This window comes from Haliotis asinina, chromosome 3 (genome assembly GCF_037392515.1).
Source record: "Haliotis asinina isolate JCU_RB_2024 chromosome 3, JCU_Hal_asi_v2, whole genome shotgun sequence".
Classification (NCBI taxonomy): Eukaryota; Metazoa; Mollusca; class Gastropoda; order Lepetellida; family Haliotidae; genus Haliotis; species Haliotis asinina.
Window position 1 is genome coordinate 58,661,090 of NC_090282.1, and position 72,089 is coordinate 58,733,178.

Sequence of the window (72,089 nt, forward strand, 5' to 3'; positions counted from 1 at the left end):
CTTTATGAAGGTACAGTCCAAATGAAACAGTTATACGCGAAGGCATTCTATCATAGCTTAAATACATTTTGTGTGTGACAATCACAGGAAGTCCTTGACAGACAACAGTAACAAAGAAACTTTAAGAACGTTAAATAGTTGTATTGAAACGTTTATAATGACACCATTGTCAATATACGAGGGGTTATCAAAGGGTTTTGAGCTGAAAATACATTTACGTGCATGATAAGTACAATGTATAATTGTATGGTACTGAATGGTATATATCTACACACAAACGTAATATTGAGATGCACATATTGCTAGTTTCCGGTCACGAGATATTTACTCATAAGTACCCCTACTGAAACGCCAGAATTGGATAAGCTTGAGCACAGAGTAATCAAAAGATTTTTGTGCTCGAGGCCCATCCGGCAAAGAAGGATTAACTGCAGTACGAGTACATTTATAACGTCCAAATATTGAAATGATATAAACCATTCTTCAATACCACATAGCTGTATTAGCATGCTCATGTCGGAAGTATTTCAGAGTCACAACCATTGTATATCTCGTTATTTACATCAATTATAAATATATATGTTATACGTCGATCTGTTGTTCATGCCATTATTGCACACATTTTCCAAAACATTTTTAATGAAAATCTTCCATGACCCTATCCTTCCGCGTCCATGTCGTGGACGACATGTTAAGAACAACTAGAGGCTTGAATAGAGATGCAGTTTCACACATTACGATTAGATTCTGCTGAAAAGTTCCGCATTATGAAAGCATGGGTTACAGTTTAAATTCAAAGCTGTAGAAACCTTATAAGAATCAAAAGCACCCTTCAATATCATGACGAGTTTGGTTCTGTTTGGCAGCACAGCTCACATGGATGAACACATTTCAGATATCTGACCGATGCTTCAGCTTAAAATATAGATGGATTATAATATCTGTTCATGAATGTGCAAGGATTTACGATTAGAATGTCCATATAAATCCGTTTTTTCTCTAAGTCTCTCACATAGAGGAATTAATATTTTATACTAAGAGAATTCATATCCCGTTATGGTGTCGTTTTGCGGGTATTTAGTTCTCTTTACTATTATCTCACTAACTTAACGCTTCTTGAAATCTCATTCAAATACATTTTTGATAAACGTTGGATGCTTGACATTACAGGTAATAAGGATGTGTCGTTTTTCTGGAAGTATAATGTACTATGACTGACATAAATGATTCCCAGAACCTGCTGGAGGATCGTCTGTAGTGTGTGTCAACAGATGAATCCCATGTGATATTAAACGTTAAGTACTTAATGTTTCATTCTTAATGATTGTAACGACTTTTCTGTCTGTATATGTTACTGATAAACATTATGACTTTGGGCGAATAAAGATCAAAGAAATATTTGCAGTTTATGGAAAGATTATATGTTTCTTTTATGACTAAGCAGTACGGCCGATTGACGATACTCTACATTTCACAGTTTACAATTTCGTTGTAGCGAAACATACAAGGTCATTCATTAGTATGTAGTTGTGTAGCATGATGAGGACCCTCGTCTTGTTCATTTGGGGATGGGGGCGGTGGGGTAGCCTAGTGGTTAAAGCTTTCGCTCTTCACGCCGAAGATCCGTGTTTGATCCCCCACATGGGTACAATGTGCGAAGCCCCTTTTCTGGTGTCCCAGGCCGTAATATTGCTGGAATATTGCTAAAAGCGGCGTAAAAGTAAACTCATTCACTCACTCATTTGGGGATGGAGAGGCCTTGTGGTTAAATCGTATCCTTTTACTGTACCACTGTCCATGTTGGTTGATGATTAAATTAAATTTGATAAAACCATGGATGTGTTGCAGTTGTGCGCTGAAATAGGGGTGGTGGGTTAGCGTTTGAGGTTAAGAGGTTAAGCTGTTCTGTCGTCGCGCCCAAGACTGCTGTGATTTTCAACATGGAAACAATGTGTGAAGCATCTTTCTGGTATCCTCCGCCGTGATATTGCATAAATACTACTAAAAGCTTCGTAAAACCATACTCACTCACTCAAATTGACATCTCTAAAAACAATATAAAAAATCATATACAACAAAGTGAGTGGATCTGTACAACAACACTTTTCCTTGTGAAATCCCTAAGAGCATATAATAACAAAATCACTACTCTTGTTTGAGTAATATGACAGCCTTTTACCACCCAAACCTTTTCGAGATTTCCAAAAGTAAACGCTCTGATATTCCGAACTAGCGGGGAGCCACGTGTCCAATAAGTTACCAATATAACTGAATCGGGACGACATATTTAGTAGACCAGGCTGCAGACCTTTACATGTCCTATATTCTCGTTTAATATACAAACACCATGCAACGCAAACATGTGTCGAAAGGAAATCGGCTATTGTGGCTCTGCTCGTAGACGGGACGAGAATACAAGGATCTGCCTAATCAAATATATGGGACTAACTTAATGAAGTGTGTTTGGATTCCAGGCCGTTAACGTACTGTTCCGGCACATTGTGAGACAAACCACTGCTTGGCCACGTGAGCCGTCAACCTCGACACTATCAGCGAGGCTGCCACCAATCTAAGGTACATCCAGATACGGCATACCGTGATCTGGCTATTGTTCTTGCAAGTTGTAGCATCTCACGAAGTTCTCTCAAAGGGACGAGATAACACAATGAGGAGAAATCAATGCTGGTAGACAGACACAGGGGTAGTCTTACTATTGTACTGAAACAGCTTCGCCTGGCATCTAGCATACGGCTTTCCAAATCATATGCCACAAGGCGAGACTACGGTAATAAGGGTCATGACTTTTTATTTCCCTTTGCTTTCATCAATCATTTATTGTAACAGTATAAGAAAATTAGCCCAAGATATTTGATGAAGCGAGTGACAGTTCCCAGCGATGGAAATTGAAACAGGCGCACGAGGAAATGCATAAGGCGCGATTGTTCGCCAAAGAAAGAATAAATCTGCTCCTCCCTGCTACCGAAGTGCAATATACTATTTCGCGTCCGCGCAACATTAGATGGCATTTTGTCAATAAGTCACTACTGATATATAAGGTTGAGGAACGAGCGCAAGTCTCTACAGATCAATGCTGGAGAACTAACAAGAAGTCATTTCTCATTCTCTTAATCTTGACTTCGTCGCCCTTGCTGCCAGAAATCATGTGCTGAACTCGGAGGCGGGAGGCCCTAAACGCGAGCAGGCTTTTATTAGAAGCCTCGGTCACCTCCAATTACAAAGTTGCCAGACCTAACCTGTTGGAACTGCTAACACGACTACCAGCTATGCCACTAGACCCAGAGCACGGCAGACAGAACCATTTACAACTATTGATTATGTTTCTTGAAAAGCAAATTAATGTTGGTAATTTCTGTTGCATGTATCAAGAATCTGATAAAAGATTATCCCCTTCAAACCGGGTTTTGATGACATGGTGATATAATTCAGATTTATAAATACAATTTGCCCAACAACTGTCTCAATGGTATAATACCGCGCTAAGGAGGATAGGAAAGCTCTGCTCCCAAGAGTCGGTCTATCTCTGTACTCTTGAAGGCCCTTTCACAACTCAGTCAATACTCTGGAGTTTCCGTGAAATTGACACGCGCTGATTGGATGTTTGTTTCCGGTGCGGTGGAGAAGAGGCGCGCGTGCGCTCGTGCGAATAGCAGACGATAGTTCCTTGTGGAGTTAAAAGGGCGGGAACAAAGCTAACACCCGAGTCACATGTAATTTTATTTCTGTTACTCCCGTGTTGAGGACTCGGAACTATTTCGCTGGACTTCCATCATGGTTTGGGACACCCATTTGCTTGTAGTGGTAGGCTCACCTGCAACTGTGTCCCCCTGACTCATTTTACTCTATCGAAGTTGACGGACGCATAGCAAGTCATAATGATCCCATGGTTGTTGCTCAATTTGGATATAACTGGTAGTCTCCTGTTGATAATCAACTTCTTGGGGCTAGGTAAGTATATTTAATGTGTTGATTCATACGACCATCGATTCCATTTCCATGGCTAAAGGGTTGTGTAAACTTTACCGAGAGTAGCTGTAATATGTTTAATATCATCTTCGCCGGTGTCTGAAGCCCGATTGAACTTTCTGTTTTTTTAATTGTCTCATCGGGCCGCCCTGTTGTTTCAATTTCCTATTGGGAATATAACTGGGGAATAGTAATAAATATTAATGGCACCCGCAACGGAATGAGCGGGGTGACCATTTTTATAACTTGAATTATTTCCTTGGGTAAATAATTATATCTGAACTGGAAAAAAACGATCAAAGCAACCAGCAGTTAACCCGAACCATTCTGACCTGATTCCTCGTTCATTTCTTCTGTAAGTTAACTTTTCTGCTGAATTAAAAGGGCGATACCGCGATAGTGGATCGGTAGTGCTATCATGCAGAGCTTATTGATTTAAGTACAGCTTATAAGCTGACATAGTGTCATCGACTGTAACAAAATATGATTGTTTCATACACGCAGAAGAATGCTCTATTCATTTATCTACAATCACAGATACTGAAAAACGTCCTTTGAGATAAAATCTGAGCAGGTGATATGAATGTTCGGGTATTCTAACCCGTTTACGCTTTAACGCACCAGACCTTGATTCAGAAAGAAATATAATTATATCTGTAACAGATCCGACACAACTAAACAGTCTTATATTTATTCACCAAATGTTCCATCAGGGATAATTGAGAATATTGCTATTATTTCAAACACAAAGCACATCTCAATGCTGTCCTATAATTAATCTGTTTACACCTGTCCGTCTGGTGTCACATTCAGGCCTTTGTAAATATTAGCACACTTGTGTGTGTCTAAAAGGCATATTTGTTCTTATAAAGGCTGGACCATAATCGAATGGTTCTATCTTCAGCCAATACTAATGTTTATAAACGTTGACTACTCAACACCCGTGTCAACACAATAATCTGGGTTACATGGCATGTGGGAGGTTTGTCACCTGTTAGGAAAATAATAGTCGTCAAGTTCAGCTTAATAAGTCTTCGTTCTAATTCTCCTATTACGTCCAGAGACGTGAATATGGTTTCTACTTGCTTTCAGATTTTAATGATTCTGAGGCAAATGCCATTTGGCATCTGTGCCATTATATGATACGTTTCAATTTCGTTTCAACTTCATTGTATGTGACATGGTGTGATTACGTTTTGTTTATGATCAGGGTGGCATGCACTAAAGTATAATCTGTATGAAGTAAAAAATAATTCTAACTGATAACAGCATAAGCGATATATGCCAGAATATATATTTGTTATTTTCATATGCCTTTATACAATCTGAGTGAAGTGGAAATTGAAATATTCTTTCATTTTCACAATTATATGTCAGTGTACGTACAATACCATGCTGCCATTATTTCTGGGGTTTCTATAGACATGTATTTAAACAGTACCTAACGATGGTATATCATGTTGCAAAACAAATTAGTTTCGCTAATTACACCTAGACGTTTAGCAAACTACAAATAACATCTGAGAGTGCATCTAGTTTCTAAAATGCAACATGATACGTGACAAAGGCTCCTAACACTGGTACGCGGGTTGGCATTGATCTTAATCATTGGCTTGCAATTCAGCGTATCTATGCATATTGGTTTGTGGCCCATAATATTAACCCCTTGATTGTTTGGTCCAGACTAGGTTATTTGTATGTACAATATGACGTAGGTATTTCGGATAAAGACTTTGGTCAGATGAAGTTACAACTGTGTATGCTACGTGCGATATTCGATGAGGAAATCCTTCCTTATTCTTCGCATAAAACACTTAACATCACTTTTTTGTAGTGATACTAAAGTTGGGTAATAAAATATGCGTTTCATAAAACATTTCCATTATATAAATTGCAATATGATATCAATCGTCTACATTGCTCATAACAAATGGCAAAGTATACCCTGTCAAATGTCACTGCAATGTGATAGTGACATAGCCAAAACAGATTGTTTTAAATCAGCTGGCGATAACAGTTACTGAATACCCAATGTAGGGAAAATTATTTCAAAGCCAGGCCATCGATACAAACCATATATCTACTTGCGAAACAATACACACCTAATGATTTTGAAGTTGTTGTTGAAAAGTTTTCATAAATAATTTATCGGTTTGCTTTCAGCACATATGATATAGATGTTTGCAGTCAGTACGAGGACAGTCGTATTAATGCCGCTTCATTGTAGAACAAGTAAGACACGAAAGATATATATCAACTATTCCAATTGACTGACCTTGTATGGAGTTCGTCCGAGTATCAATGTTTCTGTTACTTTGGGAACAGAATGAAATCCATTGTTCAAACTACAGTTTTGACATGTTGATGGTTTGACAATGAAGACGAACTCGCTACGTTCATTCCGTCGTTCTAAATTTGGAAACATTAAGTCTTTTCTTTAGAACGAGCAGTATCTCGACATTGCGGTAAAGATAACACCCCTGCTGTTCCCAATCCTTCGTGGAGTACGATGTCTATTTCTGTTGATGTTGCTTAGTTTCCTTAATAATGTGTTCTGCATATGTCCTTGGCATTCACGAGAAGAAATATGACTGTTGCAAACAAACTTACCTCATTTGCTGTGAGTTCAATATTATTCATATTACTGCATTTTTCTTGGACATGCATTGATTCACTTAAGCACATATATTACTGTTTGAGATGTGCAACATGTTTAGCTATTGTCACAAAGGTAATCTGGAACAGAAATCTATCAGACAAGCCTCATTAAGACGACGGCTCGACGTTCAATCATATTTTAATGTTACTTATCTTGTCATCTAACCTGCTGTTGTCATGTGTTTCTGCCCTGATCGTAATGAAGGTCAGCGTGCGTCTCATGTTGGGCGTCAGACAAGGTATGTTTTGTCGACCTACCTTATTAACAAGGGACTTGATTACGTCAGAACTGAAAAATGTCTCCGATCTGTAAAGTATAGTGTTTTTTCTTCAAATTCTTAATAACCTAATCTGTGGGGTATCATAATCTTCAAAGATGATCTACCGCATCACTGTCGTACGTTCTACGTCTTCACAAAGCGCTACAAATCTTAGCGCTACGACTGCCGTACGTCTGTGCTGATGTATGGGACCTACGATCACATTAGAGCAACGATCGCTTTGTGACATGGGACTCCGAATGCTTCGGATATTGTTATTATTATTATTATTATTATTTAGAGATTAAAATAAATTAATGCAACAAAGAGACTCAGTGTTATCGTAGCACAGTCAGCGGGCTGGCTTCGTTCATCACCAGCTGAAGCCCAGGAAGCGTTGTCTCAGAAGTGCCTGAGATGTAAGCAAGACATTACAAGTCAAAGTCCGCATATTTATCATGTTTTACCTGAATCGTGCTGATCAGATTGGTCCCTGAATCGACAGCAAATCAAATCACTGAAAGAATTTCATTGGCTTTATCAAAAAGGACGAGATCAGATTTGTTGCAGGAATTTTCTTTAGATGCACACAGCCTATTCCAAAGATGAAAGGTTCATTTTCCATGACGTCCTGGACATTTTCAGCTTCGTAACATGGATGGACCTAGGGTTGTGCCGATTATGAGATGTTGCTTGGGCAAAGGAAGGATACCCGCTGACAAGGTTTTACACAGAGAACACCTTGTCATTGTGCATTAATAGTTATATCATCATTGTCACTAATATCATATTCATCATTTGTGACTAGAAAGGTCATAGCCACACACCATGTATCTCCGTGTATCTCGCGCCTCGAGAAGTTCCACATATAGGGTTCAATAGACCCAATGGAAGTATTGCAACTTCATTGTTCAATCTAATTATTGTAACTTTGGCTATGCAAACCTGGGCGCATTAACCAAAGTCTAGGTGTGTATTGATATAATTCACTTCACCAAATCCGTTAACCCAAATTACCTCGCCCCTGAGTCCTCCCTGTTAATACAGAAAGCTGTGAAAAACATTGTTTAACACTGGTAGTCTCACTTGGAGGAATATCTAATTAATGGATTTTCTTTATTAGGGAAATCCATGGTTCTAAAGACGTTGCCTGTTCATGCAGACTTGCAGACATGAGGGAAATTATAGCACCGTGCGAATTGTCCGCTAACGGCCATTGGGCAGCATTATTATGGGCCTAAGCTCCTTGACCACCTGCGGCCAGCCGCTTGCCCTTGTAATGAATGACATTACTGGACACTGAACATTGAAGTTACAAACACGGGTCTTTGTGGCAAGTCGAGCATTGATCGTACAAACCAGATTGTGGATGTGACATTATGATGTCCTTTTCAGTGTCACCCAGTGCAGACGTAGATTTTTGTCAGTCGTGTGGAATTTAGAGCTTTGAATAGACACGTACTTAGTGACCCTGCACATATTGCAAGTGCATTTATTATTCTCTGATCATTTGAACGTTATGATACCGATGAGTGTTTAACAATTGAACATTTCATCTCAATAGAATTCATTGTTCCATCAGATACTGAATTTCTAAAAAAACCAAACAAATTAGTAGAAAGGTGTTGACGTTTGCATGCGTGAATGAGTTTAGTTTTACGCCGCTCTTAGCAATATCACGGAAGAGGGATGACGGCCATGGGCTTCACACCTTGGAATAGAAGTTCTAACTATCGTGTATAGTGAAAGCTGCTTAATCAGGGCCCAGCTTTTCGAAGCCCTTTTAGCGCTAAGGTAGTCGTAAGTGCCATGCTTTGACATTACTTACACACATATTATTTAACTCAAACTGTTATGATTACTTCATAATGCGAGCTTCTGGTAAGTTAAATATAATTGTAGATTGTCTTTCGGAAGGGGTATTAATACCATCTGTCAATTAAAAACTTCTCGGGGGTTCGGGAAAGACATCACACAAATACTCAGACTAAGCAATATTCGAAGGAAGGCAGCGATCACTGGAGGAGAAGATCTATAGCTGGATTACGAAATAAGCAGTCAGTTGCGTAAGGTCGACACATCCCAATATACATAATATACATATCTGTACACTGTTATTGCTTACTTATCTTTTAAAGGTCTTTGGCCATGGTTACTTGTCAACACTTCTTTTCAACATGACAATATTTGTATTGCCCAAATAAAATTACAATACGTTACAGTACGTTGTGTCCGGACGCTGCATTATATACATATCATAATAATAAAGATGTGTCTGCTGGGCATATGGGAAACATATGGTCATATCAAACATATGAATCCTAATTAATTCTAATTAACCTAATCATCAAACCCCAGTTCGTGGATTATACTATGACAAATATTAGAACCTGCATCGCTTAAATGTTCGAACTGATATCACTTTGATCGTCAAATTGATTAGCAGTGATAACTCAAATGCAATTCCATTCGGCGTTAAACATAATTCGATAACTACCATTTTCAAGTCGTAGTTAACTGTTGTAAGAAAATAGCACGTCGAGGACAATAAAACTCTACTGTTCGTCATCTCTCCGACTAGAAGATACAAACTGAAAATTATCCTTGAATGGATAGTATAGAGGTCATGCCCAAGCCTGCAGCAACCTATAGCAGACGAACTTCTTCATCTGAACAAAACATTTGATATAAATGAGGGATGATAAAAATTCTAGTTTAAATAAACCTTTTACTACTTTCAAATAGTTAAAATGCCTTTGATGTCAAAATCTATTTTTTATGCCCCAGCGTATGTTCATGTCAATTTTTCTTATTCATTTCAAAGCAAGTTCTGTCGATGCTGGTGTAGCGTTGTTCTCTTTCAAAATTTGTTTTATCTCAAATACAGCATCCGGTTATGAATGGAAGCTAAAACAGGTTAACGGCGCAACGACAGGAAGGACCATTTCAAAATATGACATGTCCTCGACTTAGATCATGTCAGATCAATTTCCGTATTTTGACAAAGGATTCCTTTTACAAGTCAGCGTGTAACACACGCAAAAAATAACAAGGTGCTTTGTCGGTCATTTTCGAAAGCTACCTGAACCAGCCCATTTCATGGTGCACATTTCTGTCTGTTTAAATTCAACTGATGTATCTTTTTGTGCAATTCAGTTTGAAAGCTTGCATTGCGACAAGTTATCTTGTCGGACGGGTTGTCTTCAAAGGGGCGAGGTAACACATTACCGTAGGAATACTAGTGTCTCAATTGAAATATCTTTCTCATCTCATTTTGTCCCTAGTATAGTGATCTATCCTTAGTTGTTCGCGATCCATGCCCCGTTTTCTGCATTGTATTGTCTCAAATAGTCACATCAGTTTCAAGTTAAATGCTAATTGTAATGTCTGGAATTGTAATAATATAGTTCATTTACTGTCCTTGTCGAACGACTTCATACTCTTATATTACCTATGGGTAACGTATTGCCAGTTTTAGTCATAACATGGCTGATATATTGCCACTCAATGCATTAAGTCTATCATTACACTGCTATAGACTCTGTGAAGAATTATTGAAATTAACATTTCTATACATGACAAAGTGCACAGAACATGTTTACACGAAAACACAATCATAATCAACATCAACAAAGCGGTTGACCAATATATTAAAGAATTATACGAATATAGATTTTCCTTAGAAGCAAATACGTAACAAAGTTTTTTCTCTTTCTCAGATTTGATTATATCATACAAAGGCACCCACAATATGCTGAAAATGCATTAGTCATCAGGTTTATGATGTAACTAATACAGTATTAATTTCTTTGAAATACGCAGAAACATCTCCCTGTTACATCAACATAAAAAAGTTTACGGATAGACATGCCAGGGGTCTAAATTTTTGGTCCCATTTCTGACTAATGTAAGTGATTGTTTTACAATCATGTCAATGCACAAAATGTATCCAAGACAAACTTTTCGTTTCAAGATAGTGATATGTTTTATTGTGTTTTGTTAGTGTTATTACTGTAATTGATAACTGAAGAGAATATGATTTGTGTCACATCTACTTTATTGGGACAATGTCACTATAACTATTTTGTACATATAAGTAAACTGTAAAGTAAAGCATACCTTGAAATAAATATCTCATTAAAATACCTTTATATTACCCAAGGAACAAACCTCCTAAAACCCAGAATTGGTACTTTCAACCTCTGCCGTGAGTCTGAGGACCTGTCCGAATTTTCCTTCGTACTGGACTCTATGTTATCCTTACATTTAGCCACAGATCAACTCTTGCTTCCAGTATATCCATGACATGGATATAGTAAACTAAACACCTTATATTTCTTCCATTCCACGGATTGATCATTTGGAATTAAAATAGAACAGTGAAACTGATTCATCTGTTCCATATTCGTATCTATGCAGAGTAGTGTTACCGTTTTCTCAGGTTCGTATTAAAAGAAGCGTGTCTTGTACTTTCCTGATGTCAAGTCCCTTTACATCGAGAAATATTTCAGTACCGTTTCCTTAGGTTGGTATTGAAAGAAATGTGTCTTGTACTATCATGTTGACAAATCTCTCTTTATATCGAGGAATATTTCAGTGAATCCCGACTTCAGTATCTACACGATACATATACAGTGGACCATGTCCATTCTTCGAAAACAAAAATAAAACAATAAAAACCAAAAAAATAAACAACAAAAATACATGCAACTCAAGCCGAAACGTTGACTATGATCGCACTGTTCAATGTCTTATCAAAGCTTTAAAAATGAGGACATTTCCGTATTCATCACGAACTTGATGGTGGTTCACAAATATTGTCATGCTTTGCTGAGGACAAGGAACTTTCTATAAATGTCTTTTTATCAGTTTGGTTGGGTAATTTTAGTACTATACAAACAGTGTGTTCCAGAGAGGAATGGGACATTCACAATTATATATAGTGTAGATTTACACTGTACTATATTTAACTCAGAAATGAATAGTGTAGATCTAGACATGTATGCCATAGCATAATTACCAAAATGCATAAAAAACTGCCAGTGGTGTTTATTATGAATTTCATTTTTATCTAAACATTTCACAACATTTGACGTACTTCCTGTCTCGTCACAATGATTAACATCAGAATAGTAGTGTGGCCTTAAAGCTTAACGCTTTAAGGATGCCTTTATTTTCTCAAAAGAAAATTCATAATAATATATAACTTTATTGTCTCGTGTTTACAAAAGAGTTGTCGGGTGAAAACGTCGGGCAGATAGTTTGTAAGCAAACGTTGAACGTGATCATCATTTCTGCTTAAATTCGGCCCACTACACTACTCTAACTGAGAAGTTTCCAACTTCAATTCTGAACCTGGAACCCGATGACATATTTGCCATAGTTTGCGTTCGTAGCACTTGCGCTTAAAGTGCACTGATGTTATATGTGACACCCACCCCCACCCCCCACCACACACACACACACACACACACACACACACACACACACACACACGCACACACCCCGCACACACACACACACACACAAATACACATGTATGCACATTTAAATCACAGCGTGTGGCTGACTGGTACCATACATGTATCAGATCATAATATAACTTCCCAGACCTTGTTAATGGCTCATTCTCTGGAACATTTACGCAGAAGCCGGGATTTGCTAGTGCAACAATGGGCCACATTAGAGTTGGCTGTCTTGGGAAATATAACACTCAGACATCTTTTCTCTCATTTAACTACTTTGTTTGTTGGGAAGACATATGATTGTTTGCAAGTGATTTCCTTTCTGGGATGATATACGAAATCAGTATCCATCTTTTGTGGATAGTTTCTGTCTGTTGATAGCGTCATTACTATCCAGAAAAAAGTAATGTTTCTATAAAGGTTATTCATTAGATATCTTATTGAACATTAGGAATTTGTTTTCCACGATACGGTCTTCGGTATTAAGGCGATACGGTCTTCGGTATTAAGGCATTAACGTAGGTCGGGGGCAATCAATATACCTGAGTATCCATATTCCCCTTGTACTTTGCCTTAAACAACATATTTGAGTATACCAATTCTATTGAAATGTACATCACTGTCGGTGACCGAGAAACAGCAAACTACCCTCAAGGCTACGTAATGATATTACTCTAATGACGTCACAAGTGATACGAGTCTAATGATATCACTAGTGATTTAGTCTAATGATGTCAGCCTAGTGATATGAAAGTGCACAATTACGTGCAATAATGTGTGTACATCACGAAAGGCATTTCAGACCTCAAATCAATAGTGTGACGTTATACGTGACGCAAGGCGGCGTTTTACGTCAATTTTATCTGACACACATTCTATTTTAGCGGAATGTCAAAGCCCAATCTCGCACTGCCATATTCCAGGGCGTCTTCTTCATGTCTCACTGTTCGTTGACATTCTATATTGCTCTGTCTATTAATCATTAAATTTATTCCTAAATAGAAACTAATAAGTTAATGAAACAGACGGAGAAACGTGCAGGCGTAATGAGTACGCTAACGACGACGTCGACGACAGCAAAGAATGATACAAGTTGAAATAGCCCTAACATATCCTTCCTGGTGATATTCGACATTTTTTGGTTGTAGGTCAGTAGGCATCATTGATCAGATATTGTATGACGTGGGTACATTAACTAGGTCAGAACATACTTTCTGTGCAATGTCATATATATGTTACAGTCAGATTGCGAAATCTGTCATTTCGTGAAATGACTGAACGTTTCAGCCGCTTCGTGATATGACTGATAGGGTCAGTCATTTCGCGTCATGTGTAACAACAGTCAGTATACGTCATGATGATCTATCGCCATATGTTCCAGTTAGGGTGTTCATCTCCCGAGTTCTAATATTACGACAACATTTTACTCCATGACAATAAGAAGTGAACAAACTATGTCACCTTTTCGTCGCACGAAATCAAAGGGTCAAATTGAGTATGTATTATATACAACAGGGTGTATAGGTTGAAAATACAACGGCTTCGTCAATAAGGTCACACTGATTAATAGACAGTGACTGAAAATATGGCGCTTAACAATACCCATCACCATTCTGCCATCGATGCATGAATGCCTCCATTCCACTCTTGTTGAAGGCTACCTCAGATTTGAGAACATCTTCCCGAAACGACGTAATAATCATTGCACAATGCTTAGCATTTTTTTCAAAATGTGTAAGATATGGAAATCTGTCGGTGCCAGTGTTCAGTGGCCAGTGTTCAGTGACGTTAAAGCGTGACCATATGCATTGCAGACATAGTAAAACAAAACGACTGTTTGTGCATTGTCGCTGTGGAACAACATTTTTGTTGGATTTTTCATGACTCCTCCATTCTCACGGACGCAACAGAACAATAATGATGACCTGGCCATAAATGATCTTAAAAGAAGGCAAATGAGGGTCATCATCCCTTGGATTAACCGCACAGTTGGCTGTTAGAGTTATCCATTCGGATGGGAACAACTTTTGACAGCATGATAACCAATTGTGTCAAATTTCATCACCAGAGAATACCAACTCACTTTGATAACTCAGGTAGTATATTCTGGGTGATTGTTTACCTCGTCCTCCTGAACCATGTAAGTATGTTTTGTTTGTTGTTTACCGCCACACTCGAACACATTCCAGCTATCGGACGATGGTCTGTAAATAATCGGAATTGGTCAAGACAATCCGGTGAATGACATCATGAGCATTGATCTATACAGTTCGAATTCGATATGTTAACCAAGTCAGCGAGCCTGTCCTAAAATATCATTAGTCGCCTCTTACAAAAACCATGGGTTGCTGGAAACCTGTTCTAACCCGGATATTCAAAAAGAGCATTGCACAAACTCTAATAATTAAACTAATGAACCTTCCTCATATCAAAGACTCCTGAAATAAATTCAGCAATCGGAACAAACCTGAGCACATCCTGACAGCTGCGTGGTATAACAGCATAGATACAAAACTACCCATACAAGATTCATTCATCAAAACTACACATAACTATGACTTGTACATTTCATGGGAAATCAATCAACCACCTATATAACAATATGCCCGTGATACATACATGAGGAAGATATATACACTAGATGCCTCTGACGCTGAATCCAATCAATTCACATGCTTTGTGTTTGCGTGAGATTTGTCACGATGAAAGCTCTAAGGCAGCCCCACACTGACGCTAACGCGAATGCGAAAGAGCCCTGCTCGATCTAATATGACAAAAGATGAAATACCTATATCGATTTTTCTCATCACACTAAGTGCAAGCCATTTCCCATGTGATTTGCCACATTTATGGATGTGTGTCGACAACACAGTTTCCATAATTTTATACAGATTATCTTATTGAAATTTCATCGGAACTGAGCATCAGTGGATTTCCTGAAATGTCGAACGTTGTGTCCACACGTGAGCCGCTCCAGACATAGTATCTGACATTTGTCACTGAATGAACAAGAAGTTCCCTTGTATTTGCTATTCCAAATATACAGAGCTAACTGTCGTACAGTAAAGGCGGAAGAGGTCGACAATACCGTGGATTAGAAACGGAAGATATTCCTCGTAGTTTTTGTGCAACTTGAAATAGCATTCTTTTTATTCCATCTTGGCATGTGTTAAAGGACCAGTACCAACTTTGTCACATTTGTCCATATTCATTCTGTATCCTAATCAGTGCAGAAACTGTACTATGATACATCCGTGTTCGTGATTATATAGTTTCCAAGGACATGTCTGAGATGTGTATAGAATGTTTCTCGTTGGGTGGTACCGCTTCGTTCAATAACCGGACATACCTCAGATTTGATATTGAATATCTGAACAAGGAGTAACCTCGACAAATGCCATCTAAAGAGGTCGTTTCTCAACTACCCCACCCTGTCCTGAAGAACGACCCATTCGCGTGATCTCCGACCTGTTCCTCCTTTGTATGGTAGTGTACGTGCACTGTAACTAATCCCTTTATCACTTCAATGGCATTGCCACATGGCCGGTGGATCGGGATGGCTCCGTCAGATGTCAGAGGGCTGCACCTTGTTAGTCACTCGTACAGTGTGTGTTTTGTTAAGTAGTTGTGTAGATAATGGTCACTCGCAGGTTAATGGTGAAGCGTTTATACAATTCTGCGTATGTTGTTGTAGAACTCCATAGTGACATTTGGACACTTACCAGGTGTCAGTGCCACAACCTAATTTATGTACACACACAGGAAATCTACTACATTGCAGAAGCTTCAGGCAAGTGCTTAAAGAATGCGCCCACGTGACATTAGCATTGTCAACAGTACCGTATCTTTGTTGTAAGACATTTGGGAATCGCGAGTCAAGTACGTACTTTTGAATCGGTTCTGACCGGGATAATTCCCGGTCGTACCAAAGGGGAAATGCGCATCTTCCGGCTTCAGATAGAGCTTTCACCAGGTCTTTCGACGGTTCTAAGGCCTCTCGTCGAGTGTGGGATCTAGAAATAGCCCATGCTAATTTTCATTAACATCGAAAAAAGTAATGAACTTCTACTGTGATTGATCCTACCTCATTCGTCAAGAAACCTAGGTTTGCGAACGAGTTTTCTTTGGAACGCAGAATATGCACAAAAGATACAGAGGGCCTGTTTGGGCATTTGTAAAGTTTTACTTCTCCGACATTTCGTTTATGTGGAGGACTTCCCGGGTACATTATTACAGCCTTATCCACCTTCGATGTTTCGTGTTGATTTAGTACGTTATAAAAGTTATATCCCCAAGCGTAAGTTCCGTTTCGTACTGTATGACACTGTTTGATCTAACCTAATACTGCACGATACATGTGCATGTTAGAATCGGTTTAGACACTTGACCTTGTTTTCAGCGTCGATTTTGGCGAGGCCGAAGTGCTTACAAGTAATATATACTTCAAATATCGCCCAGATTCTGCCCAGTCACGCACTTTTCGCCCAGTATTTGTAAAGATATCAAGACAGTGTCTCAGTGCCTCAATGATTACATCTCTTTACTGTGAGTGAGTGTATATAGCTTTTCCCTGCCTTTCTCAAAACTGTGCAAAATAATTATGGGGTCGGAGGACTTAAATCATCATTCAACGACTTGGTACATAACCTCGGCAACTCGATAACACCATCGCACTCACACAAACACAAAGTTCTTGTTGAATTAAATCCTGAAAACCACAACCTCTTTGCATATGTGTGGTTCAAACAGATCAATGGTTATATCATAATTATGTTAATGTTTTATGGGTTTGAAGTCAATATTGACGATGCATGGAATACATTAAATAACTGGCGATTACTGACTGATCCACGTGTTTTATTTATTTATTTAATTTATTTCTTTAAAAAAAATGAATGATGTGACGTATCGAAATGTGTAGTGAGTGAGTTTAGTTTTACTCTGCACCCAGCAGTATTCCAGCTATATGGCTGCGATCTGTAAATAATCGAGTCTACCTATCGAGGACACCATTAATAACTGTTATAATTAATAATGAATATTATACAAAATAATACATTTTGTGGCCTGTAAAAGTACAGTGTCAATGCAAATGCGTTGTTACTTCTGTGGGCGCAAGACTGCAAAATACAGATTGCATATTCACCTGCGATAACATCACAGAAGCATAATTCTTTCACGGTAGAATTTGGTGTACGTTACTCTTTATATAAGAGATAGCCTTCACACAATAGCCCTCTTCCTTCAGTCATATAATACATTACACCAGTCTCTTCCCGTTCCTCTCGATGAAGCATGTGACTTTGTAATGATGATCGAGTAATATGATAAGTTGTCTTTTTGTTATATCTTTAGTATATATTGTCAGAAGGTCCCCTACATAGTCAAGTTAATTGGAAATTCGAGAACACCTCTACAGTTTGGTTGCTGGGGATTACTTCCGAACGCCATTGTTTTAAGATCCTATTAAAAATAAGAAGTGTGAAACTTATGAATACAATTTCACAGATCATTAGCAGGACTCTTCTTCTGAATTAGATGACAGTTCATTTGGCGATGCAGCAGTTAGATGTATTAACACTCGCCTCCCAGACTGCAGTCTGGATTCGTTATTTACAGATTTAATTGACACCTTGAATCTATCGGGAGACATGCCGCAAATAGTTTTATTACATTGGCTCTTTGACTTGAAAGGGTGTATTATATGCCCAAAAATGTTTGTGGAACTTCTGGATATGTCCCAGCGTACAAGACATAAGAATATACATATAGGTTCCTTATTTCACGCCAGTGCGAAGTTCTGTGTATGCAAAGTGACAACAGATCACAATATGTAGCTACCCCATGACTAACATATATTTACATAATTATTCACTTTCTCGCACATGCGAGTGATTGGCTTAGCGTTCATCGTCACATCGGCGATATTTCAGGCATATTCGAGACGAGAACATGCTTAAGGTTGAAATGGAATGTGTGTATATTATAAAAACTTGCCGTTAAAGTAAGTAAAATAACTAGAACTGAAACTAATGTGGAAAGCTAGCACTGTTTGGACAACAGGCTATAAATCGCCAACAACAGAAGATAGATCATCATTCTAGGGTCTCGCCCATAAAAGGTCTCACGCCTACAATAAACATAACACGAGTGAGTTTTACTCAGCTCTAGGCCAGCAGTGTCACGGCGGCGGGACTCCGGAAATGGGTTTCACATTTGGGGAATAGAAGCAGGATCTTCGGCGTGACTAGCGAACGCTTTCACCACCAGGTCAACCCCACCACCCCAGTAAAAGATAGAAGACTCCTGGGTATGAATTGTCGAAACTCTCCTTGTGCTAAGATAGTCGTAAGCGCCACGCATTAGCATCAACCTACGACTATTTTAGCACCAATTGTGCTTTGAAAATGTAGGCCCGTGTGTGTACTTGGTTGGAGATAGGAAGATGTAGGAAAAGCTATGTGTACTTGTGTAATCAGATGTAATAACTTATATGGAAACATGCTTTCATTTCCAAACCAGATGCAATATCAGATAAAAGATCACATATTGTAACTCCCTAGTGATTAGAACATACATATGTAAATGTTTTCACTCAGTTAGATGCTGGAACAAAATGTTACATGTTCGATTTAAAATAAAGGATATGCTAGTCTATAATGATATGCATTAGAAAGTTTCACTGCAATGTCGGAATCATACTCTTCAAACGACTATTTGATTTGCAATACACGATGACTTTGAGAATATTTGGTTGCATATTCATAGCCGCGGACAAGTCTCGACGAAGTCTTGCATTTGGCAGGACGTGACGCAAACCCATACCAGGCTGATCTATCCTTTAAAGCACAGATGGTCGTAGTTTATCTTTCACTCGTGAAGATCCGGGGCTAGAGGCTATTAAAGGGATCGGGAGGTAAACCTTGATGCACCATTAGGACGCAATGCTAATGGTATTAATGGTATACTAGACTAACACCTAGTATCTGAAATGAACATATTTTACTGAAAAAAAACCGTTCATTGTGAAAAAAAAGTTGAAATGGAGCCCTGAGACTTCCTTCATTTTCAGAAGCTAAGGAAATCTAGACTTGCCACATTTTCTAGACTTGCGTGGGCATTCTTGGATCGCATCGCGGCTCTCAACAGGGGGATATAATGATATGGTACAAATGAATGTCCCTACCCCAGTATAATCGCCCACTCCTTGAAAGTGCTTGTGCAGACACCAAAACAATTGCAATGGGGTCCACTATTAACAGTACTTGTGTATCGCTAGCGTGGTATTACAACACAACAGAAAGCAATCACCGTATGTGACGTGACGCTTCGGTGTTTATGCTTTCATAGCATAAAATCGCGAAGTGAGTATACTGATCTTACAACTCGCAAAGTTTTGTCGTCGCATTTATGCTATTAAAACTGCTCAATCGCAAAGTATTATCGACGCAAACTTTCCTGGTTTAGAGTACATATATATTGTCTTACTAAATTCTTTTTCATTGCAACTGGCAGATCTGTAACAACTCCTGGACAACTGTTAGATTGAGCAATTCATGGTTTATACGACATCAAAACAACTCATTTATTACACTTGACCAATTAACCGAACCGAGCTCATTGGTTTACTGTTGTTAGCCGTTTCTGGTCACGACGCAATTACAGCAAGTCAGCTGCCGCATTTCACATTGCTCAATTACGTGTAAATGGCAGTATAATTACTCGATTATCTAGTTCTTCGTGTTGACCTTCCATGTCAACCTCTGACTGTCGCTAACCTCGCCAAGGGATAGACGGCTCATCACTGATAACACGGCAGTTTTCAATAAACCAATCATAAGTTACATTTGTGATTGGCATGGGGCGAGAAATCAACGTACACTGACCACTTTATTCGCCATGTAATTGCAGCTTGTTCCACCACACGTGATTAGCGGGTAATATCTGAATTCGGCAGTCAGTGTTTCTGATAAATTCAATTGTTTTGAAATGGCGGTAGTGCGTTGATGGATGTCTATCTTATGAGCAATAAACTGCTATCTTGTACTTGTGCGTCACGCCGTGGCAACTATTGGCGTTGAGGTGCAGGAAATCCAAAAACTTAATTTCACATATAGGCAATTTGTTTGTAATCAATACGTAACGTCCTTGTTTCACGAAGGAACCAGGAATAACTACACATGCAGTATTATAGCTACATACTTACATCTATTGAAAAATACATGAGTGTCTATTAAAAACAAATACGTCTTTAAAAACGTTTTCAGAAAAGCTTGATACATGCTGTCCACGTTTTTCCTCTGACTGAAACATAATGTTAAGTTAAAAACGTGGTAATACAATGATTCTAGTATATTTCATTGTTATGGCGATGAACTGAAAGTACCCTTACTCTGCCACCGTTCACGAACCATTGGCTCAGACTTGCAAGAAGATCGGATGTGTATGCCCTATTATGCAATGCCTGTGCATCATATCCCTCAATTTCTGGTCCATTTCGGTGTTTATGTTTTTATTATTACTAAGATCAAATGAGATTCCGATGGCGCGATTGGTATCCTTATTGTCTTCATTACAAAAGCCGTAACCAAAAGCAACTATTACTTGCGAGTTTCTAGAGGATATAATGACATGGAAACCGCAAGATAATCACAGCATCTGATGACATGGAAAGGGAATACATCTAATTTTCTCCGACATTTTGCCCAGGGCTCGATAAGAGGTCACTGGATAGAGGCCCCATATTGGTCAGAGCACGTTTTTCTCTCTCAGGGGCCCGACAAGTCACTGTCAAGAGGGAGCGCTAAACATATGGGAAACCCGCGTATCGATCCCAGTCAGATTAACGAAATTACAGTTGCCTTTCACAAAACAGACGTCCAGTTACCGATTTATATTACCAATGTCAGTCCCTCGGTCGCAACCAAGATTAGCCAAAGTAGATGCCTATTGATTTGTGGAATTCGGCACCGAGTCTGTCATTTCCTTCTAGAAGAAATTTAGAATATTGAGAAGGAAGACTTGTTTCTATTACTTCTACAATCTCCTTCCACCGTTGTACCGCTCGGCTCCATTATTTCCGTGGACGGTGAACCCTCGACGTTGGTAATAGGTTCTTGAAACTTATAACGTTTTGCCTTTTAAGTGATCTGTGTTGATCCAGAGTGAGTAAGATCGCAGTGACTCACAGTATACCCAAACATCGACTCAATGGGTGGATAAACGTTATTCCTCTCTCAAGATTTGGATTAGGTGAAAATATAACATTTACTTGGCGTGAAATAGTTATTTTGTCCTTTTGATAACAGCCTACAACAACATATAACATTTACCAATCACAAATTTTATTTTCACGAGAAATTGAAACTAACGTCTTTATTTAATCACATTGTACATAATGTAGGGCAGTTTAACGTTTTCAGTTTCAAAGACAGTTCTAAATATGTCGCGATCACGCACACTGAGATGAGTTGTGTAGTACTGTAACGTGATATCTAAAATGGAATGAATCGGGTGTGACATATTTAGGAATATGCGGGTAACACCAGAAATGGGCTTCACACATAGTACCCAATTGATCAGTTAGTAGAACTTATTAGAATTTATTTCTTCTGCATGTAGTAGCGTAATAGATATACATAGATACATTTTCTAAATGTACTTTACTAGAGTTGATTAAAAGGATATGATTTTGTAGATGACAGGATGTACATAATAATAGCTCTTGATATACTTATTCTCGACATGTAATAGGTTGGACATGTACAAAGAAATATCATTCAAATCAAAGGTAATTTAGATTACTTCTACACTGTCAGTGCACACAATGAAATCACTGCATTCTGATCTGGAGTCGTGACGTCAAAGCACTGTATGACGTCATCGGTTTAATCTTGCTAAACTTCATTGGGAGTTATACAATTGCACAGATACCAACATGCTATTCACCAAATACTCAGTGTAAATATTAATGACGATATGCGTTTCTACTTTGCTCGTTTAATGTGAAGTTCAAACAAGAGTTTGCTACTATTTTTCAGTTTTTAGTTATTTCGATTTCAGCCACTGGACTTTCAGTTTGAACTGAGTGAGTGAAAAGTGAGTGAGTGGGTGAGTGTGGTTGTACAGTTCGGTGTAAGCGTGTTGGCTGTATAAGTAGTGAGTGAGTATGGGTTTAAGCCGCTTTTAGCAATATTCCAGCAATACCACTGCGGGCAACACCAGAAATGGGCTTCACACATAGTACCCATGTATCCGGGTCTTCGGCGAGACAAGCAAGTACATGCTTTAACCAATAGGCTACACCACCGTCACAGTTTTTGATTTGACAATCCTGTTAAATCAAAAAGAATTTATACATTTATAAATGTCTATTTAAAGGAAAGTTAAATATTTTGAATATGGATCAGCGGATCGAATAAGCTGAGAGAATGAGTAAGTTAATATTTAATGTCACATCGGCAATATCTCAGCCATATCTCGAATTATCTGAACTAAAGTATAACAATGTTAGTGATGAATAATGTGCTGAAAGAAACAGTGAGACTATTTGCGAAATATCATCATCACATGTATTTCTCATTTACACCTACGTGTTTCATCTGCACCATCAATAACCTTCAATTATTAAAACAATATGATACAATTACGATGACCCGATAACGACTTATGTCTTGGTATCCTGTTTGAGTCCATTATTACCACGTAACACGCCCAGATGGACAGGGTTGTCATTAATTATTGCATCTTAAAGAGGCTTTAACTCCTAAAGCAGTTCATAACATGAGTCTATTTACATCACTCAATTACTTTTCGTCCTATCGGTGGTAGTGGGAGACATGCTAATGAAGGAAATGTAACACTCAGTGAGTCATACTTGATTAAATTACATGTGAGCACTGATTGTGATATTAGCAATATTTTGTACATGGGATTGTGATTTCACTTCATTTCTATTTCAATGTCCAGTTTTCATCGTCCGTGCGTGCTTCTTTGACCAGAAGCTATATCAAGTTAATTGCAAGTGGAACCATTCGTCCGCACCAATCATTTTATGATATCGAGAGATGATCCTCCCGTCTTCCAGGCAGACAAAGCTGCTGAAGTTGTGAATTTCAGTCATGCTGCCGTGCTAATGCCAAATCTGAACTTAGGAAATTCAACACGTTTGCTTCAAGCGCATGCTTTGCGATGGTTAGATTTGGGGAACCCTCAGTACCGCAGTGTTCCCGTTGGTGTGAGATAAATGTATGTGAGGGAGTGAGTTTAGTTTTACTCCTCTTCCTAGCAATATTCCAGCAATATCACTCCAGGGGACACCAGAAATGAAAATGAAATGAAATATTTCAACTTGACGTGGAAGGAGAGCCTGAAGTCATAGCTTCAGACGCAAACCATTTTTGGAAAATCCATGAGCATAGGTATGGTACTGGCAAACCCAAAAATGTAATGTGGGATCCAAACCATCATAGGTGTCTGGCAGCTGTACAGAAAATATACTGTAAAAGGAACGCAACTCTTGTTATTTGCCAAGTATTTTTACCAGACTGCATAAACATTAACGTTTATTTTTTGTGAAATTTAGTATTTCGAAACAAACGTTTCCATTGTTGTTCAGTGTGAAATATTTACGGAGTTTAACATTCCAAGTCACCATTTTGAAGGGTCCCACTGTAAAGTAGTGACATGCGGCTAGTTATGTCTGCTAACATTCAGAAAACGCGAGTTTCAGTCCAAACAAACATACTGTGTGCAAAGTCGTGACGTCACTCCATCAGCAGAAATAATGTCTCCCCATCATCGCGTTGTTAGTGATATCCCGGGCAGAAAAAATAATATGAAACGTCACCAACGTCTATACCGGTTAGTTTGGCTTATTAGATGATAGAAATAACTCTAAAATATCCCTGATGACACTTCATGCAATGAATTCACTTGATACAGTGAATTCAAGCTGCTGTATCTAGAATCATAAATATCACTGACGTAGACTTACCAAGAAATGCCTGTTAACCATTTGGTACGATCTTTGATAGATATTACGTACTGTTACAAACATGGCTCGCACAGAATGAGGAGGAAAATGTTTCAGGGCGTGATGCTCAGTCATATATTCCAATATGATCACACTAATCTAAGTTCTACGATAAGCAGTTTCATAGCTGTTACGAATCTCCACAGAAAAGACTATAGTTGCTGACCTCTGCTTCAGAGGTGCTCAATATTAAAGCCACAATGGTGCCAGCACCAGCGCCTAGTGACAGCAAGAGTTGTATACTCCCCAGTGAGTTTGAGATTTATAATACGATGTGACGATGAGACGGACATCCAGTGATCGAGGGAGACAAAATTTAATACCAGCGCCTTGAGCAAGCAATAGTTGCATGGATATGTGCGCTATATAAATATCCTATAATAATAAATTCATTCGCATGTCGTGCTGTGTATCTGTTACGTTGAAACTTGATCTGCCGGATTGTCCATCGAGATCTCGAATGTCTGGATATTTCAAAGTAACAATAACTTCCTAAAGGACTGAAGGTGCCCTGACGAAAGTTACAGTGAGCAATGACATGGACAATACTTCCTTCACATCAACAGCAAGCACAAACCCGGGGACTGCTATATGGTTTATTAAGATTAACACAAACGAAAACAACTGAGTATTGCCACTTGTCATACTGACTCTCGGCAAGTAAGCAAATTGGCTTGTTTGAATGACATCTGATTTGAAATTGTGCAACTCCAAGATGACGATATTCATTTTTGTAGTCCTTATCTTTAAGGTTGCGATCAATACTGTTATACTGCAGGCTCTCTTAACGCTAAGATAGTCGAAAGTGCTATACGTTAACACTAACTTACGACTATCGCAGCGCTAAGAGGGCAAAATGTATATATTAGTACAGCTAGTGGGCATGGATCTCCACGTAAATCACATTGCATGAAGCATTTAGCGAACTTTTGTTCTGTGTCATCGCTCTACTACATCAGTTTTGATGACATTCCGATTTTTATCATTAAATTATATATGTTGCAGTTGTCATTTAAAATTTTATTAACGGTCTGTGGATTCATTGTAAGCGCGTGCTGTTATTGTTTTAAACTTCAGACAGCAATAGTTTAGTGTTGTTAATTGTATAAGCAGCCATCGTCATGAAGAAATGTAGGTTACCTCGTCAGATAATGGCATGCTAAATGTCAACACTCCAAATGTACACTAAATGCATAGGAGGCCTGTGCATACTAAATGGTCGTAGATCCCGAAATCTTTCCTTTTGATATATATGTCAAACTTGAAATAACTAAAAAGTGTGAAGTTATGGTTTAAGGTTTATTATTACGGCTCTATTTCAGCGACTGTGTAGCATTTCTGTGTGGTGCAAGTAAAATGAATTAACAATCAGCTAATTCATGTAATGACTCACATGAGAGCGTATGGATGCGTGACTTTATATGCGATAACCTATAATATGCATCCAGGGAATGATGTTGAACTGTCATGCCCATAATAGATCATGTTAACATGTGGATGACATCAATCATTTGCTTTGATACTCACAAAAATCGTTAAATAGTTTTCCGGGGATGCGCCACTGTTTTGTAATAAATGCTGGTATTATTTTGAAAGGCAGTTATGTGATGGACTATTTGACCAAAGGGGACATATCAATAATGGTGAGACAAAACAGTGAAAATCGAGAAGCGTGTAGTGGATAGCTAAAACCTTCTGAGATTTAAAGGATGACATTGTTGATAACAATGTTTCAACATTATCTCTTCCTGGGTCCTCACACTTCTGTCAACGGTGTATGGATCTGGAGGATCTTTGTGAGGTCAGATCTAAATAGTGTATTGAACTATGCCTAATTGACATAATTAAAACAGACTTTGGCATTGTCCAACAGAAACAACACGTCTTTATTGAGGTTTCCTTGTCGTTTAGCCTTAGCATCGTCATGCTTTTGTACAATCAGATTACCATAGCATTGGCCAGTGAAGTCTACTCTTTCGAGAGCCTGTTCACAGGAATAAGGGAAGACCGACGTCATCTCCCGAAACAGATTTCCCCTTCTGATAGGAGGAGACGTCAGATCATTCCACTACTGGAACCCCTGTTTAATCTGGGGTTGATAGTGGTAGTGCCATTCCTCGCTGATGCAAATGGTTCATCAAAACCAGAGACGTGACGTGACGTGACGTGACGTGACATATATCATTCACAGTAAGAGTCAGTTCAGCCACACCTGGTACTTCAGCCAAGTGTCTTCGATCCCGTATCTAGTCTTCTAATGACGTCGCTGTATCATATTGACGCGAAATGGAAGGTTACGTAACAAGGATAATAACTCGGGACCCTGTAGGATTGGAACTCACCAGCATCACCTTGCGAGGGTAGTGGCACTGTCCAGCGACGTTAGCTTCCTTCGACCACGAAGGGTCATAAAAAATGTAAATGCATTTTAGATAAGTTATTGGTCATAACACATCTTTCTTTCCTCTATATAGGGCCCATTTACGACATCTGTTAGGTATAGGACTGCGACATGGTAGAGTTTACGAACCATATCATTTTCACAGTCAGCGGTTCCATGTCTGTGGGTTTTAGGACGCTTAAACTTAAAACATACCATGAATATATAGTACCTGTAATGTTAGTGCTAAAATATCCTAAATCGTCGAAAGATGAACGAATTCACATCACGCTATTTATAGATGCGGGGATTGCAGTTAATGTGCAAAAGAAATGCTTGCCGCTTCATGCATCACACGATCCGCAGAAATGTTTAATTGAAATAACAATATATATCTAGAGTTGTGTATGATAAAAGTTCTATTCAAGACATGAAATTGACAACATTCAGGAGGACCAGACCGGAGCAACAATTACCAAATGTTGCCAAATCGAATTCATTTGGTGAAGGAGTAGCCTAACACTACTAAAAATGTTGCAAGGCCTAGGAGTATGTAACGTCTTCAGCCACTGCAGCTGCAGCTGCTCAACAGGTAGTTGTATTCATCCATCAATGATCTATCACCAACCCAAGCGAAAACAGCGATAATCTGAAAGGGGTCTGCAGTGCTGTCAATCCTCTAACGTTACATTGACGTATGGATTCTTGACTGTTTTTCTATGGGCAAATCCCCCTGCCCCTCCTTAGCCTCTGTCCAGATGATCACGTTACAAGCCCAGGAACATTTGTAAGGCATCAATTGATATTTGAGGCAGATCAGCGACATGATTTGAAGTTGGTCGAGTGAAAAATGATTTTTCCAAACGGATTCGTTCTAATATCAATCTTCAAGACATCGCTGGTGTTTGGAAAGACGGCCCTGTAAGCGATGACTTTCTTTATCTTGCAATGCAATGTTTTCTGTAATTCAAGTCAGTGTAAAGTTCTTTCTAGCCTTCTGGCTATCTTAGGAAATGATTAATGGCAACCGTTATTATAAACCCATATGCGTCGCTCATTTGCCCAATCAAATGACATATGCTTCAGTGTTTATAACAGGTTCAAAGAAGGAGATTTGTGTTTCCCTTGAACAATTTCACAATTCCATTTATTTCATATTTATAAATCGTTTCATGCATGAAGCCGTTTCCTGGTAGGGTGTCATAGTCTGTTAAGGTTTTATGACAAAGGCACTGAAACATCATGGAATCAAGAAACATGTGATGACGATGAGCGAGTGTCTGGAAAGAGTAATACGATTGTATCTGCTGTCTGGTTTCACGCGATGGTGTATCGCTGTAGCAGAAAATCGTATTTGTAGAGGAATCTTTCACTTTGGTGCTGGCAAACCAATATATAGTCTGCGATACAGACACTGAAACATATATATGCAGTACATCTCATGTGAGTCATTTTCTCTCGTCTCCGTTTTTTGTCGATATATTAAGACAATAATGCATGTTTCTGTAAAATTATGTTTGCCAATATTAATATTGGTCTAACCAACACACAGAAGTAAAATTAGAGCAAGGATTTAAGTTTTATGATGGTTGATTCTGCATGGACGAAATTATAAGTTGAATTTTTGTGAGCCTGCACAGACATTCACATACCAGTTAACGACAATGAATTGGATTTCAGACTCGATTTGTTTACAGACCTCATCGATACTGCCGAAATAAATACCTGCACAAGATCAAGTAACAATTCTGCAATTGACTCTACATTTTGGCAGAGATTGTTTATGAATGTGGAAGGGGTTTTGTCGCTCCTATTTACGAGGAAATCGATGAAGCAAGGGCTATGATAATCTACCCCTGGTGTACATCCAAATGCCAAATTGTCAAGAATGTGCAGAAAACATTGTGGGTTTAAATTCGCATTAAATTCAGTATTTTATAACTGTCAAAAGTAATATAAGCGCAATTTTCCCCATAAAGACATAGGAGGCCTCTTTTTCTGCTGGGTTTTCTTGGAAGATTGCGAGAGGCAAATTGATACAGATATATGTACAGGTATATTAGATTATCTAGAATTCATGGGCACGACCGAACAAAGATTTAAACCGATGTGACAATGCTCCCTGGTATATAATAGTTACGCTGGGCATAATGACAGGTATAAATTGTGAATCTCGACCTCCCTGAGATTATAGGTGTTCACATTCCTTTAATCAATTCCTCACATTCATTTAATCAGCGCAAGAAAAAAAACCCTAACCTAATCAGAACTACCGCTACTGTTTATTTCTTTATCAATCCTGGAAAGAGACATGGCGGTTCCTTGAAGATTATTGGTGCCAAATCGTGACAAAATACGCCGATGCTTAAAAACAATAAAAAACACATTGATGAATAACTCTCAGGGAATATAGTGGTTTATTCGCTTTTTTGCTTCTGGATTGTATTTTATATCTTCACGATGTAACAGAGAATAATTTTATGTATAGCCCGGGCGCTTTTTCTCATCGCTCGTTCTTATTTGGTATAATTCGTCTATCTGTTAGGTATAATGAACCCACCAGCGTCTTTCATAGAACATGATTCTGTATGTTTAGAGGTGTTCGATAAGTTTCAATACATCGCCTGTAAGTAATGTAAACCTAACCTTCAATTTCCTTAAGGAACACAACCAAATCTTGTGATTTTCAATTACTAGAGAAACGGATCACTGTTTTCGTCTGCAGTTGTACATAACTTTTGATTTATCGTTTGAGGTTGGCCGATCATAGCTACTGCTGTTGGTATAAATATTTCTCTCTGGACATGTGTATGAGCACGACTCATTAATTTCACGACTGAAGAGACAACCATTTATCAATTCTGACTGGTTATGATTCTCTGTACAGCTAAAAGAGTAACGTATTTGAGATACAGATCATTATTTTTAGAGAGAAGCAAAACTTCGATTGTTAATCCGCGTGGAAACGTGATCGTGTTCTGTCAAAACGATCATATTGAAATCAGATAATGGTGTTCTTCATGCGATGAAATATATTATATATGCGTGATTGCAATATCGTTCTATTACAATAGCCTTTGGATTTCGATTTAAAATATTAATAGGAATGGAACTGATGTATTTATAACGTTTCGTATGATAGAGTGATGTTTTCGAAATCTGACTTCCGATGGTATTTTAATGCATTTGTCACAATTCTACAAAGCTGAGGATCTCAGAGATGTGCCAGTTTTGAACCGTTTACTGTCTCCATGGCACTAGTGTTCATGTGTTGATGTTCAACATCAAAATACCAGAAAGTATTTTTCTTCCAAAACCGACATTTCCAACCTATAACGTAACAGTCTATGGTTTATGAGTTTAAGTGGTGAATCTTTGATCAGCACAAAGCGCATGTACTCTCCTTAACCTTCGTACTGGATCACTCAGCTGTTTTTGTAAAAAGAAACAATTACAATACATACGGTTGACTTCACGATTATAGAACGAAAGACAAACCTTAAGCTTTTCCCACCTGCAGTAAACACGAAATACCGGTGCCAGGAAGTGTAGGATTGGCTACACCCACACAGTTTTCAAAGAAGGATGCACGCTTGGAACCTACAGGGGGCACATAAAGTCCCTGTGGATGTTTAAATCTGGCGATACTGTATTAACACGGACGGGTCCAACTAGGATAATCCTCTGCTCTTGGGGCTCTCTTGCTTCATGTGGCAAGGTTCTGTATTGATCGGTGTCAGATGTGGTGTGTAGATTATCGGATACATGCAACCGCTAAGTACTGAAATCTAATTACTCAGAATTAAACATTCATTAGTCCACACGTGTTTTGTGGTTTTGCCCACTTTGTGAACATGCAAGAATAGAAGTGATTTAACGGTATTCCTCGTGTAGCACAAAGAGTGATAGAAGCATTTATGGCAGTGCGTGGTTTGATGTGTAACAATTTTTCAATTGTGTCACGTTAATGTGAATCGTAATCCCAAGGTGCCGTCGGCCGTAGACGTTTACAGCTAAAACGTAGGCGCCCGGATGTTGTGTTTTTCATGCCATAGGGGGACATTTGGATTCCAGCTCGCGAACGCCAAACCCTGGTAATTAACGTAATGTGAGTGAGTGGGTGCGTTGGTTGGGTTGTGCGCCGTTTTTAGCAATATTCCAGCAATATCTTGCCAGGGGTCACCAGAAATGGACTTCATATATTGTGACTATGTGGGCAATCGAATCCGGATTTTCGGCGAACGCTTTAACCATTCGGCTACCAAATAAGGTAGTATGAAACGTAAACGCCATATGGCATCAAGTTTCAAATATTCTGCGAACCATTAAATGAATGGATCACTGTGGTGACACCTACTGCCCGCGAAAAGGACAGGTAAATCTATCCATTCACCTATAGATGGGTTTTCATTTGAGTCTTGCAAGAGCGGGTTTTGACGTTTACAACACAAGATCTAGTTACAACGTAAAAGCACCCATGAGCTCTAAAGTTATGTCTATCTCACAAAAGTCAAACAGAATATTTGGTATCAGTTCTCTATTCTCTGAACACGAAAATTCATTTAAAGTGGATCTAAAATAAACCTACGGCTTAGTCAGAGTATTCATGGGATTACAACGTCCAAATATTCACTCCAAGGGGTCAAGTTGAGTGTGAGCGTTAATGTATATTGATCCGATGTCCACTACAAGACCTGTCTCCTCTTGACCACTGACAAGCCAAAGGCATGTAATGATACATGAGATAGCCAGTGCATGTCCGTCACTATTATCAGTCAATTAGAACAGCGGATGTCTTAAAGATAATTCACGTTACCCTGATGGGGAATTCCAGAGCAAATGTGATCACGATGGCATGAGATGGCTAGTATTAGCATGGGGTTAATTTGACCTTTGCTTAATCAGAAACTGAAAGTGACTGACGGGTTTATTTGCACTCTCGGTCGTAAAGATAGTGATATCATCACCAAGTGGTGTCTCCGAGACAATTCAGACCATCATTGCAGTATTACTGGTGTGATTGTCATCAATATTCTGCTACTCTTTCACATATATTAACAATGTTTTATTGCATTATATATCACCCTTAAGCACCATAAATCTATCCGCAACAGACCACAATCACCGTATAAATTAGATACAACTCTAATTCTTGTTCAGGGTTACGGTATCTTCCTAATGGTGTTTCAAACATCAGACCATTGCCTCCTAAACGAAAGTACACGATGGTCTGTAATATCCGGACAGAACATATTTGTACCTTCAAACAAAACAGATACATTTATCCAATAATGCATAGACTACTAGACTCAGTCTGTACCGTCAGATGGGCGATACTGTTTCACGGGAACATGTCTATCACTACGGCGAGTCTTTCACCTCGTGTCCCCTGTCTGGAGCTTGCGGAGACAAATTAGTGTATTCTCGTTCTGGACTACCAGCGATTGTGCCAAACTCGTGTCTGAGAGATATGAAAATAAGTCAATACGGTATGGTGCGTTTGGTCTTTATTGTGTTCCTCATGTTCCATATACCTTGTAACGTGAGATAGCTAACTCTGTTCTCAATCGGACCATGATGGGTTTATAAAACATGCACATATGAATGCTAAGGTGACGCTTTCCGTGGGTCGTATATTCAAAGAAGACTGGGACATTAGGGTAGGCGTTGAGGTGGAAGACGCAAAAGGACATTTGGAATACGCTGTATGCCACGTGTCCGTACCATGTCTGTATTAAATCTGTAATGTCAGTACGTGCTTAGTTTAGTACATGCTATGGGGAAATCCAAAAATACCAGAAATAAGAATTCCGTTCAAAGATAATTGTGAGAAAAAGGGCGATTGTTGCTGTGTTTGCTGTCAATATTGTATTAATATTTAATTTACGGATTTGGACAAGTCTTTACGTAATAAGAATCGAATAAATCTAAAACATAACAGAACATTTCTTTCCTTCATGCCATGTTCTTTATCCCAACGCACAAAAAGGTCAAATACAGCCATTAAACCATCAGTGCAGTTCAATGTTTTCTCTACATTTGAAAAATCAAATTAAGATTATATTGGTATCTTTTTTTCAACTCTTTAATGTATATAGAAACCACCCTGAAAAAGTCCATTGGTTTTGCATTACATGGGTAAACAATGAACCAAATAAAGGAAAACTTCGGCAGGTGTGAGTTCCTTTGGTTGCCTATGTGTAAGATGTGTCTGGAAAGGCTTGTGTCAAATGCATTACGAAAACGAACATTACGAAATACCAACACTAGAATACCAAGCCTGAACGCGCACAATCCTCAAACTGCGTAAGAATACTGGTTTTCTTCTTGATGATAACCATAGCATGAAACGAAAAGTCAATAATGTGAAAATACACGTGAATAATGTATCTGTTTTCCAAACAGCACTTTATTGCCCTACACAGACAATCGATAGTGACATCATCGTTTCATAGATATGTGTCGTCAAGAATCCATCAAAACATATCAGGACATCTAATAACATCATGCAAATATCGTAACTAAAACCCTTTTCTATTATTCAATGAATAATAGATTATATAACATTATCGTGGCTAAAGTTAGGACACTCCAACCATGCATGAGTAACTCACAAGAACGCTGGCCAATGATTTTATGAGGCAGAGATGTATGTCATATATTTGTCATGGGAAGAGACGATGTAATTTTAGCATATGAATTATTTCGTTCAATCGATACAGATATGGAATAAAAAAAAAAATATTCCCCTTTTCCATTAATGATGGTAAATGCAATCGATTTTCATTGAAATACCAAACAGCTTCGTGTTTTGTTTTTAATTAATAATGTGATGTTAACAGCCGAAGAGCATTGACATTATAACGTCTTCTTAGTCTGTGCCGAACTGAAGGAGCAAATGTTGTAAGCATTGTTGTACCGTGTGGTCCAGTATTTTCACTAACGAACAGTAAACGTCAATGGATGGCTACAAGCACGGTAAAATGAGTATTCACGTTGCTTTGAGTTTCTACACGATAGTCATAATCGGGATTGGGATCAGACTGAGCCATTGCTAACAGTGGCACGAGCAAGGATCGGAGGATTGTGACAACTGGCTCTGAGTTAAGGCACCGCAGATACAGTAAGCACGTTTGCGGAAATCACAGAGTGTCTTGTAAATACCCGTCTCGATAGTCTTTGTTGTTGTGAACACATCAGCACTTAATTACTTTTGCTGATCCCAAATATAGACAGGGCCTATCCGATGTATCAAAAACATTGAATTCACTTGCCTTTTTGCCACGAATCCGACACGATCGTTAAGCTTCTTTCGAAATTAATTGTATTGGACTCTACAAGTGATGTCATCCGCAGCTATTTTGTTTTGTCTGTCCAGGGTATTGACGTGGCGTCCTGTTGTCTTTGCAAAGTCTCCCTATCAATATGACAAATGGGACCTTGCATTGGCTGTTTTTTTGTACGAAGGATCTTATCAAAATGTGTATGCCTATAAATGGCAAATAGCAGACAATGATAAAATGTGAGATGCCATTATACCTCATCCCACATTATCAGATAAAAAGACATTTGGAGCAAAGAAGGGCAATTAGATTCTGACATGAAATATTTATACTGCGATAGTGTATAGAAATATAACACCAGTCACTTTGCCTTTACAAACTATACATTCAGTCATACTGATGATATATTGCTATGCAGATAAAAACAATGATTAGTGGTTTTCAAAAGGCATTGTCAAATGTGTCCAATAAAACTACACATTAACAAACAGATACCTTAGGCAGTACGTCATATGCACTCAATTCTCTATTTCTCCCGAGCTTTTCGGACAATTTGGAACATTCAAAATGGAAACATAAAAATCAATGACCAGAATATGACCTAAACGAAGTGCTATCTATTTGAATGTTTACATGGTGGTGGTGGTGGTGGGGTGGGGGGTGGGTGGGTGTTCCTGTTGCAGTCAACAACCAGTAGCGATGAGGTAGCAGCCATGTAAAGCGTTCCACACATGGGTATAAAGTGTGAAGGCCACCTCTCGTGTCCCCCGCCTTGATATTGCTGGAATACTGCTTAATAAAGCGACATAAAACCCAACTCAGTCAACCTATCAACCATGCCAGCGTTTTTTCAAACCTTTAGTTCCACTACTACATCAATCATGTCTAGAGTGATTTAAGCTCTTCGCATTGTTACATAAAACTATACATGGCATAAAATATAAATTTGCTTCACAAGCTTGTTCTAAATGGGAAAAAGAAGAATGGCGTTAGGTACGTGAAAATGTCCTAGTGTCGGAATAGATAATGATCTGATATACCTATATGTACATTTGAATAAATGTGATCATATATCTGTATATAGATGTGTGTGATCTACTACAAGAGGGATTCAGATTGAAAAACAACTATATACAACTGTCGTGAGCGAGTAACAAGCGTCTTTGACAGCTTTCTAGATGTACTGTGCGTAGGTTTTAGAAGGTCGATGTGACGTAGATGTCAGATGTTAACCTCTTGGGTAACAACCACGACGACGGTATGTTGTTGGCCTGCCTACACACATACACAAACTAGAGTTTGAACAGACAATCATATGCATAGGTTCATGGTGCAACCAAGCGGCTCAGTCTGGGCAGCTAACAGCAGAGTAACCCTTTCCCCCGTATATCCATCCATCTTTGCATATCAGATATGGCACAAAGTACACACCAACAAATCAAACTTCCTTTCAAATATAACACTCTTCCTCAGACGGACATTATATTGTATGTTAAACACAAAGACTCCACAGCAATCGTGTTTTTGTTCACTGACACTGAATTTGTTTATTGTGTCTCCCTGTGTATAACGGAAAGTCAATAAAATCTTTAGCTATTAGATTTGCATTTGTATGAGTCATGCTCGGTGATGACTTCAATCCATTATTCATATATATATATATTCTGAGTCAGTAAAGTCCACAACTCCATAGCATGTTTATTGTAAAGCTAGTGATGAGTTGCAATATCGCATACCATACACTTGCCAGCCAAGGGACTCAACGGTGATGTCATTTGTGGGGTTTTTGTAACTGCTGATCAAAGCCAAAAATGCATCCCTGTTGACGTTTGTTTTTGCCCTATTAGCAGAATATTTAATAAATATTCTGATGGTTCTCTATACAGTAGATATTTCATATTAATTGTCATGTTTTTGTTAGACATGAGAATTAAATTGAATAGTTTAGGCATTATTTAGAAAGAAGGGGTATGACGTGTGAACGTTTTCAACGGATATGTACGGTAATATGACTACAAATACCTATATTGTGTTTTGAAGTAATATCTTCCGATTTTTTAAACTGCTAACACATCAATTCCGTTCATGTCACTCTCTGTGATGTAAATATCGTTTTTCTGATGCTTCATCAAAATCATTTTGAAAGTATCACAGTGAGAGCTCGGTCCCACGTCAGACGGGACCATTCGACTGAATTAATTATAAACCAACTTGTCACCAACGCTGACTTGATTACCAAGTGCTTTAAGATGCTTTCTCAAAATGTGTTCATTTCAATAAAACAGTGAAATTGTGAGCCATTTATCAACGCGTTATTAGACAGAAAGCTGGACTTTTTTTACTGAAGGAATTATTTGGGATGACAGTTTATTGACACAAAATCAACGAAATTGAGAGTAATCCTTTTCTTTGGCCTTTTCTGTCACTGAAAGCAGATGGTTTATTTCTGTGATGGGACAGTGACAGTTGCAAGCAGCTTTTTTACCAAAGTAAATGAAAATATATTTTAAAATATAAAGCAACATGATTTACACGCTATTGCAAATGTATTAAACAATGTAAAACACTGCTGAGCATGTAATTGAAGACGTTGTGACGCAATTTCGGATTCTCGTCACAAGCTGAACACTGAAAATACTCTCGCCGCGAACTAAATAGTTTTAATAATGCGACTAGCATTTTGAAAGACACGAGTCTCGTCAATCTGGAGTTAGTTCGTGAGCAATGGAAGTGTTCATCAACGACTGTAGGTATAAAGGCGTAACTAATGTTATTATTATTACAAATGCATCTTGGTGTAATAGGATACACGGATGTCTGTTTGAGCATTTCATACGTGATTTCATGGACCAGAAACACAATTTAATAATGTGTTCAGTTTGATGTTTAAATTGAAAACGACTTCAAAGAACAATACTAAATAAGGTTTTTAAAACTATACTGACGTTGTTGAGACTACAAAACCCTCCAAACATTTTGTACCTTATTTTTTTTCATAAAACCACAAGAACATGCACAGATATCAATTGGACATGTCAAATAACAAACATACATCCTTAAAGCGTTATATCACGATAGTGCTGAAATATTGACGATGTGACGTTAAATATTAACTCACTCACTAAAGCCTTATGTGGCATATGTATTTCATGAAAACTGCGTGTTGACATGTTACATCCATGTTCAAGTCTAGGTATTTCCTTCAGAGAATCACCATCAAGTGGAAGCAACAAGACTTCAAATGAAATCCAAATATACATACCACGAAATATCGAACATTGACAAGCAGATTCCACAACCGAGCAAACATGTGAGTTTTTTCTTTACTCACGAATCCCATGATACTGGCCAAGAAAACGCAGACCTTTAATCGGCGCTTAGAAGCATTAAACAGCCCTACAGCTCTCCATCAAGCCTAACTCACAGTATTTGAAATGTATTAAAGAGTGAATCTGATAACTATCATACGCATTATTGCCAATGACATGTCTGCCAAACACAAAAATGAGAACTGAAACGTATTTCTGACATTGATTGACAGTTGTACATATGTCCAATGTTGATTCCCTTTTGCATAAACACACGTATTGCTCCCAAGGGAACACGACCTATTACTAAATACCTACTTAAGGAAATCCACTGATCGATTCCAAGAGTAGTTCTTTCTCCAATTATTGTGTGTGGTTATATATTTATTGTTTATTGCAGTTCTCGTAATTTCAGTTGATGACTTGCGGGTTCAGACTGAACCACTGATAATGACAGGGTGAATTGTCTAGATACTGCTCCTCCCTGGTACCCGCAATGAACGTGATACTTGGATGTAACTTAATGTTTACATACCTCAAAACAGACACCGCAGGGTTCCTTATGTTCGTCATATAGGTATAAAACACTGGATGGATACATGGAGACGCACATGTGCAATAACCGTTCGCATGTCGGTCAGCAAATGACATTATTAACTGGACGTCTAAGGTCAGTCGTACTTAGAATTATTTCAAAGAATCCATGCGTGGTACCATCATTGACACTAAGAAATTCATTAATACATTCATTCATTTGACTCGAAGGGGTACATCCTTCTCGTGGCTGAGTATTCTTGAATACATCTGCATCTATCACCCCCACTTCTTAACGCTTATAGCCTCCGGGGCGAGGGGGTAGCGTAATGGTTAAAGCGTTCGCACGACGACGCGGAGACCCTTGTTCGATTCCCCTTATGGGTACAATGTGTGAAACCCATTTGTGGTGTCCCCCGCCGCGATAATGCTGGAATGTTGCTAAAGTGGCGTAAAACAATACACACTTACTCACTTAAAGTCTCCGATGCTTCTCCAGAACAAAACACTCGTTGGTATTCCTTGTATTTGCCTTCACGGTACACTCTCTTGGTTACCATTGCGTGCATCTCCTTCGGTCAAAATGTTCGGTAATTTGTTGGGCTCTACGGTATTAGCGGCATACAGATATATCGAAATTCTCTTTTCAAAGAATACATATTGCTATGCTTTTCTGAGAACCGGTATATTGGGTAAAAAATAAATATGAAGTTTTTGTGATTATCTTTGTTTTAAACAAAACTCTACACATACATCCATTCACAACAGATATTTTCCTCCGTTATTCAATGACAAAACGTCATCATGTAATACTATGAATTGTATAAAAATCAAAACAGAATCCATGACTAATCAACCTAATTTTGAGATCGGTGTTATCAGAACCATAACATGTCTGTTTAGGGTCTTATAATGTAAAAAACAGGTTTGACATACAGAGTTACTGTCACTCACTGTTAAACACTTAAGGTCGCAATACGGGTACCTTAATCGCAATATATGTATATGCAATACAATTTTTTGCAAATCCACAACCCTAGTATTTCGACCGTTCCTGACATGAAATAAGCTGACGATTACTTACAAAATCAAGCGTCACTTTGTGTCAACGTCATCGGTCAATATGTATTTCATCAATCAGCTTGATGGATTTCCTGAAAGAACATCGTGATCAAAGTTTGACATAGCATGTCAAAGAGTCGAGTGATCTCATGTATTCGGCCTATATTTGGATAACTTATTATCATAAACATGCAATTATATATGATTCAGTAAAATTACAGTTGTAACTCACCCAAAGGCATCACTTGTTTAGTTCTCCGGAACCGTAGTTCGATATACGTATGTAAAATGAATTATGCATCAAGCAGTTAGGACTAAAACAGTTATACGCCAAAAACATTACTCGGAAAGAGTAAGTTTCAAATCTTTGGAAGTTTTAACTATGAACATGCATTTAACCTTTGTTTTACATTTTGAAAGCAACATAAACGGATTCGTGACAAAAAAAAAAAAAGAATTCAGACGTGGCCGAGGGATTATATTGAGAAAATCATGCAACACATACATGATTTCTATCTTCACCCCATAAGAAAAAACTGAGTAAACAGGCTGCCGTAGACTGATGGCAAGGATGAAGTGAGATATTACTCCCTTTCTGGTGTTCGACTATTAAATATATAAATACAAATGATAAAATGTATATGCAAATAGTGTAATAGCGATTATATTCATATATGCATAGTCGTTCACAGATATATGTACATCCCTATTCAGTATTACTTGCATGCATTACTGTATGACACGTCATTAGTCTACAAAGAAGTTACGTTATTCCTTAATATGTAACTCAAATGACTATGTTGATCGTAATAAACTTCAGTTTTCTCTCTTTTCTTGAAAACTGGAACTGTTTTTCATTCTAAATACTGTAAACGCTGTATCAGGTGTAATTTGAACTTACGGCTGTGAAACAAAATGTCTTAATATATAACTGAACTTTATTTCGGCTAAGCTAATTTAGCATATTAAACAGTTGACAGAAGACAGTGCAGTATTCAATATCCAATATTTTTGCATTAATTGCCAAATGATTGAGCGATAATTGACATTGTCTACCATTGCATCAAAAGTGAAACAATGTGTTGAACCAAATTAATGTGAATGCAGATGGTATGTGAGTATAATGATTTGGGAGTAATATCTTTCTATTGCTGTAAGATACTGACAGATAAACAGATGAAATATCAATTCACATACAAACATTGTATAAAATTTGTACTATCTGCCTGTCTCAATCGGCAGACATGGAAAGGAAAATCTGAACTGGGTCAAACTAAATTTGTATGTATTACTCAAACATTACAAATAAATCAATATATGAACATTGTTTTTTTCACAATTCGTTTCAAACCTGCCTATCGAAAACGATTTGATATCTGTAGATTAAGATCTATACGACTATTATTCTTTGGGTGGCACATTTTGAAGTTGGTGAATCAGATGACACTTTAGGGATGAACAACTTCTTTATTTGGGTGAGGCGACGTTTTGATATCCTTGCTTGACAACGATACAGTAATTTCTTTCTGAGCATCACATCACCGGAACCAAACAGTTGTTCATCCAAGCTTGTCCTTATCTTATATGGCTGTTCTTACAATATGTATTATATATTCTCGGCTCTTTCCATACGGATTTTCCCATATATATTTATTTCCCATTTTAACCAAAATATCATTTATGCAAGCGATTCATTTACATTTGTACGATATGGTTGAGTCATTAAACAATGAGTGTCATACTGGATAATATTTATTTTCATTTTCTGCATTTGTACTAGTCCAGTATTTTGTTCAATACAAAACGGTTGGTGCACAGTCTCAGCACACAGCGTATAGTGTATTTTTCTTAACACATCAGTTTTTGGTAACGAGGATGGATTTTTCAAATTAGATTACATTCACACGCCCATATTTCAGAGCTATACCTTAACGTCCGATTTACTGCGTTATCAGATGGTTATAATTGACAGGTAATACATAAATCATAATATCTGTCTTTGGATGAAACATCATTCACTACTTTCAGAGACTTACTCGTCCCACATAATGCTTTTCAAGCAGATGTGAAAGATCTTTTCCTACTGAATATAATTTCTAGGCATTTATTTTCATCTTCATTCTGAAAGTAAGTGTTCTATAATTTTAGGGTTTAAAAACAATTTCCATGTTCCATTTCAGTGTCATTAAATATAAGGACATTGTATTTGTCAGGGCTAATAGTTAACTTCCACTAGTTAATTCTCGCTAAATACATCCAGCTGTTCCTGGATATACTTCAGAATCTTACATATTATACGACAGTACCACCCGTATATAGTATATTGAAAACACTTCAAATATATGCATAGCTCTTCATCAAATACAATCTTTATAAGAACCCCTCGAACATACGGTTTAGATTTCAGCAACCCATGCTTGTCGTAAAATTTGATTCACGAGATCGGGTGGACAGGCTCGCTGATTTGGTTGACACGTGTCATCGTATGCCAGTTGCGTATATCGATGTTCGTGCTGCTGATCACTTAATTGTCTGGTCCAGACTCGCCATATAGCTGGAATATTGCTGCGTTATATCACAACTAAACCGAACCTTCACAAGATCATTAAGAAATGAAGAAAAACGTCTTGTCTTACACATGTATGACAAGTAAAATATATCACCTGTTTTACATAGCATCATGTGTTCTATTTTACAGACGCCGTGACGTTTGAGCCAAGTTTTGACGTCCCTATGGTAAATGTCACCGTCAAGCAGGGTACCACGGCCATTTTGCCTTGTTCTGTGAAATTTCTGGGTCAACATCAGGTATGCCTCTTGCTTTAACTTTCAAGCAGCAGTTCTGATCATTATTGAAAGTGTGATCGCCATTGCGTGCGATTTCGCCTTAGCGTATGAGTTCGGTGTTGAAAGAACAACCAATGGCACCGGACACCAGTTATAGATAAATATCATTCTTGAAAATCTACTACTCTACGCAGTTGATAAACCATTGTCATGATCCTTACGGATGTGGGATTCGAACTCTCGGTCTATAGCTCCTGACATGTCCAAGAGACGCGATACTCCCAGCGCTTTGGACTACTGGTGATCCAGTGACATACACCAAATATGTAATATGAACCGCAAAAAAATATGGCACGTCCTAGAATAGGTGATTGGTATGCAAATACCCTACAGGGAGTCGACATTACAACGTCTGGACCTGCGCTGTAAATTGGTATCAGTCCCTTTAAAGATTATCTGTGTATTTGTTAACGTTCATCATTCGACGAAAACATAAGCTCAATCGAGGAATACTAAGTTGTGAAGTGAGCGAAATGGCGCACACACGCACACGGAGAATCTAACTAAACATTTTGTGAAGCAACGGCTTTACCTTTGATAAGCATACACTCCACGTGAACTGATACATTAGCCATTAGTGGTGACCAGCCCTCAGCCTTCAATCTCGAGTGGCCCACCTTTGATTAACGTTCGCACGCCGGACCGTATGACCGTCTGTTAGAGCAAAGGTTAGACCTGTGAAATTAGAGTTCGGCGCCAAGCAAGGATTCATATGTAACGGGTGAAGGAAAGCAATCAAGTTAGAGCCGCAGGTGCAATACTGTGTCAACACAACACCCTTTGAACGTGTTTGACCTACCGCCTGGTTCATGACAAGAAATAGAGACAATATCTTCAGTGGCGACGGTGACAAGTAGTGGGCATGTAAAGGATGCGGTAACTTATCAGGGTTCTGCTCTATCAATTGAAGTACACTGACTTTCCTGTCCCGACCCTGGTGTATGTTTGTGCCCGATGTGAGGTTGGCCGAGGGGGTTTGTCTTTTGTCGTTGGTCATTTGACCAATTTTTACAGGCGTCGCTTTACAAACACACGCAGTTCAATAAGTACACACAAGCATGAAACTATCCCATCTTATGTTTAAAAGGTCTTCCCAAAGAACAACATTCCGTGAGACTTTGTGAGGCTATGCTCACTGTCTATGCTCAAAGTTTATCTGACGGCACCTTAATCGTAAAAGTTAAGAATTTAATGTTTTAGAAAAACGGCGATCGGACAAGTTGTCAACATAAATGATGACCTGACTATGACGTTTCGTGAAAAGAAATCTTTCAAATAAAAACATGGTGGGACAATGGACCCGAAATAAAAAAAAAAATGCTAAATACTGACCATGCTTGCACATAGGGATCATGGTTTGGGCGCTAATTAGTTTAGGCAACTGCGCAGACAGTTGAACTGTATGTGTGGATAGAAAAGAACGGTATACCATGAACAACAAAGACAGTTTTTAATCGATAATAGAAATAATCCTAAATTGTTCTGGAAAGCTGTGGGAATGACTAAATAGCGCAGATGTATGTCACAGTCAATCACATCCAATGAAAGGACTGATCACTACTCATCTCTGCTGAATGTGTCCAATGCGCGTCCTGTACCTGTTGATGATTACCGCTGTGCTGACCAGGAGTGTCATACCAAAGATATTCTTAATGTACCTATAACTGCAGATGAAGCTGACACTTATATTAACAAACTGGGAAATAGCAAATTACCGACGATATAGTCGCAGAGTTTCCAAAACATACCAAGTAGCGCATTAGCAGTTCTTACTTATATTGTTAATCACATAACGAACACATGGTCCTTTGGGTTAAAAGTATTATTTGTACTATGTTTAGGTCTGGGAATAAGCAAAATGTTAACAATTACCGAGGTACTTATTTAACTGACTCTGTATGTTAAGTGTTTACATCCATTCTCAATGCAGGATTGAAAGATTATTGTGAATTTTATTGCATTATTGATGAATCACAGGCTCGCTTTAGATCACAATATTCAACTATTGATTAATATGTTTACCCTGCAGAAATATGCGTGAAAAAGAAGGGGGAGATTTTATTGTCTATTTATAGACTTTTCCAAGGTGTTTGATACTGCTCAACATGATATATTATTAAGTAGTCTTGAAGATGTTGGAATAACGGGGAAATTTCTTAACATACTTAGTTCTATGTACACGAGTTTTTCAGCAGCAAAGGGAACTTAAAAGTGCTGATGACTATAGGTATATTTCAGAATATCATGTATCTTTATCATGTAATGATTTTGTATTTCATACCATTGTGAAAACAATTCTGTGTTATGGAGCAGAGATATGGGATACTTCCTTTTGTAAAACTATTAAACGTGTTCAGATTAAGATGATGTGTAAAAGGATATTAAACATAAAAAAGAATACTTGTAATGTAATGGCTCTGGTTGAGTGTGGCAGGATGCCTCTGTGGTTATCTTATATGACAAGGGCAGTCAAATATTCGTGTAAATGGTGTTACAGGATGCGTTTATCATCAGATCAGGAAGGCAGAATCACTTGGGCCAGTCATATTAAGAATATTCTTTTCAAATATGCATTTGATTTTGTATGGGTATCGCATGCAGCGGGTGATGTTGACTTGTTTATGTGTATCTTCAGTCAGAGATTAGCTGATAACCTTAAGCAGGAATGCCATATACAGGTTGATACTTTGTCTGACTCTTTTTCATATCAGCAACTTAAATCTCTTTAACAAGTGGAAACGTATCTTCTGTCATCCTTACCATTACAGTTTAGACCCGTGAAGATCCCGGGGAAGAATAGGCCTTCAGCAACCCATCCTTGCCATAAAAGGCGACTATGCTTGTCGTAAGAGGTGACTAACGGGATCGGGTGGTCAGGCTTGATGACTTGGTTGACATATGTCATCGGTTCCCAATTACGCAGATCGATGCTCATGTTGTTGATCACTGGATGTCTGGTACAGACTCGATTATATGCAGACCGCCGCCATATAGCTGGAATATTGCTGAGCGCGGCGTAAACCTAAACTCACTCACTCACACACTCACCATTACAGTTTAAGGTTGTTTTAGCCAGATTTAGATAACTTCTACATCGCTGTTAATAAGAGAAGATGCTCGTATACATTGTATAAAGAAAGGTTGTGTCAGTATTGTTTAAGACAAGGGAAGTATTATATTGAAAACATATAATATCAATCTATGAACAACATCGTCAGTTTCGGTTGAATATACTGGGCATATTTACATGTAATTCTGATGCTACATTTGATCACTTATCATCAGGTCAAGACTAGAGTAAGTTGAGAAAGATCTCCCTACTCCTTATATAAGGTCCAGCAAATTACTGACAGCAGTAATAAGCAATGTATATAAATATTCCATATTTTTATAAAGCATTCTTTGCAGTGCGCCGAATACAAATGTCAATGTGTATGTATTTTGAGCCCGTGGCCTTAATACTGAATAAATATCTGTCTGTCTGTCTGTCTGTCTGAAACTTTGTGAGACTATGCTCAATGTCCAGATAGATAAACATAAAATAGAAAAACTTAACATAACTTTTATCTGAAGGCACCTAAATCGTAAAAGATTCACAATTAAATGTTTTAGACAAAAAAAACTGCGATCGGAGGACAAGTAGTCAACATAAAAGATGATCTGATGGTAACGCCTCGTGAAAAGAATTTTTTCAAAGAAGTGACTTTCTGGTCTTCAAGCAGTGACCAGGATACATTCTGGAAAAGTAACCACGAACACTGCTAGCCTAGAGGTTTAGTGTTTGTCCTGTAGAAGGGTCAAGGTCAGCACTTCAGCTATGGAATAATGTACAGGAATGCCTCTCGTCATGCAGAAGAAGTGAATGATCTGTTCTATCTGTGGTGAAGGGTCCGCTTTTCGCGAAAACATGGTCCCATTACCAATTCGTGACACAATCACGGTCTCCTCCGTTAACAGATATATAAATTCTTACCGGTTTTGGTTTTGTTTTTCTAATGTAACATCTTAAAATGTCACTCATAAACATGTTCACATATATGCATGTTCAGCACTCCTTTTTCTCATTATTATGCTGGAGTTTCTAGAAACCAAGACATTATGTTGTACGTGCGTGTAGCTGAAAAGATCAAACGGAATCAAATACCCATCTTTGTCCAATTAGTGAACACTCGACAAGCAACTGATAGCTTTGATATATAAAGGTCATCTGAACGATTGTTCTCTCCTATCGACCGAGATTCAGCTACATAAAACAGCTTCTTGAAGGACACCGTAGGTTTATCATCTGTGTCATATACATGGATGACTTTTTTTGTGTCATTTCAGGTTGTATGGACCGACCAGTGGTCAACGCTTTTGACCTTTGAAGATCGACGAATCATTGATGATGAACGTTTAAGCGTTGAGAGGCCCTATACTACAGACTGGAATTTGCATATCAGAACTGTGAGGCACAACGATCAGGGCATTTACAACTGTCAGGTCAATACAAGTCCGGTGAAAATTAAGACTGTGAATCTTAAAGTACAAGGTGAGATAAAGTGACATGTTGTATATTCGCAATATGCGAGTATATGAGCTGCGGTGAGCTTAAGGTCTGTGGTTCGGGCAGATTATTCCAGCGGTTGGTTGGATGGTTGGTTGGTCGGTTGGTTATTTGGTTGACTGGTGAGCAATATTCCATCTATATATGGCACTGGTCTGTAAATAATCCAGCCTGGACCAGACAACAGCATCAAAAGCTTGAGCATCGATCTACGCGATAGGGATACGGTGCCATGTGTCAACCAAGCAAGCGAGTCTGACCACTTGATCCCGTTTGTCACCTCTTACAAGTCTCAGTTGCTGAAGACCAATTCTACCCCGGATCTTTACAGGTAGTCATACCTGACGTTGAAAGAAGATCCATTTTGTTACCATGTGCTCAGTATTAAGGGGATAAAACGATTATTGGTTTGCCCATTTTCTGAATTGAGTGTCCATGATATAGTTTCACTGGAATAGCCGTATGACCTCGGTAATAGTACAGGCACCTAGCGGCACAAACGCTCACACACAGACACGCAAACGCTCACTCACACTGTCCGAAACAGGTGTAATCTTGATGCAAGCCACTCCCTATTATCTCACATGACTTCGTAATGAAAACCCTACTTTGAAATTCTCCTTGGATCAGTCTTGGGTTAGTATGTAGGGCGAATAAGTATTGCCACTGAAATACATCTGGATCAGAAACTGATCATGTGTATTGCAGAACTGTAAAGAGGAAGTAATGTTTCACACTCTGAAAAGCTAACTTGTATACCTAACTACAATCTGTTGTTATGGAGCTGACTTTTACAAGTATACTTTCTTAATTGAAAAAAAAAAATTTTTTTTCACATGAGGATTGTTGTTAACTTAACCATTTGACCTGCATGACTAGCTAGGGTCGGTGTGTTCAGGCATGCGGTTTGACGGTGTCACTAATACGGAATGGTTAGTACCAACCGGTCGTGGATCATTTCCTTTGTTGATGTCGTGTAGGTGCAAAATTCAATTAGGTTTCTCGTCAATAATTAAACTGATGTTTAACAACACGGCAGCAGATTAAATCACGACCTTCTATTGATAGCATGGGAGTGTGAGCAGCTCTTGAAAAAAAAAGACCTGCGTAATGAAGCTAGTAGTGGGCGCTGCAGGAAGAGAATGATCATTCCTTTGCAAAAGATCATAACTTCGTCAGCGATTCCTTTTGCCATAAAAGAGTGGGTGAGCTGGGTTTGACAACGCGTTTAGCAAGTCCAGCTTCGGCATTTCCACTTACTGTTGCCCAAAATTCCGAAACGGTGATGAACCTGCGATGATCTGGGTTAGAACTGATCTTCAGAACCTTATACCTGTCGTCAGAGGCGACTAACGGGATCGAGTGGTCAGGCTTGAAACATGCCATCACATCCTATTTGTGTACATGGATGCTCATGTTGTTTATCACTGGATCGTCTGGTCCGGATGTGATTATTTACAGATCGATGCCAGTAATATCAACATAGTTTAGTCCGATCGGTAAGGTTTTTAGGTTAGCCTTTAGGAAGACTTAAATGACACAGGCTGAACATGTTACAGTCGTGATAGACCAACCATCAACGAGGCAGGGAGTGAGTTCAATTTTACGCCACACTCAACAATATTGTAGGTATGTGGCCGCATCCTGTAAATAATCGTGTTTGGACCAGATAATCCAGTATTCAACGACATGACAATCGATATGCGCAATTGTGAACCCATGACATGTGTGAACCAGGGCCAAGCGCGATGGCTTAAATCATTCGTAGGATAGAATCAAAGTAATTGACAGGACCCCGGTGTAAGCAGTAACCTCCCTTTACACTGACATGCTAATAAGCAGTGTATGAAATAAGGCCCTCCCTCCCGACCGAGACGGATTGTCTAGATTTACAGCTAGCTAGCACACTATAGTCTGGCATTTATCATTATTATCATTATTTTTTTTTTTTTTATGTACCATCCATATGGGTAGATTTACCAGATCTTGGCGTCTGGTGTGGTCAAATCATTTTGGGGAAGATGACATGTTGAGGTTACCAGCCCTGATATCTGACTGGTTTTTTGGCTTATTTCGTACACTGCTGTATGAAGGAACTGACGGATGTAGCGAACTTTGACCAACTATGGTTATGCCGAATTCATGTAATTAATGATAAAATTCGTTAGATTTGATATACACAGTGTACTGTATATCATAACAACTGATACATTTGTGACGTACGCTGTCAAGAGTGCTGTTTTCAGCTGGGCTACACTTCTTTCTGCGAAACCGTGTGAGATATTAGATTTACCAACCTAGTAGATTGACCTTAGACTCATTATAAATTATCTAATATTGTCTAACAAAATGGGTGGGTACCCAATTCTGAAACAGCTCCGAATCCTCTTACCGCTCAAATGAGAAACATGTGACAGCAAGTACAGCGACTCAAATGTATTTCCTGCTGTAAGTGTGCACTACTCAGACGTGGTGCAATTTTCAAGTGTCCCCGGCCTCCTCAGAAGGCATGTGATGGGAAAAGCTTTCAAGTCTTGGTTAGACTTTCATTGTACATACGAGAGAGGATAAGAGTGAGGCGGAGTATTCAACAACCATGGTAGTGAATCATTAGTTAGGTCAAGTACCACCTCGAACAAATATCAACAACATCTGAGTGTGGTCTAGGTGTAATTGTGTATGTGCACATGGTGTGGGTCTGTGTGTGTTTGGGTGGATATGTGGAGGTGACAGTAGTCGGGATGTAGTGGTGGTGGTCGTGGTGGTGGTTGAGAGCGAAATAGGCCAAAGTGGCTAGAGTTGCAGACTCACCACGTTGGTGTGCCAAACGTGCATTTACGCATACATCTTGATGACGCTACCCTAAATCCTAACGGAGCCATGAACACTTGTTTGTGGACAACTGAAGCCACAACGCGCGCGTTATAAAGCGGATCAAAATATAGTCATCACAAAACTCGACAAGCGTGTCAGATAAATTGTCAAACACTGTTTAATACTGATAATGCGTATCATACAAAGATGACCGAATGATATCACGCAATCATCTCATAATTTTATAACTCAAGTGCCGTATTGTCTAGTCAATTAATTTGAACTTATTAGTTGAGCTTGAGCTATTCAGAGGTATGTGAGTGGAACTGGCAGGATACGAAAGCGTACAAGTGCTTGCTGTCAGTGTATGAACTCTCTCCTGTACAAAATCCTCATGCAAATGCATCGGTATACATATCCAAAGGAGAAAACTCTATCAGATCTGAGAAGTTGTAAGTTAATTCTAGTCAGTATTGCTCCATACTTACAGATTCAACGAGACAAGATTAATGAAGCACGACTCTTAAGCATAGTCATTGTGCGAATTCGAGCCGATCGACGAAATTTATTTTGACTACTGCGGCCTATGAATAGCTGATGGGGAGAAGGTTGCCATTCCAAGCCAATTTCATTAACTTGTCATTTACATTTGAGTCTTGTGAGGGCTTCCTTGTCCGTTATTGTTAACCCTAGGGTTGGTGATTACCTTACACTCTGGACGTTTGGAGAGGGTATGAGTGGTGTCAATCAGTTTTAATTGCTAATCAGCTGCAACCATGTGTCAATTCCACGATGGTTATATCGTGAAAACATCGACGTTCAACATTTACAGTTTATAGTGGTTATGTTTTTGTGTGGCAAGGGTAGCAATTAAGCTGAACTTAAATAGAGTCGAGGGGTTCCCTGCCTGACTAAGGTTGCATTTAGACTCACGCAGTTTGTTCATTTTCTTGTCACTACACGTAAACAACATTTTTCTATCTTTTAAGCGAAATCACGTTACACAAAATAGCTATCCAAAATAAAATGTTAAGCCATGCTCAAGGCCAGAATGATCTCGCTTGTGACACCGAAGAATAATTTAAATGTCAACTGTATTTGCAGTGAAGTTACAAGTTTCTGTTCTGCCAGAAAACGAATATTTTTGCATTTTTTAAGAATGTTATAGATAGGGGAAAATTTGGAAATTTATGGACGTCAACTTCTGAATTAGAAGAGAATTATGTCTGGATAAGGAGTAAGTATATATACTCCCAACTGTCGTGCTGTGCCTATACCACGAAATGTCGTAAACCTCATATTGCAGAAGTCGACATAATTACCAGTTTTGTGTGTCCCTTCAAAATATGATTCCAAGACTGTTGCAGGCTGGCGTTCTACTACCTTAAACGTGGCGCACAGATTTAGGGTCATCGGTTATTTTGATATGACTCATCCCAGCGCCTGTCCTTTAGCCATATTCACTCGGGACGATCCTGATCCTTGTCTGATCCTTATCTTTTTCACAAATCTCAGATGCCACTTTTATCTCATGGCTGTACAAGAACTGTGTATGTTTCTCCATGTGGTAGCGAGCACATAGACACGAAAGACGAAGAAATAGTAAGGATGGTCAAATAACTAATTCCTTGAGGGAGTGACAAACTGTATCATTGATTATACCCTTCGGGATTGACATTACACTTTGGGTATCCCACTTCGATAGACAGACAGATTTAATTTGTTGCGTGGCCATGAGGCCAGAAGTACACAATTTACACAATTTTCTTATGAGAGCTGCTGTGGAAACGATATTGGTACAAACATCATAAAACGTTATGGAGTTTATTTGCAAATACAGCTGGGCGAAAAATAACATTTACCTTTTACTTATTAAGTACATTTACAATAATTTTGTGTTTTGGCTTACAAAACAATATTGGGTTATATATTTGCTCCGTAAATCAGTATAAACCGGTCATTGCATTAGTACACGGTACTCATCCTCAACAAGGCGCAATATGCACACATACCGACACTGTTATCATCATGTTTTGATCTTTTATGGGTTTTTACAGTTAGTTTACAGAGGCCACATCTGAGGTTTGTAAGAGATATGTGAAGTTGTATTGAGGGTAATACATCTAAATATGTTCCACTAACAATGTCATTTCGAAACAAACATGTTTCCTCGATTAAAGCAGGAATCATTTTTAAATGACCATTTGCCGAAACTATTTTGAGAAGAAGCGCTGACATTAAATAGGGGTATTTTTCAATAGGTGACAATGGTAATACTGCTCTTAGCAATACTGAAGCAATATTACGAAGGGGGACACAAGAATTGTGTCCCCTACTCATCCCAAGAATGGAACCCGGGTCTGCGGCTTGACGAGCAAACGCATTTACCATTACGCTATCGAACCGCCAGCTTTTCATTCGGTCTCCATTTGTGTTGCATCCAATTCCTTCCCCATCCCTCAGTTATAGGGACCTAGCACCTAGATCCTGTAGATCTAGGACACATTATTCATATAATTCCATGTGCATTGCATGGAACGTTATCTTCAAGAGGAATGTTAATGTAATATTTCTCCTGTTAAGCATCCATGCTCGTCATTTAGTAGTTTGTAATTCGCTCCTGTTTCAGTACCAGCAGAAATTATTAACAAGTTATCATCAGATGACGTGACTGCCAGGGAGGGGGATACTGTGACGTTGGTATGTAACGTGACGGGTATCCCTATGCCAACGGTCACGTGGCACCGTCACAAGTCGTTAGAGAAAGATGACGTAGAGAAAGAGAGTGAGTTCTGCCCTGGCACTAATAGTAAGACATCTTGCGTTGCGTTTTCTCATCATGTCATTTTATTATTTCTGCGTCCATATCAAGCTACATTTCTACACATAAAAAATGCCGATGGTATCAATATGCAAAAAGTTCCGATTTCAGCAAATGATAATATGACGATTGAAAAACAAACATAATCCGTATCAATCAAGGAGAACAACCTTTTTGTTATATTATCATAACAGTAATTAAGTTAAATTGTCTTAGTAAAACTGATTGTTCGATATTCATATGGCAATGATAATTTAAGATTCGGCACACATCGGCACAGTTTATGTTTAGGTTTAGTATGTTGCGGTGCAGAATAAGATATAAATAACTGAGGATGTTATATTATTTTTGCATTAAAGTATCTGTAAGTTGTATATAAGCCCTGGATTATTTAACTGTCCATTCCGTAATATTAGACGTTTCCAGGCTCTGATTCTATTGCAAACTGATATGTTTAAATTTACGCCTATGTCCTAACACAGCATTGTTGTTAATGAAACATTTCCTTGTAACAGATTTCCAAACTTGTTCTAAGCCATATACACTGCAGCTTTTTTGGAAAAAAAACTTCAAAGTTATAATTGGATGTATTCGATATAGATCGTTTTGTATGAAACATTTTTGTTCAAATACCATAATTTACATTGCACATGCGACCGAGAGCCTTTCATTCCGGAAAGGCTTTACGAATCTTTTAATCCATAAACTTCAAACGTTAAGATGTGAGTTATTTTTCGATGTTCCAGGGATCGGCGTTAGCGGGGAAGTGCTGATCATCCATAATGTCAGTCGATATTGTGGAGGGACCTACGAATGTGTTGCGTTCAATGGCGTCCCTCCTGCCGTAAATCGGCATATCAACGTAGCTGTTGAGTGTGAGTAGTTTTGCTCAGGTGCCGTAATGGTATTATTGATTTTCTTAAGTGTGCTTGTAACTCATAACTGGCAGGTATATGTGTAATATATGAATTTACTAAAACTTCAGTCTCTTTGGTATGTACATCATACCCCTTTCATGTGAAGCGATCTGTCATTTTCGCCATATGCGTTTCTTAACATATCAAAAGCATGCGAGTGGACATAAAGCTGAGCGCCTCTGCAGAAGTTTACTTGAGTATATGGACACTGGACGTCTTTGACATGAGATGCCTGTGGTCAGGGAAACCAGGGACTGGAGATTATCCAAGCATTGAGGAAGTTGATGGAAGTAAAAATTAATTTGGGGTATCGATGAATCAGTTTCGGAACAGAAAAGAAACATTTGATATAAGAAAGAAAACAAATTGTCCTGCACTGTGCGTAGGTTCCAGAAGAAAGTTTTGACGGTATGAAAATCGTCGAGCACATGTACACATTGCCATTCTTAAGAAAATGCCATACAGAAATTGTAGGTATTGCTTTGTTCCTTGCTTTGTCAAGATCAGATCAGATTTAAAGATCGCCATGGCGTCACAATATATGACTGTAAGTCCTTCTGGTGCCTAAAATACACAGTTCTTTGTACATCATGATAAGGGTGTACATTAACATGTCAATATGATGATGTATTTATGTGATCGTTGCATTGTGTACCATTAAACTACATCCGAACCGTTTGTGAAATGGATGCACGATGTACACCGTGAATGACACATGCTTGGAAGTCGCTCATTCTTTTGCTTCTTTTTTTATCACAGATGTGTAAAATTCATAGTATGCGATAAAGGAAGATAAGAATGCAAATCATTAATACCCATACCAGAATTCAAGTGCGTATCTAAATGATTTTATTTTTTATATTGTATAGTTTATGCATTTCGCTGCTGCTACAACAATTCTCTCCCACATATTTTATTGGGTGTCAATAACTGAGCACAACGGTTTTTGGAAAATAGTATATTTTATGTTTATCGGTTTCAGGGAATAACCATGTAGAATGTTAATGCAGAAACCTATGCATTGCGTGTACATACATAACACACGAAAACTGAACTGATCAGTACACATTTGAAAATATCGGTAAATGAAAGCCGTTCCACGCCATATTCAGTGAGGTTACTAGATTACCACAATGACGACATTCGACAAAAAGGGTTCTGGCAGCATTAGCATCGATACAAGCTGCCAGCGAATGACAACAAAACCACCCCGTTGCACATTGAACCTCCAAGCCTTATCAATCAGCTCTAGCAATAAGCATGGGTACCTTGGAACCATTCTGGTCCGGAATGTCAAAACTTCTAGAATGCTGATGAAACAATTTCCAAAGGGGTGACAAGGAGCTGAATGATAATATATGAAGTTAAAGTAAAGCTCATTTGCAAACTTTTCCTAGACAAATGTGCACATGTTCGGTAACAAAACTGAGCTTTAAATTTTCTGTTGTGAATAATCAATGGAAACTCTCTTCATTTCCACCATGTTATCTTGTTATGATTCATAAGACACGCAGGCTTATGGAGACAGCAAAAACCTGTAATAGAATCAGCCATGTTGATCAGGTGTCCCTTGAAGAAATATTCGCTAAACTATGAACTTCTTCGCTTCATACTTCCAATGCCGCTGGATAGTTTGATAGTTTTTTCACTATTTCCCGCAAAAGTTGCTGTGTGACAGCTGTTTTCAAGAGCCATTGGTAACTCGTTCTTTGCCAGCGAGATGGGAAACCTAGTTAGTGCCCTTTATATTCTACGAACTTGCTGAATGTCTTTTTGCACAAGGCAATTATGCTTCCACGTGCAGGCTGCTATCGAGACGTTACATAACCCGCGACAAAGTAAAGGATGTTGCAATTTGGTGTTAAGTGCACTTTATTGGTGTCGGGCCAGGTGACTCCATATCGCTTCCAAAACGTTAAAGTGATAATTACTTCAAATTCATACATGATCACACAAGGAGTAGTCACTGTAACGTACAGTGGAAATAAACTGACGTATACTGCATTTGTTAAACATTTTGTACTGGAAGCGGCCTTTGCACAGACTGACTACAACTGGAGCAGGACTTCGATATGATGAACTGTGCATTCAGTTGTACTCCAGTGCTTGTGAGAATTCGATGAACTTTGGAGAATATTTGAATATGCGAAGAATTGTTTTGCATTTTTATTAGTTATGTTCCAACAATGTCAGAATTGTTTTGGCAAGAACGCAGTATTAACGTATGTGTATAACGCTGGTTTTTGGACCTCAGTGGTTGAAGGCTCCAAGTAGTCCAACACAAGTCCCACCAGACACTCGAAATAGCAAGACAAAATTAAAAATATAATCAGAAAAAAAATTAAAGATATATTTGTTAAAGAGATCAATGTCATAGATGCAATATCTCTTGACCACCAAGGGCATTTTAAGCATGGCCACGTGTCCAACGTGGAGCATCAACTTCAACATCATCTATATTTCGCCGCAATGGAAGCACTACGCCTCTGCTATGTCATGTCATAGCATGTTGCACAAATTAATGTTCCAAATTGTTGTCCAAAGTATCTGTCACTCGTATACCTTTTCCAGGCTCCATAACTAACTTGTAGTTATGCTACAGCTGTGTAACAAGCACTGATTCCACGTTTCGTTTCGTCAACCATATGCAACGATATACAGAATAGTAACAATCCTATTTTCAGTCCCCCCTGAAATCCGGTTACCTAACAAAAGAATTAGCCAAGCACTGCGCAAGGAGACGATTCTGGAATGTATTGTGACTGCCTTCCCGCAGGAAATAACTATATGGACCCGAGAGGGTGTGCAAATAACTAATAGTTTCAAATATCGTGTGGAAATATATGCCGAGGAAGATCATACCATCATCCTCAGCTTAAGGATACGGGACTTGGACTACAGGGATTTTGGAGACTACACCTGCAAGGCGTCCAACAGACTCGGGCAAGATGAAGAACGAATGAACTTATATGGTAAGAAACCTTCTGTACAGGAGATTGATCTGATTTTTTCTCTCAAATGATTGTATAATTCTAAATAATATCAGTGTTGTAATACATTTACTGTCCTCGGAGGTTAAATTGTTCGTTTAATTTCGCTGTATAAATAGTGTTTGGTGCACCGAGCTGAAATGTGAATACGAAACAAGACCAACATCGTATAATTTGACATCAGAATGGTATTGCCATAGAGCAAATATAGCCAGTTGTCATGGTCATCTGACATCTTAATATTCCACTGTAAGAATTTAATATGGCAATACATTAGGTTTTCACAGAATGGAACGGTATTATAACTTATTGCTTTCCTTGTTTCAGTTAAATGATTGTCTATCCATCCACATTCATATATGGATATGTTTGTGTGTGGTTAACCAAATAAAGATTTCCAAAAATTACGTTTGAATTTTTGTTCGGTTGACATGTTGAATCGTTTAGTCATGTATTCATACTAAAACGTAGACACAAATGTTTCTCCTATTATTCTTTGTGGGATATTTGAGGTAGGTTAAGACTTGTATCTCTATTCTATAAATGACCACAACATGTCCAGAACGTTAATGTGCGTGGCATCCCTTAAGTGTCCGCAATGATGTGTCGTGCATATTGTGTATGTCCTCGCTCACTCATGTATAATCTGAGATCTGACAAACTGAGCGGTACAATGACTGATCTGTATATTTCAGAGCATTTTGATCCCAAAAGACCCACAACAACACTGATTCCGACAACCACACCCTCAATGTCAGATGTTACAACGGTCAGCTGGAAGTACACTCGGACGTATCCGCCCGAGGTTGATTCCAACCCAGGGAATACCGTCATCATTCAGCCCGATACCATCCCCCGACCCACACAGATCCAGACAGACCAAATACCCACGGGTAATCAGCATTCAGACCCCCTTATACCCCAGCAACACAGCAGTGTCTCCAACGGCTTATGCACGGGCAGTTTCCTGCCTGTTTGTAGGTGTTTTGCTGTTGTCTTGTCCCAAACTATCAGCCGTTGTGTACTTCCATACCTAGCAGTAGCTGATAGCCCTAGCTTTCTTTAATCATACCGTACAATTTATTGCAATATCATCATTTCGTGAATGCATTCTTCGTGGTATAGTTTTCCCATCGAGAAACATTTGGAAAAGGCTTATTCCCAAGGGTCGCTGTTTCAAATTATGCTGAAGATAATCAACTGGAACATTCATGTTAAAAGAAGCGGTCATAAAATTTGGTGGCCTTTTTGTACCTTCAGAGCTGCTTTCAGGTTCCTTTTTCGTTTTGTCCAGTCATTGTTGCAAGAAGTCCTGGTCAAGACTAATCATGACCAACACCCGCTTACACTGTTACCGCTTACTTGTTAAAAATTCCATCTTATCTTATGATAGAAGTAAAAGGAAGCATATGGGACAGTCATGCTTTAACAACATTGTTTGATACTGTTGATTGATGTCCGTTTACTTTGTGTAATATCAAAGTGAGGGTATATTTGGTCTTCATCAATGAAGAATAATTTTCAGTTGCTATTACAGGCAATGATTGTTTTATTTCACCAAGTATGTTACTATGTATTCACATAATCACCCACATAACGTGATATTTCCTTTAACTGATCTTTACTTCTCTTTGATCGATATGTTGTTCCGAACACGAGTCCTCTTCAGTCCACTTGAGGAAGAGTTGGCACTGATCGTTAACTAACTAATCATTTCGCAATATGCTGGTCGACTGTGTGGAAAATTCATTAAGTTTTGTTTTAGATTAAAGTTGTTATAGGTTTTACATCCGGAAATTCCAAACCTGATGTTTAGGTAAAATAATAATACCAACCGTTCTGTCTGTTTCAGGCACTTCCGGTCACACACTGGCGTCGAAAAACGCCGGATCGTGCTGTCAGTACTTCGTTTCATTTCTTGTGATAACCAACACGTTGACTTTTTTGTACCACATGGGAGTCGTTGTTTCATGATGTTTCATTGGAATGTATTTGACTACCCTCATCTGTCAATGCTAACGAAATGATGCATTATGGGAAAAATAGACGCTATCGCTCAACGGAATGTGTTATCAAAATGAAATCATCGTGTGAGTTGCGCACGTTACGAAGGATGGTGTACACAAATGCATGTCTCCGAAGACATAACTAAAAACTAGTGGGAACAAGCTTAACAAGACATGACATGACATCATCGCCGAAAGACAAGGTCGTACATTAAATCGACTTCTTACAGGAACAAAACCCACATGAGCTCATTTAAATGTCTGATACCTCGTGCAAAAACAATATGGTTGATGATGTGTCGTTTGCGGATCGTTCATAATGCATACATGCTAGAAGAGCTGACGTCAAAGAGGCGGCCATCAATGGCCAATATGCTATGTTTGCCACTCCCACTAACATATCGCCAAGCATTTCAACCTAAACATATTCCAGCACTTACGTTAAGCAACTATCTGGCGCTGAGTCTGCTGCTTATCACCAAACGAATTACGTGTTTGAAAATATGTGTCTTCGTCACAGTCAATACCAACACGTATGATGTATGTGACATTATTGTACAGCTACGTGAGTTACTGGTGACCAAACACTAGAATGATCCTTTACGTATATTGGCTCCACGAGTACGTATTTACAATGCGCTCATTGCACTACATGTCCCGTGAGTATTGAGGACTTGATCACTTGGGATGAGCACTACTTTCTGGACCTTGTGCTGGAAGACAAATCACCATCATCCGCCAGTCATATGGCGGAAACTGCACCTATCATTTTCTGTGAAATATATGAAAAGACAAATGTATGTTGAAAACTGTTGAGTTTGTTTAAATGTTACATGTTCGTGTTGATGGAAAAACGTAGTTATTTGTGCATATAGGAATCATCATGTACATCAGAGATCAGAACAGGTTGTTGGTGCTTCATGCCACATGGACACATTGTAGTTATAATGATGTTATTTTTATGCATATGTATCTGGTGAATATGCAGAGAGCTGCTTTGCACCTTTCATAACAGTTCGCCAATATAACAGTAAGCCTCGTTTCACAACGGCACTATTGTTAGATCTACTAAATATCTGTTTATTAATGTTAACGTCAATAGTTGAAAACATGTCCTGGCTTAGTGATTTAGATTTAGAAAATACAAGACAGTGTGTGAACTTGTGTTCCTACCTATATGTCACAACCATATCCCTGCTGCTTAACACATTACACACTGGTGTTGGTACTTCCGTCTGTCCTTGTTTCCAGCTGTTTTCTAAGATGGCGTCACATGTATTTGCTGAGAAACCGTTGCTAACAAGTGCTGTTGACAGGAGTTAAATAACTATTTTTCAATGTCACAGTTCAATTTTAAACTTTCATTTTGATGACTCTTTGCATGTACAAAAACATATTCAAACATTAACACTGTGCATAATCTGTATGTGGCTTGAGAATTGGGTACATACCAGTCCAGATTCGTGAACACCATGGCATTGTATTGTGACAGTTTAAGAACTCTGGGGTTTAATTTTTCGAATGTGTCCCGTCTATTGTGTTTGCCTTAGTTTTCTGTGGTTATATATGAATATGTCATGGATGGTATTATTTACACATGTTATCATATGTTTTACATATAGAATAATAACAGTAGGAAAGGGACAAGAGGGTAACTGGTTATTCAACTGCCTGAAACAGTTGTGCTTTTCTTACTGTTGGTTCATAAATTTAATATATTCGCAAAATAAACTGACTTACACTATGTACATTTCAAATTCATGGCCGTAGACGAAAACAGTTTACTGATTACAAACTATTAGTGTAGAAGGATAAAGTGGTGACTTATTAAATGTATGAATAATTATATTCCACTGTGAATGTTGCACGTCTTCACAAAAGAACTATCAACATTCCTGGAAAGCGGAGCGGTGTATGTTCATTTTGTGTGCTCATAAATGACAAATATGAGTGATTGATCACCTCTGTATTCTCTTGTCCGATGTGCATTTCTTTCAGTATATTGAAGTGGAGATAAACAGGTTTGGGGTTCAGGAAAGGCCATATATATCAGTGTCATTTTAAATTTGTGATGTTTGACAGCCACTGTATGCTTCACGAATACTGTTGATTTAGTAGTTTACGGTGAAAGGGAGTGATTTTTGAGTGGTTAATGTGTGCTAAATGTTCTTTTGCTGTGCTTCCTGATAATGCAAACGTACGGTAACACCATGACTATGAAATAATGTGTATAATATAAACAAAAATGGTTTGAAATCAATATCATGTTACAAGATTCCGTTTGTTAGGATTCAGCATTATGAACTGGTCGTGACAATAGGTCCTTCTACTTTCTTAGCCAGTACGTAGTTTCAGTTTCTCTCTGTCAAGATCTACATATATAATATTATCATGACTGAATTAATATCACACACCAGTTAAATTATGGATAAAAGTTATCATTTGATGGCGTGGCAAACTTGTAAATCGAGAATATATTTATGAGTTCCCTCCTGATACCAGCATCACAGCAGCAGAGGGACTCCGCCTGACATCTCCTTAAGATTCGCTCGAGTGCTTGCTACTGCTACACCAAAATCTGAAGACATTCATTACAGGCCACCAAGAACCGAACGTTCATTCAACCTTCTCAGAGCACCATGGAAGTGTAAGTCGGAATGTGTTTTCCAATCGTGCAACCTCGAAAAGGTTAACACGGGTTATTACGAATGATAGCACAGTAATATTTAAAACGAATTATCCCCATACTCGGCCATCTGTCAGAAAATTCATATTTTCTTTGTTTAATCTTCCAAAGTTGAATGAAGAGCGCTGTAGCAAGGCCAATACATTCATAGCAAATTGCTGTTTGGCCGGATAATGTTGACTTTGTGATAATCATTCCACATGTTGGCCAACTTTCGCAAACGGTGATCGTGTATAGGATGTCGACGGATCTTTGTGTAGTGGTAGTTCTGATTTGCAAAACTTTTTCAACAAGCATATACATTGTTGTGTTAGATGACTCTGTTAAGTAGACCGTAGTAGAGGCATCCTATTAACATTGCTAATAACGCCACTGTAAGTATTATTGAGAGCAAATAACCCAACACATGAGAATAAAGACAATTGCCACACGCAAACAGAATGTCAGTCATGTGTCGGTGGATGCAGATTAAAACTAAATGAACAGATTTCAGCTCAAAAATTGAAAACAACCTGTGATTGATTCCCAAATAAGCTGATGTTTACTGACGGACATGAGGACTTGTGAATCTTCACAAAAACTTCAATAACGGACGAATGAGTGCATATGAATTTGATGACTCAATTTTGCGACTAACAACATGGTGAAATTTAACGAATGTTTGAGATAGGACATGCAGTAAACTGCTACAGGTATAACAAACCCCAGGTGACAACTAATATTATGGGTTAACAAACGTCGATATATCCGGCAGTTCGTCATTAGCCTGTTCCTAATAACAGTTGATACTATACGCATAACACATAATGAAGACTAATAATAATTATTACAAATTCGATATGTACTTCAGATCCCCTGCTCCATATTCACTGCATATAAAGAAGCCGTCATGTACCTGAAATAATGCTGATTACGTTAAAGAACAAAGCATCAAAGCATACTAGGGAACCATGTGTGTGATGAACTGTTTGACATGTCACAAGGAATTTCGTTGTTATTTGATGACTGTAAAAATTACCGTGAACATGAGTGCATGGTATTTTTAAAGCGCGGTTACAAGAGCTATTCTTTATATCAGAGTCTTGATATCATCTGGTAGGTCAAGTGTTCGCTCGTCACAATTTAATTTTGATGCTGTTTGGATTTTAATATTATTTGGAGTAAAATAATACTCCTTCATATCGTTCATTGTTATTTGGTATAATGCATTATGAAGACAATTTGAGCAAAATGAAGAGCATCGACCCACGTAGAAAGATGTTCCGTTGTCTTTCCAACACTGGAACATTATGTATAACTAAAGAGAATTTACTGTAGTCTTCTGTTTTCTTCTTTAATATTTTGGGGCTCGGACAGGGCTACGTTTTGCCCATTTACCATCTAATAATGATGTATCTAGCATGTATGAACAGTAAAAGAGGAAGGTGCATAATAGATGAAAGTCTACACGTGACTCCCGTAACATGTTGCCATACAGTTCATTTCACTACGCTGGCATAGTGTGAAATAATTGAGATACTGTTTGAAAATGGAGTCGCACTATTCCAGCTATATGGCGGCGGTCTGCAAATGTAATCGAGAATGCACAATCGAGACAATCCAGTGGTCAACAACATGAGCACCAACCTGCGCAATTGGGAACCGATGACATGTGTCAACCAAGTCATCGAGCCTGAACACACGATCCCGTGGTCGCCTTTTATGGCAAGCATGGGTTGCTGAAGACCTATTCTAACCCTGACCTTCACTGGTCTTGTGAGTTCGAATCCGCAGCAATCAATCTTGGTTTTTCAGCATCTGACTGTGTTCAGCGAGTTTCCCACGGACGGTTATGGTCTTCATCTCATGATATGTACCATGCCGTTCGTTCCTCTAACACTAAACTGAAACATGGCGCTATAACGAAAACATTGTTTTCAAGGACTTTGAATCCAAGTTTGTCCCGCATGGTACCTTTCTACACAAGCTAACACCATTGCAGATTCACTGTTTGTTCTGTTCTGCCACAGTCTTGACAGTGAGTTATTGATAGTATGATCAATGACCCTATCGAGCGCTACGACGTCACTGACTTCCAATCCACAAGTCGTCTTTTATGAAAAGTATGGATTTCCGAATCCCCTTGGATCATATTCGAACAGCTGCTCATTATTGAATTCGTAGTTGCATGAAAACTGTTATGGAAAAAAGTAATAATTTCATATATACCACGTGACATGAAAACTATGATTTCTCCATGATTACCACCCTTGAAGATCCGGCTTAGAATTGATCTTCTGTAACCGATGCTTATCGTAAGAGGCGAGAAGAAGGATCGAGTGGTCAAGCTCAGTGAGTTGGCCGACACATGTTCATGCTGTTGATCACTGGAGTTTCTAGTCCAGACTCGATCGTTTACAGACCGCCGCCATGGAGTTGGAATATTGCTGAATGTGGCGTACAAGTTAAGTAACCCACTCTATGATTACAGAAAATAACTCCCTAAACGAGCAAAACTTAAATCACCAAACATCACGTTAGAGCAAAGAAGCACTGGATTTTTGGCGAATAACAGATTATTGCAAAAAAACAAGGCACATCACAAAGTTGCCAGCATGTCATACCACTCACATTATCTATATTTCCTTGGATAATCCACCACGCCGTATTGACAACGTAAATGTGATGGCTGAAATAATGTGGGAGACAACATAGTTTACTGGGAAGGCTATTTACATTCACCACGTAGACAAAAGCAGAGCAGGATGAAACAGAGGGATGGACGTCACAGGAGAATCATGATTATTTCCATCAGTTAATCATTCTCTTTGTGTTCTTCATGAGGTCACGTCTCCGCTTGCCCCGTTCCAGACAAAGCAAGGTCCGACAGCACATGCTCTTCAGGAGGTTACAGCGAAGAGACAAACAGTCTGACGCCAATATCGATCGCACATCAAACCACATCTCCTCCAAACATCGCCAGAAAGATGGACTAAACTTTCAGACATGATTTACTATAATGTCCACAGCGATGCCCAGCTTCCGCCAACATTAGACATTATTCAAAGCCTTGGATTAGGCAAATCTGAGGAGTGATCAGAGCTTCCTTGACATCTCTGACAATAGGTTCCTTCAACCGACATTAAACCAAGTACAGAGGATGGACAAGACTAAGGCAATGGTCACGCAGGGTAGCTGGTATAGATGTTATGTTCTCTCGGTTAATTACCCCCTGCACCCCGTATCTAATCGTCTTGAAGTAACTGACGAGCAAGAGAAACTGTAAATGCCCTCTATTGATTTTGGCATATAAGTAGAGAATTTACGGGGCTGTAAATCAGCAATTGTGAACCCCTCGAAATTCAGTCAATAACACTTGATACTGAAGATTTCGCACCCTTGGCTAATTGACTGAACATGCGACTTTTCGAATCAGTTAATATTGACTCGAAATTGCCACATTATGCAAGAAATCCCTGCTCTCAGTAGAGCATGGGCTATAGTCTGTGCCCTTAAAGCGGCGAGATCACAAAACGGTCTAACCAGTGATTGATATGTCTTCATGCATGTGTTTATTAACCATGTTATTGTGACTGTACTTAGAAGGCAATTGGGATACAGATAGCAACTACCTTGCTGCCGTCACATTCCTCTCACAGCACTGCTGGCTTTTTACCCCAAATGCGCCACGAAGATGGAGATGCTTGGTTTGAGTCTCTGAAATGAAGAATACGATTCTGTACTGTAATTGATAGAATGTGCAACAATATGCAAAGTGATACCACTTTACAAATTTGCCATTATCGCGTCAGTAGATCTTTCAAAATATGTCCACTTTAATTTTGAATAGACTGTCCATTTCCAGGGAAGAAACAACTATCGGGATCTGGTGGTCAGGCTCGCTGACTTGGTTGCCAAATATCATCGTATCTCCAACGTGTAGATCGATGGTCATGCAGTTGATAGTTGGTCAGTAGAATTTCTTTTTGTCCAGACTCGACTGTGTACAGACTGCCGCCCTATAGCTGGAGTATTATATACGGTCATGTCAGGACCCTCGTCACACCTTTAGCCTAGTGCAGATCCTGGTGGTGAGCACCTGGCATGTGTTGTAGGAGACGACTAACGGGATCGAGTGATCAGGCTCTCAGATATATATCATCGTGTCCCAACTGCTAAGAACAGTGATCAAGATGTAAACCACTAGATTGTCTGGTCCAGAATTATTCATTGACAGTCGTCAGTTGATTAGAAACAAGAAACGTAGAAACGCATTTCCTGCTACGATGTCCGCCTCTCTGTTACGTCTTCGATGCAGCGGAGACGTTGTTCATTTAGTTGTCTCACGGTCACATTGTAACCCCAAAGAGTAAAGACACACCTGGACACAGTCCAGTCCAAAAATAACAAATCCGTTACCAAAAACCTGGCTGTCTGCCTTATTTCCATATATCTAACTGTAACGGGCGGTCTTATTTATTTACATCTGTGACGAAATATGGTGCTACAAAGTCTCAAATACCGGTGAAGGATGTAACATTTCTATGTCAAATGCACTGTTCCGTTGTCTTATAACGACAAACGTAAACGTCAGACAGCAAGATCAGTTTATAGTTAAAACCGACCCTGCTGAAGATGCGTTTATTGATAACCTTGATATCTTTTATTATCTTTATCGTGTTATTTGTCCACAAAAGCCTGTACGGACATGTTGTGTGTGTACATTGCAACCTTCTTACCTCGGGAAACTAATGTACAATAAAACATATGTTACATTCGGGGTTACACTTTCGTAGTAAAGTACAGATTCTTGGTCTTTTGTTGGATTGAGTCCCATTCGTGATTCGAACCCACAAACTCAGAGTCAGGCACGTAATCGCCAGCACACAAAGTCAGTCGCTTAGCCCGCTCACCCACTTCAACAAGAAGTGGGCATATACCATATGGTACATTTGACCACTTTCTAAATGGAATTGTCTAATCATAACAGATAGTGTTTTAAATTAAGTGTGGTTCCGACATTAGCAAGAATCTCGTCACGCCAAAGTCCGATTCGCCACATACGTACAGTGTGTGAAGCCTATTTCCGGTGTCCCCCGCCGTGCTATTGCTGGAATATTGCTTAAAACGGCGTAAAATTATACTCACTCACTCTATCACTATAACGAATGACTGCTTGTATCGAAATACGGATGTTTCTGTACATTTCCCATTCACGTTAGTATTAAGGAAGTGCATTCGGACAGCTGTGCTATATAGATTCAAACTGCCTTTATTTGTATAATATTATAAGTATGATGTCCCGTTGCTTTCGTTTACAAAAGCCCTGAAGGCCGGGTTAGAAATGATCTTCAGCAACCCATGCTTGTCGTAAGAAGTAACCAAAGTGATTGGGTGATTAGGGTCATTGTCTTGGTTGACAAATGTCATCGGTCCCCAGTTGCATAGGTCGGTGCTGATGCTGTCACATTTACAGAAGCCCGCCATATAGCTGGAATATTGCTGAGTGTGGCGTAAAACTAAACTCACTCATCTATACGGTTGTAACGAGCACGAACCGCACTTAAAACGAACTAAAATGCCTGTTCCATTTGGGCTCATTATCATCGTGGTTTTACTGAAAATAGAAAAAACGTGATTACATTATATACAAAAGTCTGAATAAAACTACATTATTATCTGAGAATATACGACAATATATAGATTTTGTAACCATTGGGCATCTGCTTCATTCACCTGAATACTTATATCCTAAAATCCGTCAGATTTTTTTTGACAATTTTCCATGATCGACATGTTATCATGTTTAGATACTATTGTTATTTGTACAGATATGTAAGTGTCATTATTGAAAAAGGTTCCGCCTAAGCTCTACCCTAATCCCGAATTCCATATTCAGGAAGATATGGTCAGATCCCCTACACCCAATTACTTGGTTTTTTTAAGCCATGATTCCAATGTTGTCGCTATAAGTACATAATAAATATGAAATCGAATCGAGATTACCAATGCCACTCGTTTACAACATAAGCAAATACTTAATGTGTTTAGTTATCTCTGCGACAGCTAACTTTGTCACACTTTGTAACTATAGTTATACTATAATTTGTAGAATCTGTTTCGCACAACAAACATGAGTTATCTGGGAACATTACCCCCCGGAATATCCATGGGCAATAAAGAATGAATCATTTCGTTTCATTGTCAAAAAAAGCAATATAAATGTGTTAAATAATGCATGGATGCTTTTGTATCACCAGTTGTATAAGATATTTGATAGAAATACCGACAAACTCCCAGACTTGTGTATTATGCGAGCATGCACATCTTTTAAACGCTCCAATGAAAAAATCCTGAAATATCTATATTTGTTTCACTTTCGAAAGCGCGAACAGAAAATATGTCTTTAAACATGAGAAATGAGCAAGGCAGCAGTGTTCATATACGTCTTTCATCTCTGAAGAAATCGACCGCATAACATTCATCTGGACTGCCGAAATGCATTTGAAGCTTGAAACGTTTTACTTTCAAATTGTTCAAGAGTGTAAAATACCACAACACTTATCTGAAGAATGTGATCACAACATTTGATTTCTACTAGATGGAAAAACTGCTCGATATCTGATTGGACAAGGGGTTTAGTAATGGCTTTCATCTGAGCCATGATTGCCACGATTTATTGACTAAATGATCAGGGAAAACCGCATAAACGATCTATCCTTTCAATTTATTAGTGCAGTATCAAACCAGTCCAAGTTTAGGAAGCATATTATTTCTTCCTGGCCAGCGGACAGTGCACTTAAACTTCGCAAACTCTGATCACATCGTACGATTTGTTTAGATCATTGAAAAATCGATCGAAGGGTACAACGATCAGAGTGAGGGGTCATACCCTTTCACTCATGAATTGCCTCCCTTGTAAAACTCTCCAACTTCCTGGTTTAGCCTTCACACTTTAATCACGATGTCTCATTGTTAACTTCTCGGCGGTATTTGCCAAGCAAACACAATTCCGTGAAAGACGCAGAAATCATCCCCGCTGCACTGGCATGAGAGTCTGCTTGTAGAGAGAAGAGCGTTGTTCCTGCAGTAGGAGGCTGGTTGAGGACCAATATTCGGATTGGTAATGGTCGGGCACAGATGAGAGCGTGTTTTTACGGCCCGAATGACGCCTTAAATCCTGTATCACTGACAACTTCGGCAATTTGTAATGATTCAGCACTTTCTTATCAAACCCATGATTCGGTGCCGATATGATGTGTTTCAGTAACACCAGACTACTTTGATGGAGTTGGGGCTATGTTGATGCTTTATTAGCACGAGATATTTAACACGGCGCGTGGTACATTGTAAACTATTTACTGGAGTCGTTTTAGCGTCCTTCCACCTAGACGGTGATTATATGTTTAGTTCCACCATTAGCGTATCATTACGCTTTTTAAGACTTTCAATATTAGGTTACCAAATGACTCTTTCGGGCCGCCAGAAGAAACAAAATGTCATATTCGGCTAGTTTTATGTTCGGTTCTTTACAACTTAGGAACTGAACGTTTAAGTCATAAAAGTTTATGTAACGCACACTACATTACAACGTTGAATTCGATGTCGCAGGGTTGTAACGCTTGCCAGAAAGTCCGTGTTGACGCTTTCTACTGTATCAGCTTCATGGTGAGGAGGGACAGTGGAGTAACGTAATGGTCGTCACGCCAAGGACCCGGGTTCAATTCCCCACATAGGTATGATTGGTGAAGCCCATTTCTGGTGTTCCCTTGATATTGCAGGAATATGTCTAACGTCGGCGTAAAACCGAACTCACTCACTCATGAATGTGGAAACTGAAAAGCAATTAAGGTCGCAGTCACTTGCGTCAACACCCAGAAAACAACCAGAGTAATTATGGTGTACGCAGACCGTAATCACAGTCAACTGGATTGTCGGATTTGAACTGAAGATTCTTGTTAAAGGACGTGTAGGGAAGCCAGCTGAGCCGTTGCAACAACGTGGAAATACTGTAAGAGAGTGTGTAACGTTCGGGGCTGTCGATGGTTAAAGCGTCCGCATGTCAAAGGTTTAATTCCCCATGTGAGTACTATGTGTGAAACTCATTCCTGGTGTCACACGCGCTGATATTGCTGGAATACTCATACACACGGTGTAAAACTCACTCACTCACACATGTAACGTTCTTATATTGAAGTGTTTGCGAGAACATTGCTTAACGCCGCACCAGCAACTATTTGCGACCGTTTGGTCCTCTGTGAACTTTATTTCAGAAATGTCAGGTTTGCGTGGGAGAGCGTCAAAGGAAACTCTTCAGGTTTTGGATGTTTTCTATTTCAGTGAAATCCCCGAGAACGGTGTCAAGCAACCGCCCAACTATTAATACCGTGTCTGTCAAAATATTGCAGCCTTCATTTTGGCCAGTCAGTCAATGAATAATGTTTCGGAAGCGGCGGGGTAGCCTCTTGGTTAAAACGTTAGCTCGTCACGTCAGAGACCCACATTCGATTCCCCGCGTGGGTAGAACATTAAAGTCCATTACTGGTGTCGTTCCCGTCGTGATATTACTGGCAAATTGCTAAAAGTCGTGTAAAACTAAAGTCGATTTGTGTATGCAATTTTTGAATTCCTCGTTTGAGAGGTTATCATTTATGTCCGGCGGTACTTGCTTAAAATGTGTCAGGGTCCAGTGAAAATTCTTTCTGACAATTCGCTAAAATACTAAGAACCACGATACACACACAGTTTACAATGAGGCATTAGGTGCTTCAGTGAATGCATTAATATTTATATCAGAGTTTGTTACTGAATATATGTAACGTTTTCGTGGAGTCATCATTCACTACACAGACAAATCAATACAAAATGGAATTCATCGCTCACTCGCGTTTTACTCTGCTCTGTGCGTTTTGTCCACGGATACTCTCAAGTATTTGGAACCATGCCATTCCGCCACACTGCAATTACAGTTGTACAATGAGTGAGTGAGTGAGTTTAGTTTTACACCGCACTAAGCAATATCCCAGCTATATGGCGGCGGTCTGTAAATAATCGAGTCTCGACCAGACAATCCAGTGTCTGAGCATCAATCTGCTCAATTTGGAACCGATGACATATGTCAACCAAGTCAGCAAGCCTGACCACCCGATCCCGTTAATCACCTCTTACGACAAGCATAGTCGCCTTTTATGGCAAGCATGGGTAGCTGAAGACCTATTCTACCCGGACCTTTACAGATCAGACTGTACAGTACATTCATACAGTTGATATATCTATATTTACATTGTTTCAACTGATTCTAAAAGTAAGCACTAATTTTGAATGAAACCTCTTATTGTTATATTTCTCAGAGTTACGTTGAAACCAAAAATGAATGTGTGTAAAATATGAATGTCAAAATATAAATATATAGTACGTTCTTTTTTTTAAAAATGTATTATATAATAGTATAGATATAAGCATATATATGATAACATAGTATTCAAACATATACTGTTATCACAGCGCCAATTCCTGAAAGCGAAAGCTGTGGAACAAGTTGACAGCTAAGACAAATGGTATCGTTCCACAAGCATAATTCAGGATTAGGTTCTCGGCGGTCTGTTATGGAAGGTCGTTTGGCGGGTCATGCGGGTGTCTGGGTTAAAGTTGGAGAATGGTCACGAAAGCATGACATACAGATGATGAGCACGATACTACAGACTATAAAGTACAGGGCTCGTGGCGGTCTGACAGTGATTTGTCCTGAGGTTAAATGGAGAATGCTTCGAATGAATTGTTACGTGACCATCCGCCAAACGGGTAGGAAGGCTGACTGATCAACACATGTGAAATACCGACTGGACATTGCACTTTGATTATGAGCTTGCTGTTCCAATTATTTTTACATAATAAAAAGAATTTCATAACTCCGTACATTTTAGCCTGTTCTTTAACGTCAAGGAAGGTAATATTCTGGTAACATAACTCCCGTTTGAAATTTATCGAGTGTTAATTGGGATATGCCAGTGGGGTGGTCTAGGGGGTAAATCGTTCGTTTGTTTCGCCACATCCCTGGTTCTGATTCTCACATGTACAGTGTCTGAAGCGAGTTCCTGGTTTTCAGTGATGTGACACTGCTAGAATATTGACGTAAAATCCAACAAAATCGGGATACGAAAGCCGTTATAAACCAGTATCAGTGAACCTGGTCATCAGTGATCCCTTTGGATGCTCAGCACTCCTACATCATGCTTAGACCATTTCATCAATGCTGTGAGTGAGTGAGTTTAGTTTTACGCCGCAATATTTACGCAATATTCTGGCTCTATGGTGCCGGTCTGTAAATATTCGAGTCAAGACCAGACAATACAGAGATCAACATCATGAGCATATGGTATACGATGACATGTATCAACCACCCAATCCTGTTAGTCGCCTCTTACGACAAGCATGAGTTACCAAAATCAAGAGATGTTTGTTGGAAGGCACTTCTATATTCAAACCGGTATAATGGTTCCCGTATAAAGTAATAAAACACTTAAGAGCGGTTACATGATTGACTGAGTGTTATCGCTCCTCATAACATCAACCACTAGTTGGTCTGACACATCGAGCCCGCGTCAGTTATAACCGGGACACAGCCAAGACATCACTGGATCAATAGGAACATGCAAACAACATTACAACATTAATAATGCTAAGATCCCTGTGTGGAAAGGGGCTCTGGCAATTAGGGGTCGTGTTACGGGACTTTGGGACAAGGTATTAGCCAGAGTGGGCTTGAGCCATTGAGTAAATACAAAGCCTAATTCGATTCTATCGACGAAAGGCACGGTTACTAATTCAACACCAGGAGGCTTTAACCACTCAACTATAATAACTCGAATAGGTAAAACAGCGAAATATGACAACTTACACGAGCCTCTGAAATGTACATGTATTGTGACTTAACTTCCGGGTTGCACTAAATGGGCAACACCATGTCAGTTACGTCATGCACCGTTTTTCAATCAAGCAATGCAAGGCCAGTAAAACTGGACATCGATTGCGACAACAATGGACGAATACGCCTGATTTCAAACCCGTTGCCTGGGACCTTTCGGCTAAGGAATCTAAAGGAGTTTGTTAGTCGTTTTCGCTGGCGATAGGAAGCACACTTCCTGAAGCCCGGTGGCCTTAATCCACAGGTCAGTGTCATGTGGACCGGAGAAGGTTAGGGTTAGCATTAGTCTTCAGTGACCAATGTTTGTCGTAAGAGGTAAGTATCGAGATCGGGTAGCTAATTTGTTGGCTTGGTTGTCATCGTATTAGAATTGCGTAGATCGATGCTCATACTGTTCATCTCTGAATTGTCTGGGAGGGACTCGATTATTTAGATACCGCGTCCATACACCTGTAATACTGTTGAATACAGCATCGAACAACAAGGAAACAAAACAATGACGTGCCTTCTTAAAAAAACATGCCTGCTTTCATCAGCTTAGAATGGGTACCCGATAGAATGAAATAGCTGCGTAGTAAGCCTGGGTTTCGT

The 72,089-nt window shown here is 38.9% G+C and overlaps 1 protein-coding gene across 1 annotated transcript; it reads left to right on the forward strand.

The window, feature by feature from the left end:
• The first annotated feature begins 3,893 nt into the window (after positions 1-3,893).
• LOC137276936 (lachesin-like) lies at positions 3,894-57,877 on the forward strand. The gene is made up of 8 exons (XM_067808586.1): positions 3,894-3,966; positions 41,667-41,776; positions 46,142-46,346; positions 51,805-51,984; positions 52,743-52,871; positions 55,598-55,885; positions 56,599-56,880; positions 57,756-57,877. The coding sequence occupies exons 1-8, from the start codon at positions 3,894-3,896 to the stop codon at positions 57,875-57,877; spliced, it is 1,389 nt and encodes a 462-aa protein (XP_067664687.1).
• Positions 57,878-72,089: the final 14,212 nt, after the last annotated feature.

What these genes read in the sequence shown, in the direction of transcription:
- LOC137276936 (XM_067808586.1), top strand. Translation starts at nt 3,894, where the DNA reads ATGATCCCATGGTTGTTGCTCAATTTGGATATAACTGGTAGTCTCCTG. An exon ending in GTTCTGCCCTGGCACTAATA is followed by an intron (nt 51,985 to 52,742) that starts GTAAGACATCTT and finishes TCGATGTTCCAG; the next exon opens with GGATCGGCGTTAGCGGGGAA. An exon ending in GGGCAGTTTCCTGCCTGTTT is followed by an intron (nt 56,881 to 57,755) that starts GTAGGTGTTTTG and finishes TGTCTGTTTCAG; the next exon opens with GCACTTCCGGTCACACACTG.